The sequence below is a fragment of the Cricetulus griseus genome, chromosome 2, assembly GCF_003668045.3.
Source record: "Cricetulus griseus strain 17A/GY chromosome 2, alternate assembly CriGri-PICRH-1.0, whole genome shotgun sequence".
Classification (NCBI taxonomy): domain Eukaryota; kingdom Metazoa; phylum Chordata; class Mammalia; order Rodentia; family Cricetidae; genus Cricetulus; species Cricetulus griseus.
This window is the reverse complement of record NC_048595.1, coordinates 94,832,693-94,893,380: the sequence shown is the minus strand read 5'-3', so window position 1 is coordinate 94,893,380 and position 60,688 is coordinate 94,832,693. Positions and strand designations below refer to the sequence as shown.

General features: G+C 43.8%; 1 protein-coding gene across 3 annotated transcripts; it reads left to right on the top strand.

Annotated features, from left to right (window-relative positions):
• The first annotated feature begins 33,006 nt into the window (after positions 1–33,006).
• Msantd3 (Myb/SANT DNA binding domain containing 3) lies at positions 33,007–60,058 on the top strand. 3 transcript variants are annotated; one of them, XM_027403110.2, is made up of 3 exons: positions 33,007–33,143; positions 46,666–47,116; positions 55,109–60,058. In XM_027403110.2, the coding sequence occupies exons 2-3, from the start codon at positions 46,699–46,701 to the stop codon at positions 55,516–55,518; spliced, it is 828 nt and encodes a 275-aa protein (XP_027258911.1). In that variant the 5' UTR covers positions 33,007–33,143; positions 46,666–46,698; the 3' UTR covers positions 55,519–60,058. The 3 variants fall into 3 exon arrangements, with proteins under 3 accessions (XP_027258911.1, XP_027258912.1, XP_027258913.1); XM_027403111.2 differs by lacking the exon at positions 33,007–33,143 and adding an exon at positions 33,317–33,449; XM_027403112.2 differs by lacking the exon at positions 33,007–33,143 and adding an exon at positions 42,833–42,985.
• The last annotated feature ends 630 nt before the right edge of the window (positions 60,059–60,688 follow it).

Genomic DNA, 60,688 nt, shown 5'->3' with positions numbered 1-60,688 from the left:
TCTCACAATTCAACTAGCCACCAAGTACTACAAAAAGATTGGAGGGTGAATTATCATTCTTCCTGAGCTGAGACTTCTGTCCCCTGGTCTTGAACATCAGAGCTGCTGTTTCTTGAGCCTTCACTCTCCAGAACTGTCAATCTCCATAAGCTACCTTGTTCTTAGACTTTTGGCCCTGGAGTTACACCATCAGCTTTCCTGATTTTCATGCCTTTGGACTTGGACAGAAGGGCACCATTGTCTTTTCTAGCTCTCCATGGTAGATTTCTAAATGAACATATAAAATAATACACTCTTTTATTTAATTTTATTTCTTTATTTTGAGTTAAGATCTTACTGTCCTTGCTAGCCTGGAACTCACTATGGATCCCAGGTTGGCCTTGAACTCACAGAGATCTTTTTGCCTGTGCCACCACTATCTGCTTAAAATAATGTATTTTTCAATGTGCAAAATAAAATTCATGAGAACAACAATAGTAACAATAAAAGGTGGTGCTGGAGAGATGGCTCAGTGGTTAAGAGCTCTGGTTGTTCTTCCAGAGATCCTGTGTTCGATTCCCAGAAACCATATGGTGGCTCATAACCATCTGTAATGAGATTTGGGGTGCCCTCTTCTGGCCTGCAGGGGTACATGCAGACAGAACACTGTATACACTATATACATAATAAATAAATAAATAAATCTTTAAAAAAAAAAAAAAGGTGGCTAGTGAAGGAACCAGCTTCCCTTTTGGCAGCCATAACAGCCGAACACATGTTTCTATGACCTTGACCTAGACACTAGAAAGTCAGATGCCTGTCTCGTGACAAGGAGCCAATCAGAGGTTAGCTGGTGGCGCTATGCTTTACGACCCTGGGTGTGCTTTATGAACAAGCGCACAGCAATGATGGAGAGAGCATAGCAGCCACCCTGGGAGGGCCTATGGGCCATAACAACCAGTTGACCAATCAACACAGGGCAAGCCCTCCAAGCCTGGAGGCACACCAATCGTGAGCCTGTGCGTACCCCTAGACACTCCCCTTACGCTGCCCTATAAAGATCTATGCGCAGCAGCTTCAAGCCGTCTTTTCTAGCCATCCGCCATGGCGGGTGGGTGAAAGACCCGAGCTAACATGGGGTTAACTCGTTAAACTACAATAAAGCCTCGTGCAGTTTGCAGCAAGCTCTCGAATCTGCCTGGTGATTGGGGTGACCGCGAACCTGGCCTGAGACCCCGGATACTTGAGTTTTCGGGGGTCTAACAGCTAGCACCAGAGAAACACTACCAAAGGTTGACTTATGGCCTCCACATGCATGTGCACACTTACATATACCCCACATATGTATACACACACACACACACACACACACACACACACACACACACACAAAACACATGCATGCATGCACGAGCACAAAAAAGTACAATTATAGACAAAAAAAAACCAAGCGATGGCGATAACAGTGTTGTTGTGGCTGGTGGTGTGGTTCAGTGGTAGATTGCTTGCATGCTTAGCATGTATGAAGGCTTGGGCTGATTTTTCTGGCACAAAACAAAAGAAAATGAATAATTGCGTGAAAGGGAATGAAGAGTTGGATGGCAGGAAGAAGCCATCAGGGAACTCTAGTGAGGAAATTTCTTTCTCTTGCTATAGATAATGACTCTACAAGTATTTATGCATTTCTTAAAATTTGTCAAGCTTTATGCTTTCAGTGAAGCTTGGCAAAAAGATTTGGAAAAGGGCAACAATGGGTCAGTGTTTTTTTTAGGGGGACTAGAAGGTGTGCTAATCTCTAAAAGCTGATGGTATTCTTTCTTTCTTAAGATGAATTTTACTCTGAAATTTCTTTTATTTTTATTTTTAAAATAATATTTTGCTAATTTTTGAAAATTTTATACAATGTTATCATGATCATATTTGTTTCCTCTTCCCCAAATTCTCTCAGATCCACCCATTATAAACTGAGGATGTGACTGCTCCAAGGAATGGGTGTGTAGAAGGTTATATTTATTGTAGACAGAGGCATCTAGAAGAATCCAGAGCTGGGGAGAAAGTAGATGAAACATGGACAGTAGACTGAGTCAGGCCTTGAGAGGAGAAAAAGAGCGAGGGGGGAGGGAGGGGAGAGAGAAGAGACAGAGGCGGGGGCGGAAGAGTGCATGACGAAAATGGCAGGGTTGTATCGGAATGAAGCTGGGGAATGGAAGCCTATGATCTGGAGATCTACTCAGCTTCTTCATCCACCTCTTCGTCTTCCTCTTCCTCTTTTTCTTTCATTTCTTCTTTTAATCTCATTGAGTTGTCTCGATACTCTCAGGTATGGGGCCCACTCCTGGAACATGGCCAATCTACAAGAGCTCTCAAAGCCTTAAAAAAAGCTGACTCTTTCTCTCCCAGAAGCTATCAGGTGACAGTAGCCCCTCAGGTAGGAGTAGGACTACATGCTACATCCTCTCTCCATGCTGGGATTTTGCCTGGCGTGAGCTTTCACAGGTCTTTCACAGGTGCATGGTGTCTCAACTACTGTGGGCTCCTGTGCAACTGCCTTGCAGTGTTTGGAAAAGATGAACCTGTAGTCATCTTCTGTCTCTTATGTTCTCCCTGTCCCCATTTTCCTCAATGATCTCTTGAGCCTGAAGGAAGAGGTGTGATACAGATGTCACATTTGGGACTGAACAGTCTGCAATCCCTTATTCTTGGTGTTTAAACCAGCTGTGGGTCTCTATATTAATCTCCATTTACTGCAAGAAGAACTTTCCCTAATGATGAGTAAGAGATGCATAGTTCTATGGGTTTGGTGTTGTTATTAGGAGACATTTGATAATATATCCAATTAGCGGAATAATAGTACTAGGTTCTTCCATAGGCTCTGTGACCTATCTAGACACAAATTCTTGGACCTCATAACAGCACCATATATGGCTCTGTCTTGAGGACCAGACCTTAAATCTGATGAGAAAGTGTATTTGGAGTTTTAATTATGTGTATCCATGTGTGTCTGGGGGGTGGGGGCTACGGACATGTGAGTATAGATGCCCACTGAGGCCAGAAGATGATACTGAATCTCCAGGTGCTGGAGTGATGGGTGATTGTGGACCACCCAATGTGAGTGCTGGGAACTGAGCACTGTGTGCTCCTTGAATGTCTTCTCACCATTTCTATCACAAGTATCCATTTCACCTGACAAAGACTTCTTAGGAGATCAGGACCAAGGGGTGGTGGTGGTGTGGTGTGGTGTTACATGACATACAAAGATGGAAATGGGGTTAATTACTTAAAGAAAAAAATGGTAATAGAATTAAGTAAATTGTGGGTAATGACAAATATAGAGAAGGAAGCATTACTCAAGAGAGAAGGAAGCAGAACTTGGAGGAACTCTTTAGAGAGAAAAGGTGAAGGGAGAACTCTAATTAGCCATATATGACATCAGGAAAGTCATTTATTTAACCTCCCTGGAGATGAGGTCATTGTACAGATTTCCTTGTGTGTTAAATGGCAAAATTGAACTAAATGACCTCAGAGCATTGTTCTATTAATGTACAATATAGTTACATTCCTGAGTCACCTAGAAAAGGCAGATTTGTATTCTCTATAGTTTGCTTAATGTCTTAGTTAATTTTCTATTGCTTTGATAAAGTATCATGACCCAGGAAACTTGTAAAAGAATTTATTCAGAGCTTACAGTTTCGGAGGATTAGAATCCATGACCATCATAGTGAAAAGTATGGCAGAAGAAACAGGAGCTGAGAGCTTACGTCTTAATCCATAAGCATGAGACAAAGAGAGCTTTGAAAGGTCAAAGCCTACCCTCCAATGAAACTACCTCCTTCAACAAGGCCACACCTCCTAATCCTTCTCAAACAGTTCCACCAACCCAAGAACCAATATTCATATATGAGAGTCTAGGGAGCCATTCTCATTCAAACCATCACATTTAGGAAGAAACAAAAGTATAGAAAAGTGACTATTGATATATTGATATATATTGTATTCATCAGGGTCCTCTACAATAGAGCAACAGAACTGACAGAATAGAATAGAATGTGTGTGTGTGTGTGTGTGTGTGTGTGTGTGTGTGTGTGTGTTGCTGTTGTTGTTGTTGTTGTTGTTTTTCTAAATAAGGTTTCTCTGTGCAGCCCTGGCTGTCCTGGAATTCACTTTGTAGACAAAGCTGGCTTCATACTCAAGAGATCCACCTACCTCTGCCTCCCTAGTGCTGAGATTAAAGACATGTGCCACTATGACTGGCATGAATTAATTTATATTTAAAAGAAGTTTTATTAGACTTGCTCATGTTATATACTATGGATAATCTTACAATGGCTATTTCAAACAGTCCGTGAGATGGGATGTCACACCAGTGCCAGTCTGTTGCTAAAGGCCTGAAAGATTTTTGGAGAAATGCTGTCTTCATTATCACATTGGAATTCCTAAAAAGCTGAGTTCTGATGTCAAAGAACTTGGCAGCAACAGAATGGATGAACTTGAAGCGAGTGAAGGTAAGTAGGCAAACAGCAATGCTTCTTTCTTCTGTCTTCGCTTCTGAGTTGTCACTGGAAGGTTCCACCTACATTTAGTGTGGGTACTGCTGCTTCAAACAATCTGATTCCAGATCCAGGGTCACTGGCTCCCAAGATTATCTGTAACACATGCCAAGTAATGCAAAATACTTTCATTGTCTTAAAATATTTTAATTAATGGGTGATTTTTATAACTTCTGCTCTTAGGTCAGATAAAAACATCTTAAAATAACATTACATGTCATTAATAATAATAATGTAACCATTGGATGGTGGTGACACACACATTTAATTCCAGCACTTGGGAGGAAGAGGCAGGCAGATCTCTGTGAGTTTGAGGTCAGCCTGGTCTACAAAGCTGACAGAGAAACCCTGTCTTGAAAAAACAAACAAACAAACAAACAAACAAACAAAAAAGGTAATTTAGCATTATTGCAGGAAACTAGGAAAATGTAGAAAATTACAGGAAAAAAAACATCACAACCAAATGTTTAATGTTTTACAGAGTATCTGTTGGATCTTTTATAACACACACACTCCTGTTTTGAGTTTTAAAAAATATAAAATAAAATATACCATATTTTTGTGTTCTGTTTCTGTCTTCAAAACATAATTTTTCAATGACAAGCAGCATTCTTGCTGTAAACACAAAGAATTCAATAGTTCCTTATTTAGGACCATAAGGAAAATGTTTGACACTGATGATGTAAATTTTAGTTACAGGAAAAATTCCCTGGGGCAGTGTCTCTATTGCTTCCTCCCTAGAGGAAACAGATGGTATACTTCCAGAGGATAATTTGAGGATCCTTAAACAGAAGAACCATTTGTGAAGGAGTGGGTGGGCGATAGGGGGACCATAAGTAAGTAACATTGCTGCATTTGACAGCACTGCTGAAAGCATCTCTGGATTTGGATGGACAACAATGAAGATATAGATTCTGGAACCCGGATACAGTGACCCATCAGTGGAGCTGGCTGCCTGTCAGAGTTGGAGCTGGCCCTTGACTGGGGAAGCAACCAGCTTGTAGCAATTCTGCTGGGAATCTGTCTTTCTCTAAACTCCTCTCTGTGCTCTCGCTGGCCAGAAGGCCAGGAAGACAGGGTAAAACACATGGTTCAGTTTCTGTGGACATAAAGCATGGTGAAGCAAATCCAAGGATGCACCTGGGAAAGTAAATGGAAGCCTTTATTTTTCATGCTTACTTATCATAGTTTATATTTGGAAAGACTCGGCAGAGAAAGTTGCTCTTAAGAAGTGATGCCGAACCTCAGATCTGGAGGGTGTGCGTCTGTCAAGAACATGAAGAGCACGCCGCCGCTGCCTAGTAGAGGGAAGGCATGTGGGAAGTCCCTGGAGTGGGAGGGTGTATAAAGACAAGAGTAGGAACAGAGCATAATAAGATTGAAAGGTTTGACAGGCACACTGAGTATCCTATTTTGTGTTTTCACCGTTATTCTTAAAACAAAGGTAACCCATTGACAAGTGTTAGCTATCCAATGGCAGATTACATTTTCTTTCTTTCTTTCTTTTTTTCCCATACAGAGTCTCAAGTATCCTGCTCTATGTAGCTGAGAATGAGAATAGCCTTAAATTTCTGATCCCCCTGCCACTATTTCCTACATGTTTGATTACAGAGGTCCACCATCACACACAGTTTATATGGTGCTAAGGACTGAACCCAGGGTTTCCTGCAGGCTAGGCCAGCTCTACCTTTGTGCTGGCTGGTTTTTGTCAACTTGACACAAACCTGTACACATCTGGGAAGAGGGATTCTCAATTGAGGTATTGCCTCTGCCAGGTTGTCCTGTAGGAAAATTGCAGGGAATTATCTTAATGGTTGACATGGGTGGGTCCAGTTCACTGTGGGGAATGTCAGCCCTGGGCAAGCAGTCCTTGGTTGTATGAAAAAGGAAGGGGAGAATGTCATGGTAAGAAAAAAAAAAAAAAAAAAAAAAAAAAAAAAAAAAAAAGCCATGGCAGCCATGCCTTTAATCCCAGCACTCGGGAGGAAGAGGCAGATGGGTCTCTGTGAGTTCCAGGCCAGCCTGGTCTGCAGAGCGAGTGCCAGGATAGGCTCCAAAGCTGCACAGAGAAACCCTGTCTCAAAAAAACAAAAACAAACAAACAAAAAAGCTAGTAATCAGCCTTCTTCGATGATCTCTGCTTCAGTTCCTGTCTCCCGGTTCCTGCCCAGAGTTCCCTTCATTGAGGACTGTAAGATTTTAAGGTGAAACAATGCCTTGCTCCACATCGTAGCCAGCATGAGCAGTCACTTGTGTTTATGATCTTAGCCATTCTGACAGGTGCGTTTTCCTGATGGCTATGGATGCTGAACATTTCAAGTGTTTCTCAGTCATTTGAGACTCCTGTACTGAGAATTCTCTGTTTATATCTGTGCCCCAATTTTAATTGGATTATTTGGTTTTTGGATTTCTAGTTTCTTGAGTTCTTTATATATTTTGAATTTTAGTCCCCTATCAGATGTGGAGTTGGTAAATATATTTTCACATCCTGTAGGCTGCCTCCTTTGCCTTAGAGAAGCTCTTCAGTTTTATGACGTCCCATTTATTAATTGTTGATCTTAGTGCCTGTGCTACAGGTGTTCTGTTCAGAAAGTCATCCCCTATGCCAATGTGTTCAAGGCCATTCCCCACTTTCTCTTCTATTAGCTTCAGTGTACCTGACTGTATATTGAGGTGTTTGATTCACTTGGACTTGAGTTGTGCAAAGTGATAAATATGGATCCATTTACATTCTTCTACATGTGGACATACAGTTAGGCCAGCACCATGGTTTTTCTCTTTCAGTTTGTTTATATGGTGGATAACATTTATTCATTTACATCTGCTGAACGACCACTACATCTCTGAGATGAAGCCTACTTGATCATGGTGGATGTTTTTTGTTGGTTGGTTTATTTATTATGTATACAGTCTTCTGTCTGCATGCCAGCAGAGGGCACCATATCTCACTCAAGGTGTTTGTGAGCCACCATATGGTTACCTGGAATTGAATTTAGGACCTCTGGAAGAGCAGTCAGCTCTTAACCTCTGAGCCATCTCTCCAGCCCTTTTTGTTTTTGTTTGTTTGTTTGTTTTGATATGTTCTTGGATTCTGTTTGCAAGTTGTCTTTTGTTTGTTTGTTTTGGTTTGGTTTTTGGTTTTTTGAGACAGGGTTTCTTTACACAAAGAATCTATGGAGTCTATCCTGGTACTCTCTCTGGAGACCAGGCTGGCCTCGAACTCACAGAGATCCACCTGCCTCTGCCTCCTGAGTGCTGGGATTAAAGGCGTGCACCACCAATGCCCGGCCTCTGTTTGCAAGTATTTTATTGAGAATTTTCACTCTATGTTCATAAGGGAAATTGGTCTGTAATCTTCTTTTATGTTGAGTCTATATATGGCTTGGGTATTAGGGTAACTGTGGTCTCATAAAATGAATTTGGCAATTTTCCTTCTCTTTCTATTTTGTATAATAATTTGAGAAGTATTGGTGATAACTCTTCTTTGAAAGTCTGGTAGAATTCTTGCTAAAAAAAATCTGGCCCTGGACTTGGACTTGTCTATTCTGCTAACCTGTGTCTTTTTATAGGTGAGTTAAGACCATTGATATTGAGGGATATTAATGAGCATTGATTGTTCATTCTTGTTTTGGATTTGGTGGTGGTGGTGAAATTATACATGGGTTTCCACCCCTTTTTTCTTTTGGCTGTTGGTAAAGTGGGATTATCTATTGCCTATATTTTTCTGGTTGTAATTAACATCCTTGGGGTGCAGTTTTCCTTCCAGAACTTTCTGTAGGGCTGGATTGGTGGATATGTATTGTTTGAATCTGGTTTTGTCATGGAATATCTTGTTTTCTCCATCCATATTGATTGAAAGCTTTGCTGGGTATAGTAGTCTGGGCTGGCTTCCATGGTCTCTTAGTGTAGGTAGAATATCTATCCAGGACTTTCTGGCTTTCAGAGTTTCCATGGAAAAGTCAGGTGTAATTCTGATAGGTTTGCCTTTATATGTTACTTAACCATTGTCCTTTGCTGCTTTTAATATTTTCTCTTTATTCTGTATATTTGGGGTTTTGATTATTATGTGACAAGGAGACCTTTTTTTTTTTGGTCCAGTCTATTTGGTGTTCTGTAGGCTTCTTGTACTTTCACTGGCATGTCTTTCTTTAGGTTGGGAAAGTTTTCTTCTATGATTTTGTTGAATATGTTTTCTGCGCCTTTGAGTTGGATTTCTTCACCTTCTTCTATACCTATTCTTCTTGGGTTTGGTCTTTTCACTGTGTCCCATATTTCCTGGATATTTTGTGTTAGGGATTTGTTGGAGATAAGATTTTCTTTGGTTGATGAGTCTATTTCTCCTAGTGTATCTTCAACTCCTGAGATTCTCTCTTTCATCTCTGGTATTCTGTTGGTTATGCTTGTATCTGTAGTTCCTGATCATTTACCCAGCTTTTCTATTTCCAACATTCCCTCAGATTGTGCTTTCTTTATTGTCTCTATTTCAGTTTTTAGGTCTTGAACTGTTTCCTTGAAAGATTTGTTGTATTTTTTGGTTTGTTTTTTCTTCCATTTCTTTAAGGGATTTTCTCATATCCTCTTTGAGGTCCTCTACCATTTTTCATGAAGATGTTTTTAAGGTCATTCTCTTCGGGATCATCTGCATTGTAATGTTCAAGTCTTGCTGGTGTATGGTTCCTAGTCTCCGGTGGTGTCATATTGGGTTTTCTGTTGTTGAATGTACTTTTACCTTGTCCTCTTCTCATCCTTTCTTCTGGTGGGTGTAGCAGGAGTCTCTTCTTCTCCTGGTGGGTATGGGACCAAAGTTCCCTTCTGGTAGATGCAAACAGTTTCAATACTCTGATGTCTGTCCTCTTCTTGTGGATGGAGGTGGGACTGTTACCGGGGCCTTGGCAGTTTCTGGGTGTGTTGACTCCCGCCAAGTTCAGATCCCATGAGCAGTCCCGGGCCTCAGGTGTCCCCAAGCAGGGCAGCAGAACTCCAGAGTATACGTCTTTAAAGTATTCCTATGATCCCTGTGTTTGAGGCAGAGATGTTAAGAACTGAAATGCCATCTTGATGAATTTTTCCTTTGATGAGTATGCAGTGTCCTTCTCCATCACTTTTGATTAGTTTTGGTTTGAAGCCTCTTTTGTTAGATATTAAAATGACCATATCAGCTTGTTGTTAAGGTTCATTTGCTTGAAATATCTTTTTCCACCTCTTTACCCTGAGGTAATATCTATCCTTGGTGGTGAGATGTTTCTTGGATGCAGCTGAAGGATGTATCCTGTTTCTGCATCCATTCTGTTAGTCTGTGTATCTTAATAGGGAATAGGGACCATTGAAATTGAGAGATATCAATGACCAATGATTGTTGATTCAGTTATTTTGCTGTTGGTCTTGGTGGTTCTGTGTGTGTGTGTGTGTATTTCCCTTTTTTTGGTTTTGCTGGTATGAGATTATTTATTTCCTGTATTTTCATGGGTGTTGCTAACCTTCTTAGATTAGAGTGTTCCTTCTAGCACCTTCTGTAGAGCCGGATTTATAGATAGATACTGTTTAAATCTGAGTTTATCATGGAATATTTTATTTCCTCTATCTATGGTGATTGAAAATTTTGCTGGTATAGTAGTCTGTATTTGCATCTATGGTCTCTTAAAGCCCCCAGGACATCTATCTGATGGGGAATGTACTTCTTTGTATGTTTATCTTGTTGATTATTGAATAAAGTACTTGTTTGGCCAATGAGACAGCAAGACAGACGTGACTAGGAGTCAAAGAGGATTCTGAGAAATGTAGTAGAGAAGTGGTGATCCAGGTGATAGCAAGGAGACTCATATTTAACCAAGGAGAAATAGGAAGTGTCTCTTTTTCCCCTTCCTCCTCCAGCGGCGCCATGTGAGCCACCGGCAAGAGAGGATGCCAGCGAAAGGCATCCTCTATAAGATAAGTCTTATAATAAAATATATAGGTTTATGATAATTAAGACTGAGCTAACAGATGAGGAATCCTAGTCATTGGCCAAGCAGCATTTGAACCTAATACAAGTTTCTTTGTGCATTAATTTGGGCCCTAACTGGGGCAGGCGGCTGGCATAAAGCGCACACGTGGCGGTGGGGCTCGGTGGCTTTTGGTGGAAAGATTTATCGTAACATCTATCCAGTCCCTTTTGGCTTTTGAAGTCTCCATTAAGAAGTTAGATATAATTTTCATAGATCTGCCACTGTATGAAGGAACCAGCTTCCCTTTTGGCAGCCATAACGGCCGAACACGTGCTTCTATGACCTTGTCCCAGACACTAGAAAGTCAAATGCCTGTCTCGTGACAAGGAGCCAATCAGAAGTTAGCTGGTGGCGCTATGCTTTACGACCCTGGGTGTGCTTTACAGATAAGCGCACAGCAATGACGTAGAGAGCATAGCAACCACCCTGGGAGGGCCTATGGGCCATAACAACCAGTTGACCAATCAACACAGGGCAAGCCCTCCAAGCCTGGAGGCACACCAATCGTGAGCCTGTGCATACCCCTAGACACTCCCCTTACGCTGCCCTATAAAGATCTGTGCGCAGCAGCTTCAAACTGTCTTTTCTAGCCATCCTCCATGGCGAGTGGGTGAAAGACCCAAGCTAACATGGGGTTAGCTCCTTAAATTACAATAAAGCCTCGTGCAGCTTGCAGCAAGCTCTTGAATCCGCCTGGTGATTGGGGTGACTGCGAACGTGGCCTGGGACCCCGGATACTTGAGTTTTCCGGGGTCTAACATGTATGTTACTTGCTCTTTTTCCCTTGCAGCTTTTAATATTCTTTCTTTGTTCTATATGTTTAGTGTTTTGCTTATTATGTACCAAGGGGACTTTCTTTTCTGGTTCAATCTATTCTGTGTTTTGCATTTTTTTAAACTTTTATTGATTCTTTGTGGATTTCACATTGTGTGTTCCAATCCCTGTCCCTTCACATCTACACTCTACCCTTGCAACCTCCCCCCACAAACCAAATATAAAAGAAAAACCAAACAAAATAAAGAAACAATGAAGGAGGAAGAGGAGTAAGAGGAAGAGGAGGAGGAGGAGGAGAAGAAAGAAAAGAAGAAAAGAAGAAAGAAGAAGAAGAAAAGAAGAAGAAAAGAAAGAAAGAAAGAAAGAAGAAAGAAAGAAAAGAAGAAGAAGAAGAAGAAGAAGAAGAAGAAGAAGAAGAAGAAAAGAAAGAAGAAGAAGAAGAAGAAGAAGAAGAAGAAGAAGAAGAAGAAGAAGAAGAAGAAGAAGAAGAAGAAGAATAATCTTGGACTCTGTAGTGTAGTTCATTGAGTCACATAGTTTACCCTTTAGTCCATTAATCTTTCCTTGCAAGTTCCTGCCACGAATCATTGGTTTCATGCCATAAGTCTAGCTTGAGGCCTCTGATTTCTGTTACACCACCAATAATGGGCTCTCACTGGGGATCCTGTTGGATATCCTGTTGTTCTGTGTCATAGAGATCCTGCTGTTTTGGAACTGTAGGCTTGACCCCTTCGTTGTAATTCAGTCACACCTTGCCCAGCCCTGTGGGGACCTGGCAAAGTGTGCTACCTCTGCACATGGCAAGCAGTACCCTGACTCTGTACCCAGGCACAAAGGTCCCTTTAAGAGGCAAAGTCCTCCCACTTATTTCTCTTTCAGCCATGTCTCTGAGAAGATGGGACACTATTTCTCTGTCTCTCTCTCTGTCTCTCTGTCTCTCTCTCTGTCTCTCTCTCTGTCTCTCTCTCTGTCTCTCTCTCTCTCTCTGTCCTCCCTTCTCCCAATAAACTTTCCATATAAGTTATGTCCACAGGTCTGTGTCTTCCATCTGCTGTTTGTCCCTCACCCTCCATGGAACCCTTCTAAGGTCCTACCTCACACCATATTCATAACACCCTTTACATGGAAGTTGGGATGGGCTAGCTCATAGCCCTGTTTCTGGGCCTGGGTGGTAGCTGGGTTGGTTAGCCATCAGCTTTCCCTCATCATCACTACCCAGGGGAACTTTCCAGCACTGCCTTGGCTAGCTCACTCAATGCAGCATGAAGCAAGGATCAGGGCCAGTTGTCCTGCTCTCAGGCCCTCAGACCTGGGTCCTCCACAATCACATCACCAGGGCCAGCTCTTCTGTTTTGTCCAGGCAAGGTGTAGAGCCCTCTCTCCTGATTGTTGTAGGGGGAAATATGAGCAGCTCTCCTGCTCTCACACACTCAGGCAGGGCTGGCTCACTTGTGCCCCAACAACAGAGTCATTTCTTGTGTGCTGCCCAGGTGGGCTGCAGGGCCTCTCTCCTGTGTGCTGCAGCTAAGCTGGTGTTGGACAGAGCTAGTTCTCTCACTCTTGTGACCTCGGGGCCAGCACTCTCGACTGCCACATGTAGCAAGAGGTGGATTGGGAAGGGCATCTTTCTCTCACCCCACATGGCAGATGGGGTGGGGTCGGGGGTCAGCTCCATTGCTCTCATGCCCTCAAGGCATCCGAAAAACAGGATCAGCTTAGATGAGAAGTAGCCAGCTCTCTTGTTCACTGAAGCCAGTGATAGTCAGGGATTGCTCTCTGACTCTCGTGACCCTAGAGCCAGCTCTCTCACCTGTCGAAGGTAGTAATGGGTAATATGGGGGAGAGGGCCTCTTTCTCTCACCCATGCCACCACATGGGAGACAAGGGAGGCAGGGTCAGCTCTCCTGGGTCCCAGGTGAAGTGCATTGTTGGGACCCAGCCCCCATGGGGTCTCTGAGTTGCTTTTCAGCATAACCACAGGTACCTCCTGTTTTCCTGCCCTCGCCCACTAACATCAACATCCTGTTATAAACCTTTCTTGTTTTGAAACAGTATGCCTTGCCTCCATCCCCTTCTTGCTTCATTGGCTGTGGGCAGGGGTTGTGGTTTCCTTGTTTATGATAGGGTATGGGATGTGTTCTGCTAGCAGGTGGTGTTTTTCCATCTCCTCTTGTATATAATCTGCTGGCTGCAATAAACCGATGACATTCGCTTCTACCAAATGACCCTAGTTGTGTCCTTCTTAATCCACAGACTCTCGCCTGGTCTGGTTTTTCAGTTGCTGGCGCTGGCGCCGGTGACAGTGCATGCCTGTGGTGAGAGGTGGGGTCATTTTTTCCTAGTGCAGGGTGTGTGGGGAGGTAGGGGGTAGCTCTCCGGCAGTATCCAGCTAAGGGCAGGGGCTGGCTCAGCACAGCTATGGACACTGGTCATGGACATCACCATAGACCCAGCCACAGCAGAACCATGGCCCTCAGCAGCAGCTTGGGCTGGGACACCACCACAGCCCCAGTGGAGCATGGTCCCTGGGCACCAACATGGTCCCAGGTGGCTGACTAGTCCTTGGGAATCTGTAGAGCCCTTGGTGGCAACAGGAGCCAGGGACACCACCCCAGACCCTGGCTGCTTCAGGGTTACAGAACCAGACATGGCCCTTGGCAGCTGCCCTGGCCTGGATGACACCATGGCTCCAGGTGATAGCACAGGACATTCAGATCAGAATGTCCCTAGTGGCAGGATGGCCCTCAGACACCCTGATGTCCCAGACCCCCAGCATCTATGTAGTCTTTGTAGCAATATGGTCTATGGACATCAATACAGACTCTATTTGTGGTAGAGCTATGTACCCAAACATGGTCGTAGGCAGTAGCCTGGGCCTGGATGTCACCATGGTCCCAGGTGGCTGTGCAGGCCACCCAGACTGGCATGGCCCCCATGGCAGCATGGCCCTCCGACACCAACATGGCCCCAAATAGTGGCCCAGACTCCCCAGCATCAGCACAGTCTCTGAATGGTCTCAGGAGCCACAGATATCAACACAGACCTTGGCTACAGCAGGGCCACATACACAGTTGCGTCCCTGGTCTGGACCATGGCCCCAGTTGACAACTCTGGCCATCCAAATTGGCCTGGTCCCAATGGTGGCACAGCCCTTGATCACCAACATGGTCATAGGTTGTGGCCCAGATCCTTGGCATCTACACGGCCCCTGGGGGCAACAGGGGCTAGAGACATCAACACTGATCCCAGCCACAGCTGTATGTTTCCTGTACCTCAATAAACATTTCATTCTTTAGGTTAGGAAAAACTTCACCTATGATTTTGTTGAAAACATTTTCTGAACCTTTGAGCTGGGTTTCTTCTTCTTCCTCTATACCTATTATTCTCAGGTTTGGTCTTTTCATAGTGTTCCAGATTTCTTGCATGTTTTGTGTCAGAAGTTTTTTAGATTTAACATTTTCTTTAACCGACATAGCCATTTCTTTTATTGTATTTTCAGTGTCTGAGATTCTCTTTCATCTCTTGCATTCTGTTGGTAAAACTTGCCTCTGTAGTTCCTGTTTGAATTCTTAAATTTTTCATTTCCAGAAGTCCCTCAGTTTGGTTTTTCTTTATTGATTCTATTTCCAGTTTCAGGTCTTAAACAGTTTTATTCATTTCCTTCCACTGTTTGTTTGTGTTTTCCTGGATTTCTTTATCTCCTCTTTAAAGACCTCTATCATACACATAAAGGATTTTTAAGGTCTTTTTCTTGTGCTTCGGCTATGTTGGACTACTTGGGGCCTACTGTGGTAAATAACTGGGCTCTAATGAAGACCCATTGCCCTGGCTGTTGTTGATTGTGGTTTTTTGCTGGTGTCTTGGCATCTGTGTCTGGCATGATTAAAGTTCTGGGCGCTAACTTCTGGATTTGTCTTTATTGGGTTAGCATTTTGTTCCTTGGTTTCTGTTTTCCCTCTGGATTTCACAGAGTATGATCGTTGTGTATTGCCTGTTTTCCATGCCTGTTCAGTTGGTGTGTTCTCAGGGAATGCCTGCTGGTGTTGGAGGCTGGGATAATGGGATGAGTTTGGGGAAGGAAAGTTAGAGGAGAAGGTCTTTGTGATCCCTCAGGGATAGGGTCAAAGAGGAAAGGAAGGCCATGGCTGGTTTCGTGTTACAGAGCTGGGCATGAGAGTGGGGCAATTGGATCTCAGAAGCAATAGGAGAGGCGTGGGTCCTTCTTCAGCCTACTTGTTATTGGCAGGGGGTGCCTAATGGCATTGGGGGCAGGGACCAATCAACAAGTAGAGGAAGTGGAGAAAGTTTAGAGAAGGAAGATCTGTGGGATCCACAGTAGAGGGGAGAGGGGCACAGGGAAGGCTGTTCTGTGTTCTGTTGCAGCACTGAAGATGAAACTGGGGGATTGGGTTTGGGGGAAGAGAGAGACAGGATGGTCTGCAGGCAGCCTTAATTTGTATATTTAAAAAACCTTTGTCAGCCGGGCGGTGGTGGCACATGCCTTTAATCCCACACTCAGAGGCAGGGGCAGGCGGATCTCTGTGAGTTTGAGACCAGCCTGGTCTACAAGAGCTAGTTCCAGGACAGCCTCCAAAGCCACAGAGAAACCCTGTCTGCAAAATCCAAAACACCAAACAAACAACAACAACAACAAAACCCCGAAAAACAAACAAAACCACCATTGTCCCTCTCTCTCTTTTTTGGTTTCTCATGGGAACCTATGTAAACAGCAAATGTCTGTTTTTTCCAAATGGGTTATCCCTTGCTATTTTCTTCTTTGTTGAATGCCTCCTTTCTTCATTTGATTTCAGTGGTGGAGTGAACCAGCACAAGAATCCTGGAAGCCATCACACAGCTAGCTCACAGTAGAGATTAGCTACCCATTTGTTTACCATTTATTGCTGTGTACCTGGCTCCTGTGGCTCTTACTTGGGACAGGCTTTGAGATGGGCACTGGAGATTCAGTTATAGCAAGACCAAGGCCCCACTCTCCTAGATCATCGTATTTGATGGACATTGATAACCAAATAGGCGATTGCACAATCCCTAGATGAGTGTGGAGGGGCTAGGTACAGGTGTCTGGAGACTCAGCAAAGAATGGAATAGTGTCCTTCACGCAAGACAACACGGGTGTCATTCACCTGCTAAGTGAAGACAGGAAACCTGATATATAGGTCCGAGTTTTCCTCCTGCTGCGTTACAGTCTCATGTAGAGATGCTGGGGTTGAGGTTGGGGTTGGAGGGATGGATGCCCTTCCTCTACTTGTTTTGTTGTATTTATCATGTGCAGGACTGCAGAGAGTAAAGAGCTCAAACTCCTCTATCCTCAGCCTCTGAAGTGCTACTTACTACCCATGGCAATTCAAATTTCTTGGAACACCTACTGGGTGAAAAGTTTGGTCCAGGTTTTTGTTGTTTTGTTTTGTTTTTTCCTTGGCTCACACAAAGGCCCCGCCCACCGCGCGCAGTCCAGTTGGCCGTTGCCCTCTCTACCTCCGTGCGGTCTTTTCTCCGAATCCAGTTCCGGGTCTTAGTGCACTTGCGCAGGCGGGGCTTGTGCTTAGAGAGGGGAAGGGAGTTGTGGAGTTCGTAGCAGAAAAGATCCTAAAGGAATTTGGGGTAGTCCGTTGGGAGTTCTTTCTTCACGGGATCTTTTCTGGGTGTCTGGAGGGACTAGAGATCCCATGAGGAACTCGCCCAAGTTTTCACGCCGCGTGCCTTTCACAGCTCACGTTCTGTCCGTTGACTTATTTCAGTTAAGATTAGTTCTTAAGAACTCGTGCTTTACCGCGCGACAGATTCAAGTTCTTTTTGTTCTGAACCTACGTCTTGGGCAAATGACCTGTCCACACTTCTGCCTGTATAAAATGGAATTGATAGTAACTGTATTTCACAGGGCTCCGGAGAGGTTAAATGAGAATGTCAGTGTAAGGGGCTCCACTTTGCAGGGAAAGCCAGGTTCTTTTTCGATCCTTATCATTTCGTCGTCCTGAGTGGGTGGTGTGTCAGGGTCTTTTGTATGCAGCTGTTACACTAGCAGTACGTGGGAATCAGCAACTATTAAAGGTCATGCAAAATAATGAGATTCAGGTCTGAATGTTAGAACATGCTAAATGATGTTATTTGTTCTGGAGTTTGTGCTTTTGTTAGTTTAAAAATATGACGTGTGTGAGAACTTGGGATAGGAACTCCCGCTACCCTTGGCATGTTAAGTGAAACTTTATCAGAGCATGCCCTTGTAGGGAATTGGTGAGTGATGAAAGAATTCACCCAAGACTGATGTAAATGGCAAAAGACAAGCTTACTGAGCATATTGCAAAGGAGCAGCAGTCAAAACCGAGCAGAACTTGGTGGTCTACATTTGGGAACTAACCTCTTTTTAGTTTGGATTCCTTCCATGGAAATGAGGGCAATCTTGATTGGTCCTTGTATGAATCTGGGTGGAGGCTAGGTGCACAAGGGACCACTCTGATGGTGGTTAACTTGGTTGGTTATTCCTGCACTTGGCCAGAAAGGAAGCAATGTTTTCTTTTGCAGTGTTATTGGGGTGCTTCCAGGATCCGGTTTTATTGTGGGAAGTTACTGGTAGGGATTTGTTTCTGTTTTGGTTTCTCAGTCATGGACTTCATTCCACTCACCCCACCCCTCCCTGCTGACTGCACACCACACACGCAGGTGGTAAACATCATACATGTGGTATCAACATTTAACATGCTCTAATAATGTCAATTTATAGAATCACAATGTGATCACATGAGCATACTGTCCAGGCAAGAATTCCTGCCACAAAGATTCTGATTGCAAAAAAGAATTTCTTTGTACCATTTCCGTATCTACATCAAGTCAAGATTCAAAACTGAAGACAATGTATATGAGTCTTTACTAACTACACTTAATACTTAGTCAATTTCAGATTATAAAAACATCATACAGGGCTGCTCCCTTTACTAGTGAATAAGGCTTACACAAGTGCCGTAGTTGACGGACAGTAGGAATTACGAGCATAGTAAGCTTTTAAGGAAAACTACCCACAATCTACAACTAAGACACCAAAAATATGGGTTGCAGGTTATGAAAACCCTATAATCATAGTCAGGTCAAGTTATTCACTTCATAGGCAGTCAGACAGGAGTAGTTCAGTTGGTAGAATGTTTGCTTATCACGCACAAAAATCTGGGTTCTGGCCCTAGAACCACATAAACTGGGTATGATAGATAGTATATGCCTTCAATCCCAGCACTTGGGAAGTAGAGGCAGGAGAATTAGGCGTTCAAGGTCATCCTCAGCTAGAAAGTGAAATGGAAGCCAAACCAGGCTACAAGAGAACCTGTCTGAAAAGAACAAAGCAAAACAAGGTGTTTGATGGGATTGTCATGCTCCTTATAAGGCCTCTGTTTACTCTGAACACTTTAATGCTTTGCTTAAACAAGATTATTTAATGTTATATCAGAAAGAAGCAGGTTCAGTGGAGAGGAAGCTGACTGAGCCAGTTACTCTATAGAATGACCTGAATTAGGAGAGAGACCCTCATGAACATGAATGGGGGTGTGGTTCGGTCTTGAAGTGGGAGAACAATGGGATGGAAAGCATCATTATCATAGGCAGTATGACAGGACTTTAAAGAAGGGAGGACTTAAGCCGGGTGTTGGTGGCACATTCTTTTAATCCCAGCACTTGGGAGGCAGAGGCAGGCAGATATCTGAGAGTTTGAGACCTGCTTGGTCTACAAGAGCTAGTCAGGACAGCCTCCAAAGCCACAGAGAAACCCTGCCTCGAAACTGCCCCCCCCCAAAAAAAAAGAAGGGAAGACTTTCCTTTGAAACTTGGGCATGAGCTGTCTTGCAGTGAAAGATTGAGAGAAATACTCACCAAGAACAACATGTTAGAGTAGCGGTTCTCAACCATTGGGTTGTGACCATTGGAAAACACATATATCCGATGGTCTTAGGAACCGAGATACCACTCAGTAGCAAAATTATAGTTACAAAGTAGCAACAAAAATAATTTTATCGTTGTGGGTTACCACACATGAGGGGCAGCATTAGGAAGGTTGAGAACCATTGTGCTAGAGGGCACAGGGAAGAGGACCTGGAAGACAGAGCCTTCAGAGAAATTCTCCAAACAAAGGGGATATCTGACACAAGTTTTGGGGGGTTGGCAAGAATTAATTTGAGCACCATATGATTTAATTTTACATAGCCTATGTACCAAAGAATCAAATATTGAGTAGGGCCACAAATTTCTCTTGTAGTCTTATCAGAGAGGGGTTTCTTACCTCTCTGCCCCAGAGAAGGAGAGGAAGAGGGAGAGAGCACTATAGGGTCTGAGACATAATGTTTAGTAATGTCCTGAAACAAAGGTTTGAACAAGATTCTGTTCAGAGGTTACTAAAGCATTAACTGAGGATGACAAATCCAGTGGTGATTCTTTTTCAGAACCTTTCCATCAGTACCAATAAATGACACTGTCCACGAGGGCACATCTGGTAAGCATAATGTCCTGAAGGGAAAAGTCTTAGAAACACAGTGACATGTGTTCTGCAAGTGAAATGATTACTCTTGCTACTGTTAAACATACCCAGTGACATAAATAAGGTAAGGATATCTTAGAGCAAATTAAAGACACAAATCTCATGTGTGCTGTATAAAAGAAAAGCCATATTCTTTCTGAAATCCATTACAAAATGGGCTTAAAAGCAATGACATTTTTTTACCTGCTTTAAAAATAAATCAATACTAATAGATTTAAGCCAATGGCAAATTCTACCAGCAAATGTTTTGGATTTGCTTCTGCTACCAGTAACATAGTCGGTAGAGATACTCAGAGTTTTAGATCCATTCTTCCCATTAAGAAGCCTGACAAGGAAAATGAGTAACATTTATTAAATGTTTTGTTCTTCTCTAAACTGTAATGCAACACTTTCAGGAGAACACAAAAGCTGCTGGCTTCCCTTCCACCAGCCACCGATGAGGTAAAACTTTCTCAGCAATAGGGAAACTTCTACTCAAAGCTACTCAAACAGCAACCCTGTCTGAGATAGGACAGAGCACTGCCATGTGGGAGAAGACCAGAACAATACCTGCCGATATTCAAGCAGCTGTAACCCACCTGCCCATGCACTAGTTCCCTTACTGGGTGCTAGCTAACCCAAATGTGGCTTTGGCATTTGGGTGCAGATTTCTACACCCTTGGAGGCTAATGAGAACTCCACTCTGGTTCCTCTCCCCACCCTCATTTATTGTCTTGTATCACACAGTTGTAAAATAGCTTCAGCGTTTTATGTGATATGGGCTCTAGGGTTTCCACAGCCAACTGTCTCGCCAACTCTTGCCACCTTTAGGTCACATAACAGCTCATTTTTGTTGTTTAGCCAGATGGTTAGAAATTAAATTGCATCCTAAACATTGGAATAATACTCATCTACTATGTTCACACACACACACACACACAAAACAAAACAAAACCCTTTTCCATTTATCCTTTGTTTAAAATATGTATGGGGCACTGGGAATATGTTTCCACAGTAGAGCACTTGCCTGGCATGTGTAAGGCCCTAAATTTGAGCTCCAGCATTGAACAAAATATTTTGGTGCTGCACTCCCAATGTTGGAGTTTTGTTCCTTTTGCTCCTCACAGCCTGTCACTAATAAACCTTTTGCTGAAATCTAAAGGAAAATGTTTAGTTTTAGCTATCAACCAGGAATCCACATACACATATGTGAAATCAGCCAGATTCCACATACACGAGCCTACACAAATTCTGCTAGTCACTTTTTTTGCACTATTTTGCAAAGATCTAGCTATTGTTTAACGTCCTCTGCTAGGAAAGAAGAAAATTAGAAAGTTCAGATTTTAAATGTAGGGAAATGTGTGCTCCCTGTCCTACTCCCACTTGTATAATTATCCAGTGCATTTCCCCAAGTTTTTATGCATATATCTCTATGCATATGCCTTGTGGTAGTTACTAGTCTATTCAACTACAAGAAAATGAAAACTCAAGAAAGGAAGCCAGTTTATTAGTCTCAAAGCCCAGAAGAAATAACTCAAATGTCCCTGCATCAGTGGTACAATGTGACATATACATGCAGACTGGAAGTTTATCCCGAAGCTAAGAGTGAAATTATTATTTATATTACACTATGAATTCTCAGTGGCAACATTATACTAATTAAATAAGCTAGAAACAAAACACAAAAGACCCAGGCTATACAAAGCAATCCTGATCAAAGAGAATAAAACCAGAAGTATCACTATACCTGATTTCAAGTTATTTTACAGGGCAATAGTAGCAAAAAAGTGCTGTGCTAGCCCTAAATCAGACATGTAGCTCAATTGAACAAGAGTATAGAACTAGTTATAAACCCATACCACTACAGTAACTTGATTTTTCGACAAAGACTACAAAAATATACATTGTGAAAATACAGCATCTTCAATAAATGATGCTACAAAATTTGGGTATCAATATATAGAAAAATGAAACTGGATTCCTGCCTCTCACCCTGCATAAGAATCAACTCTTGATGGGTCAAAGACCCTAATGTAAGACCCAAGACTCTGGTAGAGGGAAAAGTAGGGAAAACTTCAAGATATAGGCAAAGAGTTTCTGAACAAATAACAAACTAGACTGTTAGCAGAGTTTTTCTGTGCTGGCAGCCTCTCTCAAATAGCCACTCAGAGTCATAATATTAATTGTAAATGTTCAGCCAATAGCTCAGGCTTATTACTACCTAACTCTTACATTTTAAGTTAACACATATTTCTTATTTACACTCTGCCACATGGCAGTACCTTTATTAGCATGGCTCATACATCCCCTGCTCCCTCTGTGTCTGGCTGGCAACTCCTCTGACTCCACCCTTCCTCAACCCATCATTCTCAGCTTAGCTTTCCTGCTAAACTTTATCCTGCTCAATTACTGGCCAGTCAGCTTACTTATTTAACCAATCATAGCGACATATAGTCAAACAGTATACAGAAGGATTATTCCACAGCATTGGATTTCATGAAACTAAAAGTAGCAATGGACACAAGTAAAGACATGGCCTATGGAAAGGAAGAAACATCGTTGAACCTGACAAGATTGATATCTAGACTATACAAAGAGCTAAAAAGGGCTAATGAACATGTAGAAATCGTTCAAAGTCACTAGCCTTCAGAGTGATGAATCTATGCTGCCATTTGATCTTAGCCCAGTGAGAATGGGAGTCATTAAGAAAACAAACAACAAATGATGCTGTGGAGGAAGGTTATGGACAAAAGGGAACCTTTATTCACTGTTGGTAAGAGTGCAAACTAATCCAGACACTGGAAAATTGGTGTGGAGGTTGCTCAAAAAACTCAAAGGGATCTACTATTAAAGGGACCAGCTTCCCTTTTGGCAGCTATAACGGCCGAACACGTGCTTCTATGACCTTGACCTAGACACTAGAAAGTCAGATGCCTGCCTCGTGACAAGGAACCAATCAGAAGTTAGCTGGTGGTGCTATGCTTTATGACCCTGGGTGTGCTTTACAGACAAGCGCACAGCAATGACGTAAGAGCATAGCAACCACCCTGGGAGGGCCTATGGGCCATAACAACCAGTTGACCAACCAACACAGGGCAAGCCCTCCAAGCCTGGAGGCACACCAATCGTGAGCCTGTGGGTATCCCTAGATACTCCCCTTACGCTATCCTATAAGATCTCTTGGGAGACCCTAGGAGCCGTCTTTTCTAGCCATCCGCCATGGCGGATGGGTGAAAGACCCGAGCTAACATGGGGTTAGCTCGTTAAATTACAATAAAGCCTCATGCAGTTTGCAGCAAGCTCTCGTATCCGCCTGGTGATAGGGGTGACCTCGAATGTGGCCTGGGACCCCGGATACTTGAGTTTTCGGGGGTCTAACACTATATGACCTAGCTATGCAGTATTACCAAAGGATTCAAGTCATCATATCACAGAGACACTCATCCATTAATATTTATCATAGAACTGTCTACAATAGCTAAGTTATGGAACAAATGGACGTGTTTAAGCATAGAGGAAGGAATAGTGAATATATGGTATTACCTAATGTCCTAGTTTGCTTTCTATCACTGTGCGAAAACACCATAACTAAAAACAAATTGAGGAGGGTTTACTTTAGTCTACAGTTTATAGTGCATTGTGAATGGGAGTCAGTGCAGAACTCAAGGCAGAAAACTGGAAGCTGGAACTTGTGAACACTGCTTGCTTGCTTGCTTCCATGACTTGCTCAGTTTGCTGTCTTATACTATCTAGGATCACCTACCCAGGGTGGCACTGTGCCCAATATGCTGGGCCCTCCTACATCAATTATTAATCAAGAAAACATCCTGCAGACTTCTCCACGGGCAATCTAATGAAGGCATTTTCTCCACTGAAGTTCCCTCTTCTCAGATGACTCTAGCTTGTCAAGTTGACAAAAACTAACTAATAAGCACATATACATGAGGGATTCTTTCTTTATTCCTAAGGAACAAAGTTTCCAGAAAAATGGTGTAGCTAGAGATAATCATATTAAGTTAGTCATAAAGACAACTGCTGTATATTTCTTTCATTTGTAGTTCTTAGATCTTATAAAATCATATATAAAATCATGTGTGGATGCATGTATGACCTGAAAGTAAAAAGCAAAAGGGATTAGTAGTGGGGATTGATGAAGGGCAGAATAGAGAGGTATGAGAGGAACTATGCTTGTGTGAAAATGTCCTCATGTAACACAGTATACAATGCATGTATACAATGAAAAACTTAAAAGGCAGATGGGTCAGAGGGATGGCTCAGTGGTTAAGAACACCTGCTGTTCTTCCAGAAAACCCACGCAAATTTGGTTCCCAATACCCACATCAGATAGATGACTTACAGCTACCTGTAACTGCAGCTCCAGGGGTAGCTTACTGTTACAGACTGGTGTTTGTGGGGCTGCGGTCGGGACCAGCGGAGGAGCCCTGGGTCCGTCCCTGAGTGGGGGAGTGTGGATGAGGAAAGGCTAGTTACGAATGGTAAAGGAAAGATGGAGACAAAGGATAGTGTCAGGAGGGCGGTTTCAGTTCATACTGAATGCCTCTGTTTATTCATACATTCTCTTAAGTAACCAACCAAAGGTGGAGACAATGGCAGAAGACTTCTATTGTCATATATAAAGGGCAAATATCAATTACTTCCCTTCTTCCTAAAGATACTCCATAGCTGCATATACTACTTGGCCATCAGGCACTTCATAGCTTCACCCAGCCTTCAGGATGAGTGTACACTCCCCTGGGCCCAAATCTATTGTTATTTAGATAGGAGCCATTCACCACAGAGGCCACAGCATCCTGTAACTGTTAAGCTAATATCTTAAAGACAATAGGACTGATTCCAGCTCTCTGAACTCCGTTGGTAAAATAGAATGGGCTTCCACATCTTACACCTTTGGCTCCCACAGGCACCTATGCTCATATGCACATACCCTTATGCAGATACAGATAATTAAAAATAACAAAGTAAACCCGGCAGTGGTGGCACACTCCCAGCATTTGGGAGGCAGAGGCAGGAGGACCTCTGTGAGTCTGAGACCAGCCTGGTCTACAAGAGCTAGTTCCAGGGCAGGCTCTAAAGTTACACAGAGAAACCCTGTCTCAAAGAAAGAAAGAAAGAAAGAAAGAAAGAAAGAAAGAAAGAAAGAAAGAAAGAAAGAAAGAAAGAAAGAGAGAGAGAGAGAAAGAGAGAGAGAGAGAGAGAGAGAGAGAGAGAGGAAGGAAGGAAGGAAGGAAGGCAGGAAGGAAGAAGGAAGGAAGGAAGAAAGAGAAAAAAAACCAACAAAAAGAGTCTTTTAAAACGCCAGACACAAAAGAACTTATGATTCTACTTATACGAGCTCCTTGAACTTGTCAAAACATGAAGACCAAGTGGAATGGCTGCCAGAGATGAGGGGTGGGCCAGGAACACAGAGATGGCATTTAATGGGAACTGAGCTTGGAATGATAAAAATGTCCTAATGGATGATGATAATAGTTGTTGCACAGAGTGGCTGTGTGTCATGCTACTGAACTGTTCTCAGAAGTACATTTTACCCAGAGATAGGCTGCACACCGTGGGCAGTGAGGCTCAGGGCTGCACATCCCGGGCAGTGAGGTTCAGCGGTGAGGCGCAGTGACGTCACCAGGGTGCCAGGCTCTGTCACCCTTTCAGTTGACCACGCGCTGCAGATAGCTCTTGTCCTTGTTTGTCTGGAGATGACTGCAGCATCCCTAGAAGCTGTGTCCGTGTACTGGACAGGAAAGGCCAAACATCATCTGCTCGCCAAGCTGTTTTTATTCACGAAAGGAAACCCAGGGGACTGTCTGCTTACAGTTCTCTCTCCAGAACTTGATCACATCATGTCTCAGCCGAGAGCCTGGGAAAACTAGCAGTCTGTGTAAAGTGTAACAAGGCACGGTAAAAGAAAGCTGCCAGTCTATGGGTGGCCACATTTTCAGTGTCTGCTGTAGAAACCCCAAGGTTAGTTTGCATTTTCTCTGAATAATCTCATACTGCATATTCACTTTTACAATGTGTTACTTTTTTCTCAGCAATATGAATTAAAGCATCCAGCAATGGCATCTGTGAATGCCCTTGGTTCCTTTAACTACTACATATGATCTTTATTTTATTATTCTAAGGCACACTTCCTCATTCACATTTTACAGCCTGGAAAATTGGTATGCCTCTTACAGTCGCTGCCAGTGAGGCAGCAGATGAGATGCCATTGTCATTGACTACTGGGTATGCATCAAAACTCACAGAATGGAGGTTAGCAGCTGGGACTATTGATGATGCTGAGTCTGTGTACTCTTTAAGAGAGGCTGACTTGGAGATGAGGATTTACATTTTTTACTGCACTTCTTTGTGTGTGTGTGTGTGTGTGTGTGTGTGTGTGTGTGTGTGTGTGTGTGGTATGCACTTGAGTGTCCCTATGCACATGCATGCACAGGTAAGAGCTGGATGTTGGGAACCTTCCTCTGTCACTATCTCCCTTATTGCCTTGAGACAGATCTCTTTTTGAAGAGCAATCTCATTGAGTAGGCTAGTGAGCTGCCCAGTTTTTTGTGATCCACCTGTCCCTGCACTCTAAATCCTGGTCTTACAGGCAAGCACAGCCAGGCACAACTTTTTCCATGGGTCCTAGAGATGCGAAGTCGGGTCCTTATGCCTGTAGAGCATTCACGATTTCTCACTGAACCACCTTCTAATGTCTTATGTTCCTTTTCTTTTTTCTTTTTTTTTTTTAAAGATTTTATTTATTTATTATGTATACAACATTCTGCTTCCATGTATATCTGCACACCAGAAGAGGGCACCAGATCTCATAAGGGATGGTTGTGAGCCACCATGTGGTTGCTGGGAATTGAACTCAGGACCTCTGGAAGATCAGTCAGTGCTCTTAACCTCTGAGCCATCTCTCCAGCCCTTTATGTTCCTTTTCAACATCTGTCCAAGTAGCATTTCTGTGGATAAACAAGACCGTGAATTCTAAAATTCCCATAGCTACAGTTCCCCAGAACAGTTTGACCAATTTACACTTCCTCCAGAAAGTAAGAGAACCTGTTTTCCCAGCTTAAGTTTCTGCTGAATCTGGGGTCTTAACTAGAACCTCACTTTGTTTGCTTGTATTATTATTATTATTATTATTATTATTATTATTATATTTGGTTGTTGCTGTGTGTGTTTTAGTGATTGCTTACTTTCTTGTGCTATAAATTATTCCATGTTTTCTATACTAGTTCTAGAAGCAGCCATTTCTTCAATGAATCCTTTTATTAGAAAAGAAGATATTGGCGCTATTCATGTGAAGTCAATTTTCACATAGTTAAAATCCCAAGCATGTCCTATGGAGCTTTACTTTATATATTCTTTCTTTGTGTGGGGGACAATGCTGTGAGATGAACGTGAGACTTCACACATGCTAGCCGAGTGCTCTACCCTTGCACGGCACTACCAGCCTTGCTTTGTACATCTTACATTAGAAAGCATGGCTGTTGTTGATCATTCAAAAATTATTCAACATCACATTTTCATGTTGTGAGTATTCGGCTTTATACTGTCATACAATAAGATTTTCCAGGAATATTTGGGTTTCAGAAATCTTGCTTCATTATTGCCATTACCCATCAATAACTTCAGATTTTCTAATATTTTAGCATTTGAACTGCATCTCCTAGACTGTTTCTACTACCAGAGGGTGTATCCCAGTATCTTCTCTACTACTAATCCTAATTTAAAATGCATTTCATTTTATTTTTTAAACTCAAAATATAATTATGTTATCTTCCCTTCCCTCACTTATTTTTTCCCATCTCTCTCCCTCTCAAATTCATGACTGAAGGGACCAGCTTCCCTTTTGGCAGCCATAACGGCCGAACACGTGCTTCTATGACCTTGTCCCAGACACTAGAAAGTCAAATGCCTGTCTCGTGACAAGGAGCCAATCAGAAGTTAGCTGGTGGCGCTATGCTTTACGACCCTGGGTGTGCTTTACAGATAAGCGCACAGCAATGACGTAGAGAGCATAGCAACCACCCTGGGAGGGCCTATGGGCCATAACAACCAGTTGACCAATCAACACAGGGCAAGCCCTCCAAGCCTGGAGGCACACCAATCGTGAGCCTGTGGGTATCCCTAGACACTCCCCTTACGCTGTCTTATAAGAACTCTTGGGAGACCCTAGGAGCCGTCTTTTCTAGCCATCCGCCATGGCGGATGGGTGAAAGACCCGAGCTAACATGGGGTTAGCTCGTTAAATTACAATAAAGCCTCGTGCAGTTTGCAGCAAGCTCTCGTATCCACCTGGTGATTGGGGTGACCTCGAATGTGGCCTGGGACCCCGGATACTTGAGTTTTTGGGGGTCTAACAATGACCTCTTTTTCCTTAATTGTTATTGGTGTGTGTGTGTGTGTGTGTGTGTGTGTGTGTGTGTGTGTGTGTAAAAGCAACCTGAAAACTCCATTTAGTGTTGCTTCTCTGGACGATTTTAAGGTTGACCACTTGATATTGGATAACCAATTAGGGGGCTCATCCTTGGGGAGAAGCAATTCTCCCAATCTCAGTATTCCTTAGTTTCCTGTAGATCTTTGTCTAGGAGTGGGGTCCCATGGGATTTCTCCCTTCCTTGTTAGCACGTCTATTGGTGGTATTCTTGTTCAGGTCTTGTTTCCATGTTATTGAAGCATCATGGGTGAGGTTCCTTGTCATTTCTTTTTTTTTTTTTTTTTTTTTTTTGGGGCGGGGTTGGGGGGGGCAGGTTTCAACACAGGGTTTCTCTGTGGCTTTGGGGGAACTAGCTCTTGTAGACCAGGCTGGCCTCAAACTCACAGAGATCCGCCTGCCCCTGCCTCCTGAGTGCTGGGATTAAAGGCATGTGCCACCAACGCCCAGCAAGTTCCCTGTCATTTCTAGGAAACATAATCTCACAGTAGATTTCTGGGTCTTCTGACTCTCACTATCTTTCTACTCCCTCAGCCACCACATTTCCTGAGCCTTAGGTACAGTTGTGTTGTAGATGTATCCACTGGGGCTGGATCACTTGTGCCCCATGATTACTTGTTCTCTACAGTTAATCAGTTGTGGTTTTGTGTGGTCTTTGTTACAAAAAGATGATTTTTTTTTTAAATGAAGGGCGGGGCCACACTTATCTGTATTTCTGTGCCCCGGGAATCTATCTCAAGTTTTTGTTTTCTTTTTAAAGATTTTATTTATTTTTTATGTATACAACATTCTGCTTCCATGTATATCTGCATACCAGAAGAGGGCACCAGATCTCATAACGGATGGCTGTGAGCTACCATGTGGTTGCTGGGAATTGAATTCAGGACCTCTGGAAGAGCAGTCAGTGCTCCTAACCTCTGAGCCATCTCTCCAGCCCCCTCAAGTTTTTTTTTTGTTGTTGTTGTTGTTTTTTAAAAATACAGTCCTATTAAAACAAGGATTTCAGTGTACCTATCTTCCTATGCTAAGTTTTGGTGAATTCTTCCACTTGTAGCCCCTTTATTTCTGGTGCTACATTGCAACTTGTGTCCCTTCCTCCATTCGAGAAAAACCTATTAGATCAGAAGTGGATTTCTAACCCAAAAGCAGTCGTCACATATGTTGTTAGTTTATCCTTTCTTGAAGCAGTGGGGTCAGACTGTTTGCTTGCTTTTTGTCTGAGTAAATATGAACCAAGGAAGAGGACATTTCCACACTTACCATACGCTGGGGTGATGGTGGTAGAGATGTTATGGCTAAGTGCAAGACAAGACAGTCAAGCAGAGGAAGCAGGCTGGGAGATGGGAGAGAATGGAGCTCATATACAGGAGAAGGCACAGAGAACAACATAAAGAAAGCAGGACAGAAAGAGACAGGGAAAGACACACTGAGAAACTGGTTGTGGTGGTAGCCTCCTATAATTCCAGCATGCAGGAGGCAGAGGCAGGAGGCTGGAGAGTTGGAGGCCAGTCTGGACTACTTAGCAGAACAGTCAAACAAAAAGAGAAAGAAGGAAGGATTAGCAATCTGAAGCTAAATAGATGGAGTCCCTGATGGCTTTTAGATATTTGCAGGTTTTGATCAGGCTGGTTCCGTAGTTCCAATTGGCCTCAGATTAAATAAACATCCTCCTTTGGAAAGTGTGGATGAGACTCCCTTACTTGCTAGAAACACCAGTTTAAAATGGTTTCTAATATCCATTCTCACTTAGACTTCAGGGACATTGTCCACTCAAAATAGTAACAGGCAGAGAGAAAAATGAAATGCCAATTTGCAAAGAACATTGTGATTTCTCAGAACGTTGCAGCATTCAGGTTAGATGCTCGGTTCATATTCTTTACTTCAGAGAGCGTTTGTAGAAACCAGCTGCTCTATCAAGACTGCTTGGTAAGCCTGGGCCAGAGCAAAAAGGCCTGTGCTTAAAGCTATTCTCAACAAACTGTCTTTGGAGTACAATGCAGTGCTCATACCCATTGTGGGAATGTACTGTGCTGTCTTCAGGAAGGGACAAGTCATTCCTATAGCTTTATTTACTTGCCTTTCTGTTGATCTTGTTCTTCTGCTATTACTTTCCTTGGAGAATTTATAATAGCTTTGTTATCGATACATGCAACAGTATTTTCTATTTGCCAGCTCTGTGCTAAGCTCTCCGTATGCACTATCTCGTCAAATCCTATTAAGGAGGTGTTACTCCACATTACAGATAAGATTGAGCCATAAATGAAAAAAAAAAAGCCTGACCAGGGTAATTTGCCTTCCTAAGTCATTGGAAATGGTGAGACGAGATGCAGAAACTGTGTTAGGGATCTGAGTTGTTTCCCTGGCCTCATTAGTTTTAAAGTTAGCCTACTTTCTTGATTTGAGGAGAAACATGTGGTCAAATATGTTCATAGCAGCAAGTGTGGTCATGCCAATCTTCAGCATTTTAAACCAAAGGCACTGACCATTTACTGAGGCTAGAAGTTTTTGTTTTTGTTTGTTTGCTTTTTCAAGACAGGGTTTCTCTGTGTTGCCCTGGCTGTCCTGGAACTTGCTTTGTAGACCAGATCGACCTCAAACTCAGAGATCCAACCAACTACCTTTACCTCCAGAGTGCCGGGATTAAAAGTGTGTGCCACCAGGCCCAGTGAATTTGGAAGCTTTTACCTATCCTACCAGGTAGGCAGCGTTAGCTCTCAAAGAATAAGAAAGCAGTTTCAAGTAGATAAAATACTTCATGTGGAAATAGGTATTCCAGGCCCCCTTGCTATATTTGCTTTCCCCAACTTTACTACCTATTATTCAAATTTCAAATTTCTGATCTGGATTGATCTTCACAGCCCATAGTTTTCCTTTGATTGCATATCATATAAGAATCCTATCTTTAGCCCGGGGATGACGCATGCCTTTAATCCCAGCACTCCGGAGGCAGAGGCCCAGTACCTCTGTGAGTTCGAGGTCAGCCTGGTCTACAAGAGCTAGTTCCAGGACAGCCTCCAAAGCCACAGAGAAACCCTGCCTCGAAAAACAAAAACAAACAAACAAACAAACAAACAAACATCCTATCTTTAAAGACTTCTAACTCATTAAGTGGAAAGTCTAAGTGCAAATGGTGGGCTCCTTTGGCTTCGCAATGTGTGTCAGAAAGTTTGTTTGCCAATAGAATGCAAGCCTTTGTCCCCATTCTGTTTCCTGGCTCTCTGGGCAATTTCAAAGCTCCTGGGATACCAGACAAGTTATTGTTAAAATAATAATAATAACAAGGAACAAAAACAGCTATAACTCTCAGTCTAGAGTATTCTATAGTCGTTTCTGTCCCCACACTAGGGAATGTTTGGATGTCTCTTGTTTTTTCTCCAGTCAAATGCCTGTTTAAGGATTGTGAGTGACTGGATGTATGACTCATACTTGTAATCCCATTGTTCCAGAGGTAGAGGCAGGAGGATCCATAGTTCAAGGTCATCCAAAGCAAATTTGAGGCCAGCCTGGGCTAGGAGGAGACCCTGTGTCTTAAAAAGCAACAAAACAAAAAAGTTACACATAGGACTATATTACCATATATGGCCCAGAAATTCTACTCCTAAATATGTATCCCAAGGAATTGGAAACAAGTCATTTAGACAAATGCATAGGTATGTTCAGAGAAACTGTTCACATTAGCCAGAAGGTGGAAATAACCCACACATCTACCAACAGATAAAGCAAACTGTAGTATATACATACAATGCTATCCTATGTAGCCATAAAAACCGATGTAGTTTGTGATGCATGCTACAACTTGGAATAACCTTGTCTGGATTCTTTGACCTAGCCAGACAAGACCAGGCCTGCTAGTGCAGGCCTGTGATCTTAGCTACTAGGGAGGTTTAGGTCCAACATTTGTAGGTTCAAAGACTGCTGGGGCTACAGAGTGAGTTCGAGGCCAGCCTATTATACACACACACACACACACACACACACACACACACACACACACACTGCCAAAAAGGCACACAACTCCATTTATATGAAATATACAGAAAAGGTAAATTTGTAGAGAAAGAAAATGGAATAGCTGTTTTCAGGGATTAGGGAACGGAGTGACTACTTCATTTGTATGGGGGTTTCCTTTTGATGGAACCGGTCAGAATTAGGAGGCGAAGTGGTTATTGCTGACTGTTTTAAGTGTAATAAATGCCACTGAGTTGCTAAGACGGTTTTTTTGTTTGTTTGTTTTTGTTTTTGGAGACAGGGTTTCTCTGTGGCTTTGGAAGCTGTCCTAGAACTAGCTTTTGTAGACCAGGATGGTCTCGAACTCACAGAGACCCACCTGCCTCTGCCTCCCGAGTGCTGGGATTAAAGGCGTGCGCCAACAACGCCCGGCCGAGTTGTTAATTTTTACTTGGTTATTTTTATGCTATGTTGAGTTTCATCTCGCGTAAAAAGTAAAAGTTTAACCTCCCTCCTTTGCCCTTCTCTGAGTTTGGAATCTTCTTTGCCAATGCAGGTCAAAAGAAACAGTCTTCATCCTCGGGGCAGGGATAAAGGCCTTGTCCAAAGAAGGGCCCCTTGTAGCATAGTTGTTTAAGCCGCGTGCGTTGGGTCCCGCTGGGTCGGCACACTGGGCGGGTCCTGAGGTCGGTGGGCACAGCTGGGGTCCTTGTGGGAAGGAGAGCGCACACCTTTTAAGAGACACATCCGGGAGATTAAAAAGCCCACAAAAGTTGGCGATGAACTCAGAGTGGGGGCGGGGGGTGCCATTCCTAGCATCGTGGAGTCTCTGAAGAAAAGGGCCCACGTCAGTCAGGAGGCTCGCGCTAACTCGTGCGGGTGACTGCCACAGCCCCAGTGTAGGAAAATGCATTCTTTTGTTGTTGGCGGAGACAGTCCCCTTCCGCAGCTCCCGGGCCAAGGTGGGCAGCGCAGTGGGACCGCGACTCCGGGAGGTGGGGACTGTGCGGGGCTGCGCTCCCGCCCTCCGCGGCGCCCACCGAGCGGTAGGAGGCGGCGGCGGCGGCCCGCGAGGGGGCGGCGGCAAAGCGGGGCTTTGTGGCCGCGCGCGCGCGGCGGGGCCTGGCCGGCCGGGGCGCGCGCCGCCCCGGCGCCTGGAGCCCGCGGCCCCCTGCCGGCCGCCCAGCCCGCCAGAGCAACCCAGGCCGCCGCGCTCGCGCCTCCGCGCCCCTCCCCGGGACCCGCGCGCCGCCGCGCCGCCGCTGCAGGTAGGAGGCTGAGGCCGGGAGGGGCCGCGGCCGGCCGGGGAAGCGCGGCGGAGCGGGAGCGCGGGGGGTCCGGCGGGCCTCTCGGCCGAGCCGCCGCGCCCTCCTCCCCGCAGGCCGACGGCCGCCTGCGCGCGCCGCGGTGCCCCGGGAACCCGGCCGGCCTGCCGCGTACAAAGCGCCGGCGCGCGGGCCTCGCTGACGCGCTGGAGCTCCCGGGAGGGGGGACTCCGAGCCCGGGGCCCGGGAGGTGCTGGGGGCAAAAATCCAGCGGACCCCTCGGTGCCGCGGTCCTCACATCCCCACTGCTTGCAGGGAACTGCGCTTGCCGCTTTTCCGTACTTGTCTCCATTGAGACCCCCATGCCTCTGGTTCGGTCCTGAGGTATAATGGGCTGGGTCCCTCTTAGGAGGAAACAGTGCATCACATCCCTGCCCGACTGACCTTGGGGAAGCTCCTTTACTCCGAGGCTACATGTTCCTATAATGGGGGAGTAGGGTGTGATGTAATAGCCACCCCCAGGTATTATTGTGAGAGATAATGTGTGTATCTTCTGATAGCTAAATTTAAGTACTTCATGTCCCAGGCCCCAGGTCCTAAACAGTTGCCGTGAATTATCAAATAATCGCACTGGCACTGAGGTGGCTCTGTAAATTGCAGGGAGAATTTTTATGTTGGAGTAAGAAACAAGAATTTAGTCTCCCTGTTCTGATGATAGAGAATGGATGTTTTATCTCTGTGATAACATTTAACAGTACGAATGTTTTGCGGTACTTAGGAGAATGGCTCTAGGGTGAAGACACATTCTTTTCACACATTTAAAACTGGAGCTGGGATAACAGGGCCTGAGTTGTGTGGGGGTTTTAGCATGTCAGTACAGACTACGTTGTGTGGTTATTCAGGAAATTGTTGAATGTTAATAAAATAGTTCCTGAGTTAGGATTGGGGACAGTTAGAGTTTGAGGCCAGAAAGAGACTAAGGACTGGAGAAGAAGAATTCTAAAACCCGGAGAAAGATGGGGTCATCCGTTTCCTCACCCCACAGTTGCATCTTGAGACAGGTCTATCCTGAGGGGGAGTGGGAGGAGTCCCGAAAGAAGGTCTGAAGTTGTCTGTCCTTACTCCTGCAGCAGGGCGGAAGTGTTCAGATGAAACGCAGGCACTGACATGAGACCTGGCAAAGAAAGCATTGCGCCGCTTAGGATGCAGTGGTTTCTGGTAGTATGTTTTGGGAGATGAAGATCCCGGACAGCCCTCAAGGTTGATAAGATGCTTAAAATACCAAGCCTAATTTATGTGAAGAAGGGGAGTTGGGACTTCTCTTCACTTGCTTAAGTGACACAGTGGGGTTGAAGAAACTTTTGAGTTTCAGTTTGGAACGGGGAGAAATGAAAGGGGGAAAAATACCGAGGAAGATAGGAAAGGTGCCAGGGTCTGCAGGAGGAGGAAAGGCAGTGAGGAGTGGAGTTGCCTACTTCAGTACACTTCGGGAAGCATGGCAGGCCAGCTCGATGCTTCTAGGGAGGCACACTGCACTCTCCTGATTTCTTACCCAGTGTCACCTTTCCCATGAGTGAGCTAGACGGATTTCTTGAATAAAGGTGTTTTGTTTAAAACTAGGGCTCAGAAGAGGATTTGGGGGTACACAGTGATGGTAAGGGCAACAAATATTCATAGTGGAAGGAGCAAGTGTTTTGGGAGAGATAGACATCCTGGAGGCTCATCCATTTACCTGCTGTCTCTCACCTTTGTGTGTGTGTGTGTGTGTGTGTGTGTGTGTGTGTGAGAGAGAGAGAGGAGAGAGAGAGAGAGGGAGAGAGAGAGGGAGAGAGAGAGAGAGAGAGGATTTTCTTTTTTCAAGTAGTTGGCAGGAAACTCAACAGCATTTCACTATATTTCCTGGCCATTAGGAAATTCATTCAAACTTTTTTTTCTGTGTGCCAGTCTTTTGCTGAGTCATATGTTACATGTTAAGATGCAGAGATGAGTCAGAAATTTTATATTTCCTTACGAGTTCCCCATTCCAGAGAGGGAGATGGACACAAAGGACAAATTACCAAAAAATGTGGATGTGCTACTGGTTGACATTTATGATTGACAATGGGCTTGTAGAATAGTGAATCCCCTCATTTGCTGGAGACTCAGGGCCAGTGTGCTTCAATGAGATGAGTTTAAGCCCTGTGGCAGAGATTCTGAATGTTTCATGACCACCTACTTTTATCTCATTTATGTTAAAGTCTCAGCTGTGACATTCTCTTTCTTAAACATGCAGTTGCATTGTACATACAGCATGTAAGCTATTTGTTCGGTAGAGTCTTAAGAATGTTCTACAATAGGCATGCTTCCAGTGTTGAAAGAGTGAATTATTTAATAGATCACTAACAAAAGTGAAAAATAAGTAGTGAGTAGCAGGTAGAGAAAATCCATAGCTGTGTTGCAAAACACCAAACCAGGTGATCACAACATCCAACAGGAATGACAATCACAAGACTAGATCAAAACTAGGGCTTACAGATACGCAACAGAAATCTACCTGCTGGAAAAGCCCCACTGAGTTCTAATCAAGAGTCCCAGGCAGAGTGAGATGTCTTCTCAGGTAAAAGAACAAACAGCAGAGGTCAAGAACATAATCAGATTGGGAGTTTACAGCTCTCCAGCAAAAACTGAGTTAACTGAGACAGTCAGCTGGAGTTCCCAACTGAGTGAATCCTAGGCAAGTGGGTTCTCTCCATCCTCTCCATGGATGAGGGTTCTATGGATGAACGCTAGTGTTCAGTTAAGTTGGTTGCAAATAGTTTATCTCCTAATCTTATCTCAAGGACAGAATGTTCTTAATACCCATGGTTTCTTGCTGTTTTCCTCTTTACAGAGGTAAGGAGCCCACCTTCCCCAGGAGAAGGGAGCTTTGGAGGAGACAGTGCAGGGCCTCCCCACTCCCAGAGACAGCTTTCACCAAGCTTAAAGAGCAGAGGACAGTTAACCAATATAATGTACCTTACACTGTATAAACTCATTTTGGAAGGAAAGTTGTTAGACATAAGCAGGGGTTTGGGCATTAGTTTAGACTTTAGAACTATTACATGGGTTCTGGGTCTGTTAGGAGAGAAATGAGTACTGAGTGGACCTTGGAGCAAAAATCATAGGCAGAGGAAGTCCAACATACACTGAGCCATGAGAAGATAGCAAATTTAAGGGCATGAAGGTGAGTGAGGAAGATGGAGGAGGTACTGAGGCTCAGGCAGGATCTAGAAAAGCCCCAAGGGACTTGTGAGGAGCTTGGCTTGCTTTATCACTTAGAAAGTAGAAAACAGGGTACAAGCAGGGCTGTGTTTTAGGACAACCTCTCCTGTGGCTGTGTGGAGGATGCATTGGACATTTGGGAGGCCAGGTGCAGATTAAGGTCTGACAGAAGAGATGAGTAGTGAGAATAGGGGAGACCAAAGGAGATATTGAAATAAATCATATTTTGAGTTTTGTTAACTGGTTGCTCATGTTGGAGAATATGCTGAGGTTTTTGACTTGGGAAGCCCCATGGGAATGGCTGAAATCACCAGACATCATGAGACTTGTGATGGTAGGGGAATAATTAGTATGGCTCTAGCTCTCTGGAGAATTGGTAATTCCTGAGGTACCCATATGGGACAGTGATAGAGGAGGCTGGTAGAGAGATGGCAATATGTCTGAACAAGCGCTGAGCATCTAGTGTGTGAAAGATGCACACGCAGTATAGTTCCTCCTTGACAGAGCACATGGATAGATAGCAGTGTGGAGAAATTGTTAGAAGATCCGCTAGAGCAGATCTGAGACCCAGTCTTCGGAAGTGATGGGAGTGGAAAGTGTCTTGGCTAAGACAAGAAGCAGGATGGCATGGAACACCCCCAGAAGGGCACCTTCTGCATGTCAGAAGCGCTTCCTGCAAGGGAGGCTTTAATAATGAACCTTAAGGCATTTTAAGGGCACCTAGGCAGGGGCTAGTTTAGGATGGAGCTGTGGAGGAGATGAAGGAAGGGGTCAGGACTTTTAAAAACACTCATCTAGTTAAAAGTGGGAGGACAGAGTAGAGGAGGTTGAGGAGTGGGGGCTTTCCTTAAACACAGGCTGGTTCCAGTCTCAGTCACACTCAGATACAGATGGCAAAAATAAACACTTCCAAGTTATGTGGCTACTTGGAGAGAGTGGGGAAGGGAATAACACATTAGAAGAAGGTCGGTGCTGATGCAAAGTCCCCTAAAAAGAGAGGAGGTGGAGGGGAGGAAAGGGTGTCTGTGAGAGGCTGTCCTGGGGGAGGTAGGTCCGAGCTCTGAGCATGCGACCATAAAATGACAGCCACAGTTATTAGGAGGCTTTGAAAACTGCCATTTTCACTTCCTTTAGGATCTCGTGGTATTTCCAAGAAACCAGGAAACTATAATTTCCCTATTAGTCCCTTATCAAAAGAGGTATTTTGGATAGAAGAACATGTAGCTGTAATTAGTAGAAACACACAAATGGCCAGGCAGGTGTGTGTTAGAATGCATTCAGCAAATATTTACCAAGTGCCTGCTGCATGGTGGCCAGTCTTCAAGACACTGGAGAACTGATTACTGGCCTTAGCTGCTTTACCTGGAATTGCTTCACTTACAAAGTTAAATCTGTATATGTCCTTAAAGCAAAAAAGATTTGAAATGACAGGATCATTTCATTGTTTTGTATAGTATTTTATTTCAGTGGTCCAAACCCCCACTAGCTTCGTGAGTAATCAGAAAATGCCCTCCATGGTTGGTGGTGGGCTGTGGAAATTAGGTCGCAGGAAAATGACTGCTAATATGGACTGCCAGCTCTGGAAGGGACTTATCGAGCGAGCACCTGCTTTAGTTGTAGTGTAGAGATGAAGACCTGACAGGGAGGAGAGAGGGCTTGCTGCATGGCACAGGATAAGTGACAGAATGCCCTTAAGTTTTCAGGTGACACGCCAGTCAGCTCTCTGTCACTGTGCCTAAACTCTGAGCTAATCAGTTTATAAAAAGAAAAGGCCTGGGTTGGGGGTGTAGCTGAGTAGTGGACACTTTCCCAGGATGCTTGAAGTCAGGTGTAGTCCCTAGCACCGCATTTGGTAATTGGGTAGTAAAGGTTGTTTGGGCTCGTACTGTTTGTTTGAAACAGGGACTATGTAGCCTTGGCTGGCCTGGGACTCAGTATTTAGATGAAGCTGGCTTTGAACTCATAAAGATCCATCTGCCTCTGCCTCAAGCGCTAGGATTAAAGGTGTGTGCCAATCATCTGCTAGGCTCATTCTTTTCATTTATTCAGTTGGCCCTGTTGATTGGGGCCTATGGCAGGGCATATGGCATGGTGGGAATACATGGTAGAGAAAAATTGCTTCCCTTAGGCTAGGGAGCAAAGAGAAGATGAGGAAGGGGCTGGAGTTCTCTCCTTCAGGTACTCAGTCCGTGTCCTGAAGTCACCTCACTAGATCCACCTCTGACAGTTCTTGTTCTTCCAGAGAATGTCAAGCTGGGCACCAGGCTCTAACACAAGGGGCCTTATGATCCAAACCACAGCAGATGGGATGGCGGGGGATGGCTTGAAAATACCTCACAGAAAAGGGCACCTTAATGGGAAGATGTGGGGATAGAGCTTGGAAATAAACCATGAACTTTCAGCAGCAGGCTGTCCCCTCCCTGTTACCAGGTCCCCAAGAAGCCCCTTATTTGTGCCAAGCCTTAGTTTCTCACTTGTGAAGAAAGAGGTTGGGTGAGCTCTCTCTCTCTCTCTCTCTCTCTCTCTCTCTCTCTCTCTCTCTCTCTCTCTCTCTCTTTAAAGTTTTAATATGCTAGGATTTAGGTTATTTCAAAGATTGATTATTTTCAAGATGTTGAATCAGGATGTAGAATGGTAACAGAAAGTAGGAAATAGCCTTCGCTTTTTTATGGCAGACTATAACCTGTTGGCAGGCCTCCATGGGAGGTGTGTAGCAGGCCCCTGAGCCCACCCACTACGTTCATATGTAATATGTTAGTCCTTTATGTCTCCCAAGTTGTGGTCCTGTTTTGTTCTGATGCTAACTTGTTTCTAGTAGGCATTAAGGTACTCATTCTTAGGCACAGCTCTGTCCTGGAATAAAGTCCTGGGCACATCTTTGCTGCTCTTTCTTGTACTGCCTCGCCACCACTCTGTGCTCCAAATGTCTGTGCTGTTTTACACTTTTGTGGGGCTGCAATCTCTCCACCTTAGGGAGCGCCATTCCCTATGATGCCAGATCAGGGTTGTGGCTCTTTGAGGCCACATGTATCTCAGTGCCTCTGCATTCTCTTGCTCCCTTACCCTTGTGTGTGCACAGACACATCCTGGTCATGATGTACTTTAACACTTTTCTTTCTCCCTAGGAACGTTGTCCCACTCTGGGTGCAGAGCCTTTCCTACCCCACCCCCTTCCCCTTTTAAAGAATCTGAATTATCTTCCTTGGCTCTTTCTCTTCATATCCATACAAGTCTAACTCATGGTCTCTTGTTCACAGGAGGGCAGATCCACTCTTCCCTCCCCTGAGCATTCAGGGCACGTGGTCCTTTGTTATGGCGTCTGTTCCCAAGCTTCTCCTTTCAGGCGTCAGCTTGGGAGTGTCAGTGCTCTTCCCAAGATGTGGCGTTCCACTTATCTTTGCATCCCCCATATATTTTAGAGCTGTGCTTAGCCTTCTATAGGAGCGCATTCATATTGGTTAAATTTTATGTATATGAAATAAAAGACTGGTAAACATAGGTTTGGGTATACATTATATAGATGATGCTATTTTGGAAACAGTTTGAAATGGGGACAGAGAAAGCACCACAGTGTACTGATGCTCTAATCTTGCTTCTTACACTGCTGGGCTTTGTGTGTGTTCAGGTTTACTAATCCATCTCACAGGTGATGCACTGACCTGCCCAGAGGTGCACAGCTGGAATGCTGGTCAGGATTCGAGCGCAGGTTCTCTGTTACCCCCACCCCCATCTCACCATGGGATCCTGGCTTGTTACTGTCCTGACCCCTGTCTGAGGTCTCCATCCTAGCTCCTTGGTTACCAGGATTAACTTCAAAGTGTGATTTTTTTTTTTCTTTTTTCCTACAAAAGGCAATAGAAATAAAATCTTTGCCATTTCTCTAGACTTTGCTCAAAACTTAAGACTTAGTTTCACCCTTGGTGGACTTAAAAAAAATCACAAACTGTCATATCAGTCTTCTTTACTTTCATGACAAAATACCAAAGATTGGGTGTCTTGAACACAGAAGTTTTTCCCTTGTAGTTTCAGATCTAGATCAAGGTGTTGGCAGAAAAGGTTTTATTGTGAAGCTCTTGTCACGTCAGTCATTGCCACTTTATAGTATGCTCACCCCCCCCCATAGGGGTGAGGGTGCAAGGTCTCTGATGTCTCTTCCTGTTGGACCAAAGGGTCTCATTTAGCCTTAATTACTTCTTTAAATGTCTAATCCCAAGCACAGCCCACTGGAGATTAGTGATTTGTCGTTGGAAGTCGGTAACATACAGTCATTCAGTTCACAAACAGCTGGCTTTTCCTTTTAAAGTGAATATTAAATGAACTAGTACCCGGTCATCAACTTCTGGTGGTTTAATCAATGTTAGTGTTTTGGGAATTGTGCTAATCGCTTCCTCTTTGTTCTTTTACGATATTAGAATTATTGTGTTCTTTTATTTAGACCTGTTTTCAGATCTTTGCCAAGACCCAGGGGAACTTTCACTGCATCTGGATTTTGCTGTTTTATTGACCATTTTTTCTTTAACACAGTGTTTAGTATACTTTAACACAGCTTTGTCCTATATGATGTTCTGTGTGTGGCTGGTATACCTATATAAAATGTACATATGCATTCACTGTCTACTGGGGCCCACTTGTGGGGGGTCAATGGGCTGCTGTTAGATACAACCATGGTAATATACTAGCAGGTAGTATGTTAGCAGAGCAGCATCCATAAGGAGGAGTTGCTACTGAGCAGAGTAGAGGGCAGGGAAGGCAGCCCAACTCTAGCAAAAACTCACACAACAGGGAAGGCTTACTGTGTTGCCATCTGTAACCTATTATGGACATTGTGGATTAGTGTTTAGCTAGGTTATGCTTTTTGGCCTTGGTATTTCCAGTGATAAGCTTTGTTGGAGAGATCTCTTGCTTGGCAAGTTGTTTGTTTGATGAGGACTGTCTGTCAGGTGCTCCTGTGGGATTCCAGCCTACCCCTGGGTGTGTGGACCACTTTAAAGCTCTGCATTGTCTCTGTGGTTACTTCCAGACAGTTTTTTTTTTTTTTTTTAATCACATAGGCTGGAGAAATTATTCCCGAGCTCTGATTAGACTGAGTGAGGGATGCTTTTGTGGGGGAAGGTGTGGGCCCTCTGTTTAAGAGAGAGTGAGGAGGTAATGGAGGCAAAGGGGTGGGGAGGAAAGAGGGCAGAACCAACAAATGGAGATGGGCAGAGCAGACACAGCTCCCCCAAGCTGCCCTGCCATTGGACCTTCTCCAGCAGATCACTGGATCACTTGGTAATTGATATCATTGTAGCAGGAATAAAAACCACCACTAGAGCTGAAATGAGAGAACTAGACCGAGTAGAGGAGTGTGGGCTTGCAGACATGCTGGCTATGACTCCTGGGTCTGCCACCCACTCTCTCTGTGGTCATGGTAGGTTCCTGGGCCTCAGCTTTCTTATATTGGAAATAGAAATAATAATTAGTTTGTAGAGTTAAGCAACCTACCTTACAAAACTGTTGGGAATCCACAAGGAAACTTTGGGGTACAAAAGCTAGGGCTTACACCAGAATCCCTTTTTAGCTTTCTGTTGAACATAACCACATGGCCCAGAGAGGCCTGGTGTTCTATGAAATTAAGCAAAGTAAATTAGCAACTCTGGTTGTACTTAGCTAGTGATTAAATAACAGTTTAGTTAATAAGCTGTTAATGGTCCCCAGGTGTGGGTAATTCTGGGTATTTGCTTTTGAGAGCAGTTGTATAATTTCTTCTGGTACTTAGATTTTTCTTTAACAGAAAAATTGAAGTATAATGGATGTTGGTCTCAAGAGCGATTTAGGGGAAGATGAAATGATATACTGCACCTAAAGCATTTGGTATACAATCTAACCCACAACAAAAACTCAGTAAAACTTATCTGTTCTTATTGAAGGGTTCAACTGGCCACCCTTAACGCAGACCTCTTTGTGAAATTTAGACACTCTGTCTAAATTTCTTTTTAACCCTGTCTCTTTCCATCACTACCTGGTGGTATGCATGACAAGGAAGAATTTTTAAATTACCTGACAATTTCAGTTCTACCAAGTGTCACAGAGACTGAGCCTCAGAGTGTGCTTTGTTTGCCTAAGGCTCGAGAGCAGAGAATGTTAAACAACGAAGGATGGTTTTCACTTCCACGTTTGGGGAGAATTAGAATGTTATCAACAAGAGCAGAGGAAGTAGACAGACAGATACACTGGTGTGCCATGAATGGGATGTCAGTCAGCCACACAGTGTACAAAGACTAATCTTTTGAGGCAACAACTTTGAAGAAGTAGTCAAGGTAAGAGAAATATTTACTTAGAAAGTAAGCATATACAATTATAGGCTACATATAAAATAGCATTATACCTAACAGAAAAAATAGGGAGTGAAAACCTTTTCATTTGTGAATTAGAAATCTTATTTGGGCTGGAGAGATGGCTCAGAAGTTAAAGAGTACTGGCTGTTCTTACAGAGGTCCTGAGTTCAATTCCCAGCAACCATATGATGGCTCACAACCATCTGTAATGAGGTCTGGTGCCCTCTTCTGGCCTAACACTGTATATGTAATAAATAAATAAAATCTTAAAAAAAAAAAAAAAAAGAAAGAAATCTGAGACTTGAGAGCAGCCAGCCATTCTTAAAGGAATGGGGTGGGGGTGGGGAAAGTAGACGTACCATGTCGCCTGAGGCAGAAGTGCTGGTGTGGGGGACTCAGAATTGGCTCTGGGAGCTATCCATTTTTTAAAAACACCCACTGTACCCACCAACTCTATAGTAAAAGTCACAGAAAGTTGGACATGGGTGTGTTGGAAGATAGAGATGATATGGAAGAGGGCAGCTGTGCAGGACCTGTGTTTGCAAACTTTAGTTTGGGGAACACTGGATTATAGTGAATAGACATTGATGATGGTGAAGAATTAATTTTGACCTTGGGGGAGGGAGAAGGAGCCCTGACTTGGTGCCACTGTGGGACTTCTAGAGTAATACAATCAAAGCATAGATTTGAAAGTTTAAGGGAGCCAGGGCCACATCCTTGGAAAAAGAAAAAAAAAAAAAAAAAAAAAAAAGCTCCTTATTTAGCTTTGCCTAGGTCTGAGGCAAACCTGCCTTTGACACATATTTAGTTTTCTTTGTAACTCTGATACTGTAATCGCCCATTGTGACAGTGAAGAGAGAAGTCTGGTTGGGGAGGGCCTACCCCCCCCCCCCCGTAGTATCCTTTCTAAGCCTGATTTGGGGTGAGGTGTAGAGCATTGTGAAGGCCCTCATCAGATTCCATTGCCCAGTTTTAAGACTTTCTGCTGGTCTAGTCTGCTCCAGCCTCAGTCTTTTACAACAGGATACGCCTCAGCAGGTGTCATGGGCATGAGTAGCTAGCTTAAAGTTTGATTTTAATAGGATGGTTTTTAAGGTTAAAAAAGTGAGCCGGGAATTGGTGGCACACACCTTTAATCCCAGCACTTGGTAGGTAGAGGCAGGTGGATCTCTGTGAGTTCAAAGCCAGCCTGGTCTACAGAGCGAGTTCCAGGACAGGCTCCAAAGCAATACAGAGAAACCCTGTCTTGAAACACCAAAGAGAGAGGCAAGGAGGGGGGAGAAAGGGCAGAGAGAGAGAGAGAGAGAGAGAGAGAGAGAGAGAGAGAGAGAGAGAGAGAGAGAGAGAAAGCGTGTGTGTGTGTGTGTGTGTGTGTGTGTGTGTGTGTGTGTGTGTGTGTGTGTGTTTGCGTGGACGTGCCTGCATGCATATGCATGCACCTGTATAAGCCAGAAGACAGAGCTGGATCACTGAAAGCTCAAGTTATCTTTGGTTGTGAACTCTGCTCAGTGCTGAGAACTGAACTCTGGTCCTTTGGAAGAACATCAAGCACTCTTAACTGCATGGCCATCTCTCCAGCCCCCGTATTTTTTTTTTAAGTCACAGGCTACATGAGATCCAGTATCAAAAAAAGAAAAGAAGAGGGGAAAAAAGCCACAGTCTTACCCCCTATATATTTATTATAGAAAATTTCAAAATACAAAATGACTGAGAAAACAATGTAGTGAACTTGATGTATCTACCTCTCTTGGTGTTTAGATGACCTCACTTCTAGCTGTCAGCCGACTCCTTTGAAGTTGGTTCCCAGTTCTTTGGATAAGAAGTGGGCAGTTTTAAATGGACTACATCACCAGTATCTTGATGCTTGTCCATTACGCTGAAAGATCAGAGGCTTAGAAAACATAAAAGGGTCTAGGGCTGTGTTGGTCCTTTCCAGCAGGGGCTATAGCAGTGCTCACTTTGTTCCGGCAGCTGCTGTGGCTCAGCCGTGTTTGCCTCACTTATGTGAGGGATCCCTCTCATAGGAAACGTCTTGTGAGCAGAAGATGTGGGAAACAGGTTTCATTACAGCAGAGCAGTAAGGCATTTATGAAATACTCAGTACTGCAGAGGAGGATAGGGTGACTTAAGGAGTCCTGGTTGAATTGTTTGAAACTGCCCAAAGTCCAAGGAATAGTCAGAAGGACACCAAGAACACTAGACTTCTGGGACAAAAGATCCCAGACTTCTGTGCTGTGTCACTGTCTGTGTGCCCTGGGCAATTCACTTCAGTTTTTTGGCACTTGGTTCCAAAGTGGAGAGCAGCACTGAACTTTGTCTCTAAGCATACAGACTCAATTCTGAAAGTACAGAAATCATTTTCTCAAGACTGTACACTCATTTTTATTTTGTTTTAAGACAGGGTTTCTCTGTGTAACAGTCCTGGCTGTCCTGGAACTCTCTTTGTAGACCAGGCTGGCCTCGAACTCACTGAGATCAACCTGCCTCTGCCTCTGAATTTCTGGGACTAAAGGTGTGCACCAGCTCTGTACACTTATTCCTAAAAGTGGCTCCCAGTTGCCAGGTGTCGGTGGTGGCACGGGAGGCAGGGACAGGCGGATCTTTGACTTCAAGGCCAGCCTGGTCTATATAGGGAATTCCAGATCATCCAGGGCTACATAGAAATCCTGACTTAAAAAACCAATAAAATTAAATAAATAAATGAATAAAAAATATAAATAGTGGCTTTCAAACATGATAGGTCATAGACTTCACCTCTCATTTTTTATTTAATACTTTTCTTTTTGAGACATGATCTCACCTGTAGCCTAGACTGGTCTAGAACTCACTATGCGCTCCAACTCACAGCAGACCCTGGCCTCAGCCGCTGGAGTGGTAGTGGAGTTGCAGGTGTAAGCTTCCATGATGGGCTTCCCCCTTTGAAGAAGGACCTGAGGTTGCCCAAGGTTCATCATCTAAGGTCAAGGAAGGATACAAAACTAAAACAAAAGATATCAGGGCTGGAGAGAAGGTTTAATGGTTAAGAGCACTTGTTCTTGCAAAGGATTTGGGTTTGATTCCCAGCACCCATGTGGCAGCTCATAATTGTCTGTAATTCCAGTTCGAGGAGGTCCTCTTCTGACCTTTCTGGGCACCAGGTATGTGACTGATACATAGACATATGTACAGACAAAACATACACATAAATAAATCTAAAAAATAATTAAAATAAAGATATCAGCTATCCAGGAGCAATTTCTTTATGAGTCTGAAATCTTGGTAATGCTTTTATACAACTTGATCTGTTTGATTAGTCAGTGGACTCCTTCCTCTACCTTCATCTGTGCCCCCACCCTCCAAAAATAAAAGGAAAAGAAAAAGAAAGAGTAAGCCGTTCATTTCCAAAGCTGCCTGACGTTTGTGAGACTAACCAGTTCCTTACATTAAGCAGAGATAAATTAGGAAATTGGAGTGATAATTAGGTGTTCAGAGACTACTGGGAAATGGACTTGGAAAACGCAAAATTCCCATTCTCAGTAAAGTTCTGGCTGTTTTCCTGTTAATGAAAAAGAAGTTACTTGCTCTGTTTAAAGAAGGGAACCAAGGTAGGGATTAAGCCTCAGTGATTTGTGAGCTCTTCATTGCTAGAATTGGTAATTCTTGCTTCAAACTTCCCTTTGCAGGCTAGTTAACGACCAGGAGAAATAGAGTGGAAAATGCAAAACAACGAAATTATTAAACCGGCCAAATACTTCTCAGAGCTGGAGAAGAGCATCTTGCTTGCTTTAGTAGAAAAGTACAAGTATGTGTTGGAATGTAAGAAAAGCGATGCACGAACTATTGCCCTCAAGCAGCGCACCTGGCAGGCACTGGCCCACGAGTACAACTCTCAGCCCAGCGTGTCGCTGCGGGATTTCAAGCAGCTGAAGAAGTGCTGGGAGAACATCAAGGCTCGGACCAAAAAAATTATGGCCCATGAGAGGAGGGAGAAGGTGAAGCGCAGCGGGAGCCCACTTCTGAGTAACCACGTCCTGGGCAAGGAAAAGATCAGCAATATGCTGCCGGAGCAGCTGTACTTCCTGCAGAGCCCGCCTGAGGAGGAGCCCGAATACCACCAGGATGCAGCTGTCCAAGGTACCCCTTCCCGTGCAGTGGGGCTACATTGACTGGAACAGCTAAACCTTGGAATTTGTTGTTTTTAAGATTATTTTATATGTGAGTGCTCTATCTGCCTCTATGCCAGAAAAGGACATCAGATCCCGCTATAGATGGTTGTGAGCCACCATGTGGTTGCTGGGAATTGAACTCAGGACCTCTGAAAGAGCAGCCAGTGCTCTTAACCACTGAGCCATCTCTCCAGCCCCTTAAAGTTGAATTGTAAAATGCTCCATTTTTAGGAAACTTGTAAGAAATGTTGATATCAGACTGGGTTGTTACACAGGGCATTCAGAACGATAGTTCGTTTTTTATGTAGCCTCTCTTAGAGGTGATTATTGCTTAACCATAAAGAGCGCATGTGTATTATTCTCATTAGTGAGGTACTTGGGTTTCGTAGCTCAAACTATTTCCGGTTTATTAAAGGAAACTGGATGGAGATTTCTATTTGTTCACTCAGTCTTGTAAAAAGTTATTTTTGAGGGCCTACTGTGTTAGGTACTACTTTAAGTCACTTAAAAGGCCATACTAAATGAGTAAACTATTTCCAGTTTAAAAACAAAAGCACAGAGGTTAGTGGCTGGAGAGATGTCTCAGTGGTTCAGAGCACTTGCTACTCTTGCAGAGGACCAGAGTTCAGTTCCCAGCACCCACACTGGGCAGTGAGCAACTGCCTGTATCTCCGGCCCCTGGGGATCAATATCCTATTCTGGTTTGTGCAGGCACCCTCATGCCCATATGCATACCACATACAGCCATACACACACAAAGATAAATTAAACAAATATAAATTTTGTTTATTTTTGAGACAAGGTTTCTCAGTGTAGCCTTGGCTGTCCTGGAACTCACTCTCTAGACCAGGCTGGCCTCCAAGTCACAGAGATCCACCTGCCTCTGCCTCCTGAGGGCTGGGATTAAAGACATGTGTCACCATGCCTTGCTAGAAATATAGATCTTTAAAAAGTAATGCATCAAAAGCACAGAGACTAAATAAAGCAAAACACCCTTTAGCACCCACTCAGATGCAAACCAATAGTTTACTCTCTGTAATAATCGTGACCCAAAGTTTATTTGTGGCATTCTAGGGATTTAGAGATATTCTTGGGACAAGTGTTAAATTCATCATACTCCTGTTGCAAAGAGCAAAACATCACACACAATTCTTAGGGAAGGAAGAAACTGTCTGTAGTCAAGGATGTATGGTTACTTGTAGCTTTAAAGGGCGGGAATCAAGGATGCCTCCTATCTCCAGGCAGGCAGAGAGTGGACATGTATATAGATAAATTTCCAACCATTCCCACCTTTTTAAAGACAGGAAGTGGCCCCTTTGTAGAAAGGTCCATGGCAGTTTTCGGAAGGCACATCACGAAGCAGAGAAAGGTTGGTGGGGTTGCTGCAGGGCTTCACGGAGGTGCTCCAGGGACCCAGCAAGCACTTGCCTGGGAAATCTGGTTCTTAGCTTGCAGAACACTGAATTCAGTGTCCCCAGAGAAGACAGAGCTCTGAGGGCCTGGCTCCTGTTAATTAAAAGTCATAAGAAATTGTTTGAAACCAAGAATACTGTGTAGAGTGAGAAAGGTAATTACCATGTGAACCAAATACATGCTTTTGATTAACACTTTTTTCCCTGTGGACAGATCATCCTAGGAAGCTAAATTATGACACAAACTTTGCTTGCTAATCAGTTGATTAAGATTAAGTCCAGGCTAGTAGGCAGGGTGACCACTGTGGTCAGTTGTCATGGGCTTTATGCATCATTTCCTGACACAGGAGACATGTCTGGGTTTTGATTTTCAGGGTCCTACACCAAGATAGCTCTTGGCAGATACAGTTTACACGGGCACTGCCAGCTCTCATCCCTCCATGCTGCTTCTGTGGAGTGTGCACTTCCTTTGCCGATCTTTGTAGCCTCCCTTGCTTTTCTATCTTGTTGGCCGAAGAGCATCCATCAGTGCAGTTGTAGGCGTGGTTCTGGGATGGAGGAAGGGAGTGAGCAGTGCTGTGCTGAGTAGTATGTACCACTACACCTGGCCCAAAATATGGATTCTTTCTGTAGTGGCATTTGCTGGAGACTCATTTGTGTGACACTTTAAAGGATTTATTTGATTTTACACACACACACACACACACACACACACGCACGCACGCGCGCGCGCACGTGTGTGTGTGTGTGTGTGTGTGTGTGTGTGTGTGTGTGTGTGTGTCTCAGTGTATGCATGTATGTATATGCACCACATGCGTGCAGAGTACCCGTGGAGACCAGAGTGGGTGTCAGATCCCCTGGAACTGGAGTTATAGCAGTTGTGAGCTGCATGATGCTGGTTCTAGGAACCAAACTCTAGTGCTTTGCAAGAGCAATGAGTGCTTTTATTACTGAGCCATCTCTGCCCATTATTTTAACTTAGATATCTGTGCATAGGTCACACTGCAGGCTTGTCTTTCTGCTGGTGTTTATTAAAACACAGCCAAAGCTCCTGTTTCCAATTACAGACCTGAGAGCAGTGAGCCTTGCTGCCCAGTCAGTTTGGAAGTGTGCCCAAAGTATTGTTGGCACTCATAGTTGAGGCACTGGAACTCTTTTTGCAATTCAAAATGGCTTTGGGGTTTTCACTCATTTTACATTTCAGTTTATTTACTTTCAAGAAGTCAGGGAGAAGGACTGCAGAAATGTCTCAGTGGGTAAAGTGCTTGCTGTTCAGAGTCCAGCACCTAAATAAAAAGCCAGCTGTAACCCCAGTTCTGTATCGGGTGGGGACAGCAGGATCCCTGGAGTCACCAACCCAGCTCCAGGGAGACAACCTGTCTCAAGAGAATAAGGCAGAGTGATGGAGGAGGGCATCTGGTGTCTTCTTCTGGCCTAGAGGAGATGTGCACATACTCATCCCACAAACTCCCTCCCTCCCTCCCTCTCCTCCCTCCCTCCCTCCCTCCCTCCCTCCCTCCCTCCCTCCCCCTCCCCCTCCTCCCTCCCTCCTTCCTTGTCCCTGTCTCTGTCTTTCTCTCTCACACACAAATGGCAATAAAACTAAACAACCAAAAGATGGGGGTGGGAGGGGCTAGGATTATCAGCCATCATTTCTGGAAACTGGTGGGGGAAAAGATGAACATCTTACATGTTTTTGACACATGATTCTGTGTGTGTTGCTTTTGTATTTGCAACACTGTGGTGTCTAATACAGCAGCCACAAGTGGCACGAAGCTGATAAGCAGTTGAAATATGAGTAGAGAAAACTGAGATGTTCTGTAATCACACACACCACAATTTGAAACCTAAATACCACAAAAGAATCTCATCAATAATTTTATGTTAATTACATGTTTAAATAAGTTTTCAGATGTACTGGATTAAAGTATATCACAAAATCAGTGTAGCTTTTTTGTCATGTGGGTGTAAGCATTTAGAATTACTCATGAAGTTTATATTCTACTTCTAGGTTCCCAGAGATGTGCTGGAATTTATTATAAAATGTTAAGCAGGATGGAGTTGAACAGATTCCACTAGAGGCCTCCCTCTAGCTATGTTTATTATGGGAGAAGGCATCACTGTGTCACTAACCCCAGGATGTTCATGGCTTCGTTGAAGACTTAACATGTTTAATAGTGTTTGAACACAGTGATCTGATGATTTCAGGAATATAAATGGGGTTTAGTTACAAGAAAACCAGTGTCTGTCCTGTAGGCACTGGCTCCTTCACAGTCTCCAGATGCAGAGTTTGAGATCTGTGATAATTTAATTATCCTTTTTGAGGACCAGGTGTGGAGAGGATGGTCTAGTAGGAAGGATGACCATTTAAATACATTAAGATTATTTATTTAATTGTGTGTGTGCGCATGGCACAGCCTGTGTATGATGTCAGAGGACAACTTGGGGGAGTAGACTTTACCACATGGATCGTGGGGATCCAACTCAGGCCATCAGGGTTGGCAGCAAGCACCTTTACCAACTGAGCCATCTCATTAGTGCCTTAAAACATTATGAGAACTAAGCATTTTTAGTAGCAGCCACAGAGTTTAGGAGAAGTTATGTTTAATTTTGTATACATCATTTCTCTATTATGAAGCTATAATGAACATTTACTTCTAAATCCCCTTGTCACTGTGAGCCCAGTCCTATTTTTTTAGGGTGTGAACTTGGGTACTGAGGACTGCAATGTATTTCCAGTTATGGCACGCTTGCATCCTTGGTCTGTGCAAAGCTCCTCTTGTGTGTTAGTTATGTGTGTGTTCCCTTTTGGTTCTCATCCTCATATTGCATTCTAATGGCTCTGCCATGTTTTAGTATTCTCTAACATGTGCTTATTAATGCATATAGTTGAAAACTTGTGCTATAGCTAGGGCTTTGTGCTTTTCTCACTGGAGTAGCATTTTTAAGATCCAGTTCCGTTGCTGTGTTCAAACCAGGCCTTTTAATTTCAGTTAACATATAAACTCCTTTTGTACACATCCAAAACATCTTACTCATTTTCTCAGCCATCTCTTTCCTTCACTCTGATGAGAATAACCGGAGACTATGCTGCACTGCTTTCTTTTCGTTGCTGTAGTAGGCTTCTCCTGTGGATGCTAAATTTACTCAAATTACCCAAGTGATAGAACACCCTCTTGGCTGTGTTCTCAGTCTCAGAAAAGCCTTCCTGCTCTTTTTGCATAGAATTGGATTTTCTATTTTGGTTGGCATTGTTTCACCTGGGAGAGAGATGGTAGGGTGTGCGTTTGCAGCAGGCTGCTATTCCCAGGCTAGTCTTTTTTCAATTAAGGGATCACTTAGCCTATCTCAGTTCTAACCTCTGTGCATTGGTGCTAATCTTTGAAAGTTGCTTTACTAGTTCGTCTGGCTTTAAGTCCTATCTTCTGCCAGTCTTCTTAAGAGGTCTGGCTGTTTTTCTTTGGAATGTGTGTGTCAGCACACATCTCAAAAAGGATGGATTAAAAGGAACCGTTTCTTTGCTTTCAGACATTTCAATGCTATGATTTTGTTGCTATGCAGGCCTGGATCAGAACCCTGGATTTCCATGTGGCCTTGGATGCTAGACTTGGTTTTCTGGAGTCACACTATACTCAAAAGGTTGTAGAAACTGAATGAGGGGTTGTGAAGCACTAGTACCTGTTGTGTGTGGTATACTTGAATGCCAGCAGCTGTCACTGCCATCACCATGTCCTTGAAGCCTAGAATTGTTAAGATAAAGGGGAATATTTGAGAATTGGAAAAAAGTTATATATTGTGAATGGTTGAACTTTAAAGACTCATAGGCGTGCAATCAAGCTGTGATGGTAGAAGTGTCAAAAAAAAAAAGTGTCTCTTTTCAGTCTTCAAAAACAAAACCACTTTCAGATTTAAGATTAGAAAGGAAACGTGAGGTAATGTGGTTGATCTCACATCTGAGGCCTCTGTCCCCAGTGTTAGCCTTTCTCATTCCTTTCTCCTGTGCTTCAGTCCCTCTATTGTGTTTGTTAGGTGGAGAGAGGTGTCACCCACTGTCCTCAGTTTGGTCTACATGCATTTATTCAGTGCTTGCTGCTATCCCAGACTCTTCACTGGGCTGTACATGAGAGGAAAGTGAGAGGCAGTTTCTGTCTCCAGAGCTGGGGACTTGAGGGTGGGAAATGATCAGAGGATTTTTTCTCCTTTCTTTTTCTTTGTTTTTTTTGGGGGGGGGGTGTAGGTAATTATTTTTAAAGATTTATTTTTATTTATCTGTATAAGTGTTTTGCCTACACATCTTTGTACTACAAGCTTGCAGTGCCCACAGAGGCCAGAAGAGGGCATCAGATTTCCCTGAAATCAGGGTGCTGGGAATCAAACCTGGGTGCTCCAGAAGAGTCACAAGTGTTCTTAGCAGCTGAGCCACCTCTCCAACCACAGGGATTATTTTTGAAACAGAAGTCTGCTGTGTAGCCCAGGCTGACATCACACAGTGTTCAATGTGCGAGGACTCAGGCATGTGTAATACCTGGCTTCAACTAGTACCAGGAAGACAAAGAATTTGCAGGAAGGACACCGAGTCCAGGTGAGAGCAGTTGCACTTGGTAGGAGTACTAGGGAGACATTTTCATTATTTAGATGATACTGAAAGGTTTTCTTTTTCCTCATTACAAAAAATTTCTGTATTTCAGATTTCTGTATTTTTCTTTAGCCTTAATTAGCGACTACTTATAGTTGTTACCTTCCCCCTTGGAGTGCAATCACCCAGACCATAGCCACCCTCCTTTTACTAGCAGAGCATCACCAATTAGATTTCCCCCAGAAGCTACTAACACTCCCAGCATCCCATCTTCCAAAGCAAGGTAATCAATTCTGTTAATAAATTAGTATCACTTTTCTCTAAGGAGAAGGTTCTTATTATGGAGCATGTAGCGCTTCTGAGGAAAGTCTTAGAGTCACACCTAGAAATCTCCATGGGCTGCTGGAGGTAGAGAGGCTGAGAAAGCCCTGATTCACTTCTAGCTTCACATAAAACCAGATGTGGTGGTTTGCATGCCTGTAGTCCCAGCTGTGGGATTACAATGGAGTGGGGAGTAGAGGCAGGAGGATGAAAAGGTAAAAGTCATCCTCAGTTGCACAGTAAGTTGGAGTACAACCAGGGATGGAGGTTCTGACTCAAGCAAGCAAACAAACAAAAAGACTCCACAGCTATTGGAGTTCGTGGTTTTCTTATTGACATTTTCTAATACTAATATTATCACCCTATAAAAATACCAGTGTACACGCTGCACCTACCAAAATGAACCTTTTTACATCCATCTGCTCTCTTCTCTGTGTATTCAGGCCAGTAAGTGTTACTAGTCATCCACTGGGTACCCAGGAAAGTAATTAGTATCCAAGGTTAATGAAATGAGCAAGGCCTGGTGCCAAAATAGAACACTGTGTGCTGAGTGTTGTTAAGGAGAACACTTACGAAGGAGAGATCTGAGGTTTCAGAACAAGCAGTGTTGGCCCTGAACCAGCAGGGATCACAGAGGAGGTTGAAAAAGAGAAACCGGTGTGTGCGCGGGGTGTGGAGAAGTACTTACCCAGCCCAACTCCAAGCTGTGGGAATAGTGAGACACAAACTTGGGAACTGAAGCATGACTTCAGAGAATGAGTATTTGGGGTAGGAGCCAGGTGCACCCAGGGCGTTTTGAAGACTAAAACAAGGAAGATGTAAGGTTGGGACCAGACTGTAAAGTTAAATTGAGATAGAGCCAGAGATGGGGACCACAAGGGAATAACAAAAGGGGAACAGGTGGCTGGGACAAGAGTCTCGGTACTCCATGGAGACTTGAGAGGAGCAATCAGAGAAGAGGGTGGCTATGAAAACACGTAGGGAGGGCAATGAGTCAGGAGCTAATGGAGGAAGGAGATTTCAAGGTTTGTCAAGTGCTGGGGACAGGGTAAGGGAGATAATAATAGACATTTCCATCCCTGGGAGCTGAACACTGCCTTCTCCTCACAGTGCTGGAGCTAATAGGCATAGGGAGATGATTAAAGAGACATGGAGGGAGATAGGCCAGAGTGTAGACTCATCCCTAAGGAGGAGCAGATATAAGGGCTGACTCCAATGGACAGGAGGCTCCATGGCGCTCTTGAGATAGAACAAAAGGTTCATGGCTGATGGAGAAACTGACAAAGGTGACCAGACAGACAGGGAAGTTAGCATCATGATTCACATTGTCGCCCTCATGCTGCAACCTCATGCTTCTCACAGTCAGGCACATTTCAGTTTGGAGTTTGTGTCACTGTCTCAGGATCTCTGACTCTCGATAAGCACATTCTCTGATCATGTCCCCAGGATGTCCCAGTGACAAAATGAAACACTTTATCCAAGTCAGGTGAGGTCAGAGGACCTGGACATGAGGGCCAAATGCTGACCCTGGTTTAGAGTCATTCTGCAGTGAGGGACTCTGTTGTTTGGAATTGGATTGACATTTGTCTTCAGCTTGTAAAATCTTTTTTAACGTTTTTTCTGCTACTGTTTTTGCTGTTATTGTTTCCAGAATCCTTTCCTGTTTCAAATAGAGAACTGTGCGATGACGAGAAAGAGTTCGTCCATTTTCCAGTATGTGAGGGAACCTCACAACCCGAACCTTCGTGTTCAGCCGTCAGAGTAACAGCCAACAAAAACTACAGGAGCAAAACATCTCAGGAAGGTGCTTTAAAAAAGATGCACGAGGAAGAGCACCACCAGCAAATGTCCATCCTTCAGCTGCAGCTGATCCAAATGAACGAGGTGCACGTGGCCAAAATCCAGCAGATAGAGCGGGAGTGTGAGATGGCAGAGGAGGAGCACAGGGTCAAGATGGAAGTCCTCAACAAAAAGAAGATGTACTGGGAAAGAAAACTGCAAACTTTTACCAAGGAGTGGCCTGTCTCCTCTTTTAACCGGCCCTTTCCCAACTCACCCTAAGACTTGGGGTTGGCCCCCTTGTAGTTAATCTGTGTTGGCAAGTTTGGGATGTGACCTTGGCGGTCGCTAGCCTGTAACAGACCTCCAACTAGGAGAATTAGAGTGGAAGTAGTCACTTATTTAAGAATACATTCAGGGAAACAGCTGCACCCCATGTACCCCTCAAGTGGCCAAGAAGCTGTTACAGTCTCTGAAAATCACCACTATGCGTGCTATAACTCTGAATGTAATATTTCTTAATTAGAATTCATAGAAGAACCATGTGTGAGTGTTTTTTATTTTAACCAAATGCAAGTGTGATGATAAAGGAGTGTGGCTGGTGATTTCTACTTTATTTTTTAGTGAGGTTTTTTTTTTTTTTTTTTTTTTCTGCTGACAGTGGAGCTTTTTGCACCCAGATAGATGTAAAACCCTCCCACTGTAGAGGCTGCCCTGCGTGGCTCTTCTCCACCTTCTTGATGTCATCCTCTTGAGTGTGGATGTTTGGGAAGCCCAGCTTTTGGAAGGGTATTTCCTAAAGGGGCTCACAAACTACCTTTTAAGGCTTTCCCCAAAGAGGCTTTCCAAGTAGTGTCTCCCGCCAGTGGTGGCTTTAGTAGAAGTAGAGACATAACAACTTTGCGGGTTTAATGTTCCTTTAGGTTCCTACATCCTGTTTATTAAAATTGTCTTAAAATGTTATAGTTACACTGTGTATGTTTTAAAGGTGCTGCCATCCCAGCCCAGACCCCGCCCAACTTTTTACTACTGAGTGAGTGGCTGCCCGTGAGTGGTTGCTCTGACTTTATGTAGTCTCTAGCCTCCTTAGGAAAGGTCCTCTCTGGCTGTGCTCATCAAGGTATTAGCCGATGGTAATGCTGTATTGCTGGTGTTGCGCTTCAGTCAGGATTAGGCTTTGTAAGGATCTGTTACCGACATATTTGGAGATATGGATGGATAAATGGGTGTTTTGATTGAGCTGTGAGGTTTCTGCTGTAGCCTAATGTTAAAAAAAAATAAAAAGACAAAATGGCCCTTTAGATCATTTTGAGTTGGGGGTGGAAGTAGCTGGAAGCGGCAGAGTGACACTTCAGTGCCCAGGCAGATGAGCAATTTCTGAGAATGAGTTTCTGTATGGGGGAGGGGGAGTACAGTCAGGGCTGGTGTGCTAAGTGTGGCTCTGCCTGAAGGTGCTGTGTGACTCTGGCTAATGCCCTAAAACCTTTACCTGGTGCTTCCGGTCCACAGAACAAGGGGGTTCTACATAATGTTTTGCTCCTGTTTCAGCTCTTTAGCCATGGTGTGGCCTGTGCCACCCTGTGTGCACAATGCTGACATCATGGCAGCCTGAGGGGCCTGGGTCTACACAGGGTTGTCTCCAGAAGTGAGTGGCCAAGCTTTGGAATTTGGGTTTTGGGGCCTGTCAGGTTCTATAAAATTCTCACAAACTCCCAATTTGGGCACTGCATAATTATAAGCAGGTATCGATTTTGTACATTGAATCTATTTTAAATATTTTAGAGGAATTAGTCCATTATTTTAGATATATCCTGCAATGAGATACTAGAAGTAGGATCCTTTCCATGAGGATTTCTGTCCTTAGTTTTTATTAAATGGATCCTTTGGAGAATGAAGGGTTTTAAAGTCTCAAGTTCAGATGGTATGTGGAAGATAGAAATTGACTCCCGGTGTCAGGTTCAGGACAGAGACAGAAAGGTCTAAACACAAATGTAAGATGAAGACGGTTGCCTTTGCTTCACCTATTGATCCATCAAAACATCGTATTAATATGAACATCCCAGAGTAAGGCATGAGATGCTTTTTGTTTTTCTTACAAGTCCCAGGTTATGCTTGGTCTGCTCAACACATCTCTGAATGACAGGACTTAAAGGGACCTTAGGAAGTTTCCCATCTTTTGTATACAGTGGTATGGTGGTTATGCTTTTCTAAGAGTTTATAACTTAAACTCACAAACAGCAACACAGAATAACAAAAATTTCCCCAAACTGTAGTGCATTTTAATTGGACTATAAAGCATTGAACTAATTCCTGACTGAACAAATACGGGATAATTAAGCCAAAGTCTAAAGCCCCCTTGCTGTACTGCTAATGGTATTTATGAGTTTACAATAGTGGTTTGCAATATTTGACTATGTGTTAGAAATAATATTTTAAAATAATTAATCCCACTGGTTCTCACTTCCAGCGGGTTCTGAGTCAGTTGACTTGGGGTGGGCCTGATAGTATTTTTGGAAACTTTGTAGGTGATATGATGCATAACTGAGATTGAGAACCGCTCTGTGCAGAGTTCATGGGATGTAGTTCTGTTGGTTCTTAATTCTACAAAGCCATGGAGAAGGAAGGAATTGATGATCAGAGAAGAACCTGTCTGGCAACAGGCCCATAGCTAGTAAACAGCAAAAGAAAACTTCAGGCAGGACCTCTTGGTTCTGAAACATACAGCCCCACCTGCTGTCTATACCCTTTCTCTTGTGGTGGTAGCAAGGATTTGTTTTATGCTGAGACTGTATAATGTTACCGAGTGCTCGCTGAAGCATCTTCATTCATGAGCAAACACAGCACATCCTAATTCATTTTGCTTTTAAAGCCTTTTTATTACCTGAGGTAGAAAGGCAATAACCATTTCTTGACAGGGATTGTGGGGCAGATACATATAAAAAATATTAAGATATGGTTCAACATCATGACATTGCCCAGGAGGGCAGGCAGGCTTGTACGAAGCTGACCGTGGATTTAACCGGTACATATCATCAAATGCTTTTTCAGTTGATAGAAAACTAAGGAAAATGAGGAAAGGAATCACAGAGGGGTGGTGCTTGAATTGAATCTTTAGAGCTGACATTTTTTGGCAGGTGGAGTTTGGAAAGCAGAACACATCGCTAGGTAACGCATAGATGGGAGAGAGGAAAGTGAAGTAGAGGGGAGTTTTCAAATTGAATCAAAACTGTGTACCAGGAGGAAAATTAGAAGATGGGATGGACTGAGAGGAGAGGAGACTGGAGTTGGGGATTACAAGAAGAAGGCTTTGGCTTTGGTTAGGTGAGATGTCAGGACCAGGAGGAGGTAGAGAAAAGGAGACCAGGTTAAAGGGTAGACTCAGACTTGGTGGTTGTTTTTGTTGGAGAGGAGTGGAGGGTGTTCAGAGCTAGACTGAACAATAATACTGAGAATAATACTGATGACTGAAGTGAAGGGATGATGCAAATGTCCTCTAGGACACATGACTTGTCCTAGAGGAACCTAGGTACAAACACTGGCAGTTGTTCTCAGTTCTTTGGCTGTGCAGTGACTTTCTCCTTTTCATCTGTCCTTGTTGTCCCTTCTTCCTATTCACTTGAACTAGCCCTACAAGGTCCTTGGTCTTTGGACTCATTTGCCACTGCCTGTCACTCAAAAGTCATAAGAAAGGTGACCAGGAACCTTTGACACCTCATTTGATATCTCTTACATTGGATTGCACTAAGATGACCAGAGAAGACTTTTTTTTTTTTTTTGTGGTGGCCTCCAGTTTTTCTCTAGATAGTTGGCACCCACCAATTTGAGGTATATTTTGTTTTGGGGGGAGTTGTTTTCTTTTTTTTTATGTCCCATGTTGAATAGAAAAATCATGCTTGGAAAAGGTTGGTGACTTCCACATATGAATATCACAGCTCTTTAAAAAAAAAAATCAAAGATGGGATCCTACCCTGTGAGTCCACAATTTAGGAATGTTTCAAGTGTTTTGCTGGGACAATCTTTAAATGCATTTTCCTTTTGTTTCACTTCAGAAGAGTCAGGAGGCAGAGATGACATGGCAGGAGAGTACATTTGAGTTGTCAACAGTCTCTGCAGTGTCAGGTCAATTACATCAGCACTTGGTCTAGACCAGAGGAAAGGAATGATTGTGCCTCCTGGGAATGTCACAAGGACCTGATAATTATATTTGGCAAAGCTATGAGGAGTGGCTCTGTAATGTCATTGCTAAGAATTATCCTTTTAGTAGCCTTTCAGGATGCCTGAGCTTTTCAGATGGATGGTACTTCATTTCTGCAGTGCCTTCCTTCCCGCTGGGCTGTTTTCCAGGCAGTCCTCCTACTCCTCTGTGCCCTTGCTTGGTATTTTCTCCTGTCTTCCCCTCAAGCCCCATTTCTCCAGCCCCTTCTGCCCTTTCCACAGTTTCCACTCTCCCATGCTAGAGGTGGAAGGTATGAGGATGCTGATGCTGGGGATGCTAGTGCTGGGGATGCTCAAAGGATGGCTCATTCAGCACCTGAGGTAGCCTCAGTCCATGCTTCCATGACTTGCTTCCAGGCTGCGGTTGCTACCTTTGTGTTCATGGGACTCAAAAGTCATGGGAAAGGCGACCAGGAACCTGTGACAGCAACAAATGCTTTCCCAATTGTGCCATATATTATGCTCTTCCACACAGTTTACTAATCTCTGCCTCAGTTTCTCCATCTGTGAAAGTGATGTAATACTTATCTACCTCCCTTGGATGTTGTGAAGATTAGTATGTGTTGGTAAAGCACTTTTGAAATAAAGAATGATATCAAGCATTTGACATTACTGTTGTCATGGATGCTCTACTGTAGAGAGGCGAGGCTGACTTATAGTGGAAGCCAGAGTTCTGGGATTACAGGCTTGTGCCACCATGCCCAGCTTACACAGTACTAAGAAGGGAACCCAAGCCTTCTTACCTAATAGACAAACACTCTACCAACTGAGTTACATCCCCAGCCCCATGATTATTTTCTTAGGAAAATTTCAAGATTGCATTTCTTTAAATAGTCCTTTGGTGCATTTAGAGTGAGATTCAATTTATAGTAATGTGATTTATGCATATTTTTAAAGAACACAGCTGTTGGATCTCCATTACTCAATACAATTATAGGCTTACAATCTGGTTATTAGCTAACACTGTAGTGTATTGTCATCAGGTAGGAAATGTTTATGTTGTACTGGAGATCAAACCCAGAGCCTCACACATGCCAGGCAAGTGCTCTACCGCTGATCCACACCCCAGCCCTACATGGAAACGTAGATGCTCATACTATCCAAATGTCCAGCCCATAATTGGAAGGTCAGTGTTACTCTGCATGTGATCCAGACCTCTAGTTCTGCTGGCAAAATGTCTGAAACACTGCAGTGTGGATTGGAGCAACCACATATATTCACCAAGGGAATGGTAGGA

Bases quoted from the DNA above. Each gene is read 5' to 3' on its own strand.
- Msantd3 (XM_027403110.2), top strand. From the start codon at position 46,699: ATGCAAAACAACGAAATTATTAAACCGGCCAAATACTTCTCAGAGCTG. The intron at 47,117-55,108 runs GTACCCCTTCCC...TATTGTTTCCAG, and splicing joins CCAGGATGCAGCTGTCCAAG to AATCCTTTCCTGTTTCAAAT.